The following is a 72,089-nucleotide window of genomic DNA, read 5'->3' on the forward strand; positions in this document are numbered from 1 at the left end:
AAGGGTGCATCTATATATTGTAATACTTAACACGGTTCCTGAACCTAATCAAGCATGGCTGATAAAGAATGGCTGAACCAATAAGAAAATGTACTCAATTCATTAAGATGAGAACATTAAGATACACAGAGAGTTTTGGATGAAGAACAGAGTTCCTCCTATTTTTTTTTAATAACTCTTGGCCCATGCAACTAAGGAAATAATTTTGACCGTTAGCTGTAAGATGTCTGGCACATTCTAAATCCTTAACAAACACTTGTGGAAGCTGTTAATGAGGGTCCTTTTTTGTGTTTTGCCCTGGCTTACCCACCTGAGCTACACTGTGACACATTTAACTTTTAGGTTTCTACCACTTAAATGAGTTAATATGAATAAACTTTTGCAAAGAATATATGGCATATTTTAAGTATTTTATAGATAGAGTCAAATGGAAACAAATGAAAGATTCCTTATGTCAAGTTCAGTATTAAACTTTGACAACTGCTTTCTATGAAAGACCTTGCTTTTCCCCAGTATATACTACAGGATACCATCTGCCATTTTTGCTGTTAACTTGGGGGATGCCCATGGAATGTTGCTGTTTATCTTTTATCTGTCCTGAATTCTCTGCTTTGTATCTGGATTTTCATTGTCTCGGTGGCAAAAAAAAAAAAAAATAGAATGTGGAATGTTTTCAATTCCCTTTGTTGGGATAAGCCACTTGATCTTGAAAGGATCCCCTTACTCCTCTCCTGGTAATGCTAGTTCAGAGGACTCTGACGAGTTAGCCCAGGCCCTGTGTCCTGTGAGCTGCGCATGGACCCAGAGTCAAATGTTGGGAAAGTGCCTTTAACTAAAGAATTCAACTCACTTTCCTGAATTTATTCACCTTGCTATGGTTTTAATATTTGTCCCAAAAGTTCATAAGCTAGAAACTTAATCTCCCAAGTCATCTGTTAATACATTTGGAGGTGGGACTTTGAAGAGGTAATTAGGATTAGATGAGGTCAGAAGATTGGGGCCCTCATGGCATTAGTGGCTTTGTAGAAAGAGGAAGAGAGATCCCAGCCTAGCACGCTTGCTCTGATTTGCCACATGATAGCCCCCTACGTGTTATGATGCAGCAAGAAGGCCCTCACGAGGAGCCAAAGCCTTGATATTAAACTCCCAGCCTCCGGAATCATAAGCTAAGTAAACCTGTCTTCTTTATAAACCTCTCAGTCTCTGAGGTATTCAGTTATAGTAACAGAAAACAGACTAAGACATCCCCCAAAATATTACTTTCTAATGAAATGAAAAGACAAGCAGAGTAAAAATGGAGCAAAACCAGTCTTCTTATTCCTTGCCTTTTTTCTATTGCAATGATCTAAAAGCAATTAAGGTATGAGGATATGCTAACACCAGTTTCTGGTAAGTATACCATTGTATGTTCTGGGTATAAACAAACAGTGAGGTTAAAATGAAAAAAAAAATCAAACTACATATTTTCCTCTTTATTTTTAAACTAAAGCAAAAAAAAAATTAGTGAGACCACTAAATTTGATCTTATTTTAGAGGCTTTGAAAAGTTACATAAAAATCATGTGCCATAAAGAAGAATCTAAGGTATAATTTGATGTCTTCTCACTAACATTCACTTGATTTCAACCACAGTTTAGTGTATCCTTGTCTTATCAGTGGTTTTCATTCGAATATGTTGTCCTGACTCAGAGCCCTTATCTCTGGGTTAGACTTCTGGGTTGGTACACTCTATCTACTCCTTTAGCTCTAGAACTTCAGGCCAACCTATTAAAGTTCTTCCTGGGGTGCTCCTCCCAGATTCCACCACTTCTCTCTAATCCAATCAAAAACAAAATGAATCATTTTATCACCTAGGAGCATTCTGCATCTTTTCCAAGAATTCAACTTAAAATTACTTAAAAAAAAAACTATAGATTTTTATTTACGTCTAAACCCTTAACATGCAAGATTCACTTAAAATGCAATTTTATCAAAATGAGTTAGAAACCTCTTTGGGCTATGCTCACTGCCTACCCAAGAATGCATGGACATGCCCACTGTCCTTAAGGGGAAAAGGACATGCAAATGTGGAAAGATGTATGGGGAAAGCATTGCCTCCAACCTCACCCACAGACTTCAGCTTTCTGGGTTTTCATACATCTTATCATCTGGTGATACATATCTAAGTCAGAGTAGAAAGACATGCAAAGGAGACCGTAAGATTGGATTGAGTTAGCAACTACAAAGTTGTGAGCTTGAGATTTTTACTTTTCTTCTTTCCTTTCCTTGAAAAGGATAAAGGAATATTCATGGATGGGAAAATCTGGTGCTGGAGTAACGAACTTGAAACTCCCCACAACTCCCCCCTCTCCTGTGATGCTGAGGAGTGGGGCTGCTGGGGTGGAGTGCAGAGGAGAAGAAGGTCAGTAGGAAGAGAAAAGGAGGAGGAGGAGGCCGAAGGCATTGAGAAGAGCAAGATGAAGCCAAGGAAAGAGTGTGGCCTCGCCTCAGGCACACACCAAATGACTCCAATTAAAGCTTTGAAAATAGGACCATGCCGGAAGCTCTTTAAAAAGCCACAATGTTTTCTTCATTACAAGGGCCAGTGAGGAGAGAAAATAGGGCTAAGAGCAAGACACGTGGAAGACAGAGCAAGGAGGGAGGAGGCCAAACCGCTCCCCCAATGGTTCTGCCCAAGGTGCAGAAAGCATTTCTTAATAAAGTGTGAAGTTTCAGCTGAATCCAAATTCCTAACTTTGGAAACAAAGCCAGGAGCCACTTAGGAAAAACAAAATCTTTTCTTTTTCCTAAAGTGAAGAAAATCTTGTGTTTTTATAATGAGGTCTTTTCCACCGTGAAGAGCCTTGACTCTTCTTCCACTCATTTACTGGAAGAGGCTGGAACAGAGGAGGAACTCTTTTCAGGCCCTCCTTTAACAAAGGTGGCAGAAGACTCTAATGGACTAATCCCAGTCAATCGCACAGTCTGCTAAATGCTGTCCCCAGGAACCACACACAGGCACAGATGTCTTCTTCTCCATCATCAAGTTATGCAGAATGTCTCAGTGAGAGAATATGGATTGAAAAATTATACAACATACACATTTCTCCAACCACAGGGAAAAGACAGCTGTTTCCCCAGCAGTGGTACCATGATTGATAATGTGCTTAGAAAAAAAAAATAATAAACTTAGACCCTACCTTACTCTATGTATAAAATAAATACTAAGTGGATTTAAATGCAATAAAAAAGAAAATTTAGAATTTGGGATTATTTTAGAGTTATGAAAAACATTCTTAAGATAAAAACCCTGAAGCCATTTTTTTAAAAAAATAATAAGAGGCCTATTTGACTAGATAAGTATTTCAAAATCTTTTGGGAGGGGGAGGCGGGTACCGGGGTTGATGTCAGGGCTACTCCACCACTGAGCCCATCCCCAGCCCTATTTTGTATTTTATTTAGAGACAGGGTCTCATTGAGTTGCTTAGCGCCTCGCTGTTGCTGAGGCTGGCTTTGAACTTGTGATTCTCCTGCCTCAGCCGACTGATCCACTGGGATTACAGCTGTGTGCCACCACGCCCGGCAAATATTTCAAAATCTTATATTTAAAAAATCCACAAAAGATATGGTCACTTAACGGTGCCAATAATTAGTTAAATAACCATGTTAACTAAATTCAGACAAAGGTAATCATTCAAAATGGCAATAAGGAACCTGGTGTTCTGACTCTGACTATGAAGTAAATGTTACTGTAGTCTATACACCTGGTCCATGGTTCCCTGAGCTCTGGTCACCTGTCTCAGGATTTCTCACCCATGAGTTTTGAGGACAGCTATTCCAACAGACATGGGGTTCACTGGAAGCTACCGAGTCACATACCTCTCAGTCTACCTGTTAACATTCTCAAAGGTTGTCAGAATATAACGAGAATGTGACTGTGAATTCTTTGTACAGTGAAGAAGAGGGAGGAAGGAGCAATCAGCCTCCAAACAGAAGTTCTCATCCTCAAAATGGTTGTGATAATAGTATACCACTATATTTTTTTACTATGAATACGTTTATTGGTTTATAAAGTATATAAACATTTTGCAGAGATATTCTTTATAAGAAGAATAAAGGAACAAGTAAAAATGGAAAACAATCACGTTAGGTCTAATTCCTCCTTCTTCATTTTAGCAATGAGATAAATGATAGGGTGGTATATGTGACCTTGCAAAAGAATTCCTTCAAGTGTTTCAATTTTTTTTTTAATAAAATGACGTCAGTTGCCAAAAGCATCACATCCTTTGTTATGCTACATAATACTGATACAAAATGTGAAAAGTACAAAGATTGTTATATATAATATAAGGTTTTAATATATTACATTTGTTCTACATAACAGACTATAAATATATGTGCCATAGCATGTTTTATAGTCATTGTTCCCAGCATCTCACACTATGGTACCAAATGAAAAAATACATTTTCTTTCTGTCTTTTCTTTTCTTTTTTAAAGGAAAAAAAACAAGGGCAAAAACCAGTAGAAATAGCTTTATGTGTTAAAAGTCTAAATAATACAATAGATTTTGTTAAAACTTTGGCTATAAGGTCATTTTGAAATCTGGCTAATAATCATTCAATGAGTGAACAAACCCAACCAGGCTATCTGGAGTGTAGAGAAGCCAAGTAACTAAAATACTGAAGGGTTGGGGATGAGGATGTGGGAACAAAGGGAAAAACCCTTCCTGCAGCTTTGCCACCGCAGCTGGACACTGAACCCACGGCATTCAGTCTTGGACACATCCCATCAGGACACATATGTGGGCATTCATCCAGATGAAACCAGAAACTGGTTGGTGCAGTTGGAGTCCGTCAGCATGACAGGGAGCCTCGGGCTGAATGTCCCTTCTTTGTGGCGCTCTGACTAAAGGATTGGCCTGGGAGACAAGGAGCCAGAGCCTCATCATTTCCTTCCTGGGGCTCAGCCAGGAGACACATAAGGGTCCGGAAGGAACTCTCATCAGGAGTCGGAAACAGCACCAGGAACTCGCCTTTAGCCCAACTGGGAAGCGCACGCAACCTTCTAAAACCAGAACAGAAACCTTTCTGAACCCTTTACATTTCCCAAGGGATCACGCACCACTTCCCCAGAGCCACACAGCGCATCCGCAGGCTCCGATGCTCTCTCCATAGCAAGCTCAGTCTTCCATTCCTTCAGTCCGCATCCTACACGTGAGGCGGACTCGCAACCCGTGTGCTCAACCAAGCCTCCTAGGTAGACTCGGCCCTGCAAACCGGTCCCATCTCCAACACCTAAGGCACCTACACTGCTTGGTTATCTTCTAGTTTTTAAGTTGTGCCCGCTCCCCAAGTATTGCCACTTCTTTAGGAGGGCTGTTCCTAGAACTAGTCTCTTGTTCTAATCCATGGTGAGACCCACCGCAGGGTACATTATACACGCTTTTTAAATGAATGAAAAAGAGAATACGGTCAACACTGGGAGAAGACACAAACACATTCTTAGGTCACAAGCAACCTCTCAGGAAATGCCTAGAGGACTAGCCCTGCTGTCCGAGGTCCTTTTCTGAAATGAAAATCAAATGCGGCTACTTCCGGGTGGTGGAAAGAACAACACTTGACAATCTGAGCAGCACCTCTCATGTGATTTACAGGAGTGGGGTGGGGCACGGGCACCTCCTTTTAAACAGGAGGACAGCTCAACGTGGTCCCCGTATCAGGCTGGAGAATCTGGGCTGTGCTGCCACCTTGCACTCCAACCTCCACCAGCTTTAAGAGTTCTGCCTCCTCGCTGGAGTACACAGTGGTGTCCGTGTCATCGGAGTGATACCCAGACTGGTAGCCGCTGGTCTGGTTTGAGCCTTCAGATGCCACCGACTCCCTGCTCTTGCTGGGCATCATTCCACTGTGGAAGAAATGGCAAGCAAGTGAGTTGGAAGACACAGGACAGTTCTTTGGCTTTTCACCCTAACCCCACTCCCAGCTCCACGTGGGCCATAATCTCCCTGGAGACACCAGCTCCCTATCTCTCTCACTTGCTAATCGGCATATCATGTTTGCTCAGACAAGGTCTATTTTCAGGTACTAGCATGAACTAGTAGATGCAGATAAGTCCTCTTGATCGGGTCCAAGTCTTTCAAGCCCAGGATGAGATGAAAGGCAGTTCTGTTGAGTTGTACACAGGCTCCAACCAATGGAAGATTTTTATGGTCTTGCAGACTGACGAGTTTGTATACAATGATAACAGCCAAAGGGCCTCTTTCATGATGTTAAAGGAAACTGGGACGTTCTATAAGTTCACTTGTGCTTTCCCCATTCTGTCAATTAGAGGACCACAAGGCATGGGTAGGGTGTTAATAAAGTTCTTGAGCAACTTTAAACTTTACTAACTTCAAGCGTGTGTGCAATCAAGCCAGACATGTCAAAAACTGCTCTTTGCTCATCAAAACCACATTCCTTGGATGGACTGAGGCCCCGATCACTCAGCAGCAACTGGATAATGTGCTCAATGGCATAGTTAACAAGGTCAAAGCTTAGAAATACAGGCTGTGTGGATCCAAAACTTCAGGATTTACCCTTTCTCAAGCCATTCTAAGATGTCTTTTCTCCTTAATAGACATTCTGCTTAAATTATTCATTTTTACAACTTCATAAAATGGGTTTTGTTAACTCTGTGTTCACTTATGATTTAAAAGTTATTTCAAAGAACTACAAATACAATTTTTCTTTCAATCCAATTCACAGTAAAACTAGTTTAAGTGTCTCAAGCAATGGTATGGTGCCTGGCACATAGGAGCTGCTCAATAAATATTTTAAATCAATATGTGAAGTATATAATTGGCTCTCACAATTTCTTATTAGGCACTAAATAAAACAATAAAATCACACAATGACATTTGTTATTATTACTATTATTGCAATAAGCATCACTCAAAAATCCATGGGTGTTCCCATTTTATACAGCAGTTATGGAGATTAAAATCACTTTCTGTTCTTACATAGAGTGAACCCTCTAGCAAATGAATAACTACTCTTATTCTATTACTTTTACAAATATAGGTTTTCATAAATATTTTATGCTGAAAGCAGGTACACCTATTAAACAACAATAAATTCCTACTGAACCATATGGGGGAGATTATATTCAAAGTCAAATTTAATACTTTTCTCACAGTTAAATACTTAATAATTCAGACAACAGCATTTAAGCATATTAATTAAATAGATATGTATCTATTGACATACCATATTCTTAAGAACAGATGCATTCATTTATATGCCAGTTTGAAAATTCTTCAGAGTCCACAAAGATTTTAATCATATCTCAGGGGTCACATCCAATGACCCTTTTGTTATATAGCCAATACCATACAAACTACTGGCCATAGTAAGCATACTCAGAAATTCCCAAGTGTTCGCATATTTGGTCATAGAAATTGACCAAATCTTTTTTCGTGGGGGAGGGGGGGTATATGCTTTAGATTGGTCGCTTAATTTCATTGGTTTGTGTCTATTCTTTGTTAGGTTGCTAATTTAGGATGCTAATTTCCCCAACCATCAAAGACACTACAAGGAAAAGCTACACTTACATTGGAAGTCCTAAATTTCTTCCAAAACTTCCTATTGAAAATGGTCTGTTTTTATTTGACTGTGTCTTACCTAAAAGATGGAGCTAATTTGGTTCTGTCTTCCAGAGTTTTCAGCTCTTCTGATGCAAGAACCATACCACTGTCCGTCTGGTTGTCCTTTTTAAGAGACATTGAGATGGTACAGTTGATTGAGTGTATTCTGATTTCTTAACCCAAATCTATCAGACAGTATCCTCCAACTTCTTGCCAAGGAAGGTAAAGGTACCCTAGGCAGGAACTGTGCAGGATATTGAGGAAGCTGCTGCTAGGCCAAGGAGAAGATAAAATGTAGGAAGAAGCTGAGGATGCCTGCTTCCATCCCTCTTTTTCACCAGAATCCCTTTGCACGTAAGTGAAATTGAGCATAAAGCTAGACGACCTTGAACCTCAGACCAGGCACCGTTCTTATGAAAACACCCAAGTTCCATCTCCATAATGACCCCATGACACATACTCTCAAGGACAGCCTTATAATGAGACTCCAAGACTCTAATGCTTAGGCTAATATTTATCTAGCTAGTGTTTCATCGTTGGTATTATTTCTAAGACTATTTTTAAAAGATGTACTTACATCTGGGATTACTTTTACTTCTGGTTCTTCCAATGGGATATCTTCAAATGTTTTTACACTTACTGGCCGGCTCTTTCGCTTACTGTTCTGCAGATACTGACTGCAAAAGAACAAATATTTATATTTGAACCGTGGTATATTTGGCTGCAGATACCACAAGCAATACCTAAGTTCATTATCTTTCAACCACAAGTTTAATAGCAACCTTCCAAACATCCTTTAGAAAAAGAAACACAAAACAAAACAAAAAATCTTTCTTTGCTAGCACACACTGAAGGCTTAATTTCCTGTGAAAGTCCATTTAAAAGTATAATATAACTGCAGAGCCTAGAGGAGGCCCTGTTCCTTTGAATCTTTCTTCTGAGGTCCAGTACTTGGACTCTAGACAACAACAGCAGGCTGAGTGATCAGCTACCTTCTCCTTGGCCCTGTCTGTAGGCAGTTCCCCCATTGAGCTCCAGGTATTTAACAAAGTCTTTCACATCTTTCCAGCCATCTCCTAGAAAGCTGTTCTGGATAACGTTCACAGAGCAACCTGGGCAGAAGAAACACCTGTAGTTCTCCCTAAAGGAGACTGACTCAGGAGTGATCTGAAGACAACTCCTTCCTTCTGCACATGACAGGGGCCTACTGTACGCCCAGGAAGGTGGGTGGAGTCTCACCACCCACTGTTTCTATTCCCCACAGTAGCATTTCTCAAGAAGGGCAGTGGCTTGAGGGTTTTAAGATATTTGTATTTCAGAGTCTATCATTGATAAGTAACAGGGCAAAGGCTGAGCCTAGTATTGGTAGGAAGAGTAACGCTTTATCAACCAAAGCTTATTTTCCTTTTGAATTCCAAAGAGTGACAATTTCCCTCAGAGGCCTAAAGAATGAGACTTGGCAGGCAGCAGATCACCTCTTCCCTGGGAGACCTTTCTCCCCTGACACAAGGCTTTGGGTGAGTCTAGGTGATGCTAGCAAAACCACTTACAGTCCCCAAGTGGAGAGAAGGGAAGGTCTTTTCACGGGGACAGAAAACAAGTCTTCCCTCATCTCCACCTACTTCTCATCACAAATGGCTTCTGGAACATGTGGCACAGATTCTGGGCCAAAGGAGAATGGAAGCTGAGTCTCTCTCCTCTTCCCCAGCAGCCTGCTTCCTCCCCTTAGTGAGGGGAGAATGAAGTTGACCAGTGACATCCTCACTCTGACAACTCCACAAGGAAGAGGACATGACACACAGAGAACAAGCACGGCCCATTTTCTCCATGTCCAGTCCCCAAAAGTAGTGGCTGCCAAAAACTACCAGTACCATAGTCAACCATTCAGGAAGCCTTTACTGAGAATCTGCCACACACCCGACACTGCTCTGGATGCTCTGCAACCATCATCTCATGGTATCTTCACAACAGTGGGGGGCGGTAAATACTCCAGGGGTGGTATGATCAACTCAGCTCTCCAGATGAGAAAATTGAGGCCTACAAAGGTTAAAGAACTTGTCCAAAGCCACACGACTAGAATGTCTGGAATGATTTTGAAGACAAGGATTTTAAGCACGAGAATGACGGTCAGATGTACCCTTTAGGAAGGTGAGACCAGAGGCAGTGAGACCAGTTAGGGAACACTGCATTTATCTGGGAGAAAGAAGGTCAGCCTGATTGAAGAAAGGGATACCCACTGGCTTTGGAGAAGTGAATGGATTCCGGAGACACCTGGGCTCGGGCAATGACGCAGCTGCCTTCAGTTCCTTGAATTCTGAGCCCACTAATTTAAAAAGTAGCATGGTCCCTCACAGTGGACAAAGCATCTTCACAATACTATGAAATAGAAATTCTTATTCCCATTTGGAAATGAGAAAACCAAGGTTCAGAGAGAAAATGGTGAATAAAGAGTAGAACTGATTCAAGCAGATTATGAACTCCCAAGCTTTGTAATGTTTTGAACAACTAATAATAAAAAAAAAAGAGTAGAACTGAGATTCAAATTCAAGTTGGCAAGAAAGTGGTTTCTTTCTTTCCTTACTCCACATTGACTCTCTTGGAAGAAGGAGAAAGGAAAAGGTAGAAGAGACTGGAAGACAAGACCATTCAGGTCTTTATTAAGCACCTATTATGTGCACAGCCCTGTTCTCACACCTGTGTGTGCCAATCACGCAGCGGGCAGAGGGAAGGCTAAGTATGGGGTGTGGAACAAATGAAAGCTGGAGAAAGGACAGTCCCACTTCAAGCAGCCTAACCTCAGAGCCAAATGCAGCCCTGCCGGCTGTCCCAGACTTCAATCTACCAGAGGCATTTAATCACCACCAGCAATTAAGCAGAATGAAGAAAATGGCATGCACCAAAGCCTTTCTTTGGGAGAGAACTGTAAAGAAATCTTTGATAAACTGCTGGGAGTGGGAGATGAGACTCCCAAAGGAAATGACAGAGTAACCACAGATGGTCCCCAAACTGACCTCAAAGAGATGAATCCAATGAATACGTGTTTTTTTTTTTTTTCAGGAAGCATGCAAATTTGGGGCCAGAGCTGACCTACAGGGGAAATTAGAGACAAAGCTAAGTCTAGACAGAAGTGGTCCTTTCCCCACACACTTCTCAGCCTCTTCTCTAAATAAAGGCTGAACAAATATTTTTCAGATAGTTTAAAGGGGCAACGAACCAGGAGCTGGCTCCCGCAGTGATGTCTCTGTCCAGCTCTATTTATAATGTGATGGAGTTGAAAATTATAAGGAGAAAGCAAGTGAGAAATCAGCTTTTCGACTTGGCTGGAAAGAGGACAGAACAAGTCCCCAGAAAGGTACCCCAGCCCCGTTGCACTCTCCCCCAAAAAGCAGTGCCCCAAGATGAAGTGCGTGTGTAGATGCATCCAAGATGATTAGAAGGTCAGTGTGAGTTTTATTTGTAGGAAAGAAAAAGAGGTAGAGAGAGTTGGGAGGGGACGCAGACAAAAGATTCCAATTTCCTTTTTTTTTTTTTTTTTTTTAATTATAGCTGGCTTTAAGAGAAACGAGCCTGGGAAGACCACTTCAAGACAACTCACAGGCAGAAAATAGGAGCCAGGCCTGTGCTGGGAGGATGGTGTCACATTTGTCCACGCTTCTGGGGATAAATGTTAACAGCCCTTTTTTAGATGCAGCATTGCACTTGGCACTTTCATCACACACACATGACTTCATCTTCTGTTCAGTGCCATATGCAAAGTGCCCAGGAGAGCCAAGAGGCTGCCAGCTTGGATCTCCACTCAACTTGGTCACAGAAACACGCCGAGTACAGCTCACCCATCAAATGGCTCTCTGATGGAGGAGAAAGCAATAACCGTGTTGCAGGAATGGGGATCAGGCTAGAAGGGCAGATGAACTTGAACCAGGAATTCGTATAGTCTCTCCCAAGCCACTGAATTCACAGTAGGAAAAGCCTACGTGGGGATGAATTAAATGTGGAAAAATCTTTTCTCTCTGAAGGCCCCTCCTTGGCATGGGAAAAAACAGCAGAGTTAGGTACCAGAGAAACTAGGTTTGTCTCAAGGACTTGACTGTAAGTAACTCACTTAATCCCTGTCCTTCATTAAGCGCTCTCGCGTGCCAGGCACATTATAGCATGTGATTCTTCAAACAATCATTTTCAAACAGCACCAGTTGCCTCACCGCATTTCACAGATAAAGAAACTGAGGGAGAGGTTATATTATTTGCAATATGTCATGGAGTGCTAAAAGCCAGCCTTGGAAGTCCAGTTCTACCTGACTCTAAGGCCTGGATCTTTAATCTCAACACTGAACGGCCCACAGGCCATGGGGCTGAGCCTCATGGTCAACATCTACATCCAGAAGAGATCACAGTATCTACCTTGCCTGACTCTGAGTTGTCACATGGGCAAAGTCTGATAATACATGGAAGAGTTATTCAAACAATGCAGGATGCTCTTGACACAAATGGAATGGCGGCGGCTCGCTTGCTGGCTTCTAACGGTATCACAGGACTCCCGCTGCCCTGCAGGATTCCATGAGGCCTCCCCAGCTTTCCTGGGATGTGGCAACCTGGCCACGGGCTGGACACAGGAAGGAGCTCCTTGCCTCAGCATGCAGGAGGGAGGGCTGGGCCCACGCTGTCAGGGGTTCCAGTTAAAAGAGGAAAACACCAAAAGCAAAGTGAAGTGGCCCCAGCCTTAGCAAAGGCAATTTTAATATTATGTTGGAGAAAATGGCACCAACTCTTTCCTGATGCACAGGTGCTGGGAGACAGAAAAAAAAGCAACCGCCTGCAGACCCTTTACAGCTCAGAGCAGGACTGCAGAGCATGTGTTTTAAATAAGCCCAGAAGCCCCATTATGCAAATAAAATGCTGAAAATCAGATGCAGAGAGGCTTCTGAGATGTGGTGTCCAGTCTACCTCAGGACAGAGCCCCGTGGCATGCTGTGTCTTCGCCAGAGAGCCATACGTGTGTTTTCATATATGCAGAGAACTCTTCCTCCCTAAATCTCCCCTAAGCCATTTAATTCACATTAATAAAAGCATGCATGGGGACGATTTCAATACAGATGTCTTGGTAAAATTGTGTCTCTCTCTGGAGATTAACAAACTGTGGCATTCCAGCTATTTGCAGCTGCAGGGCTTAGAATTCTTGAAGGAAGAGCTGGGCAGCAACGTGGGCTACAGATGGACAAGCGATCAGCTCCCCAGACCCCCCTCAAGGAGCACGGCCCGTGATATGAGTGTCAGGGCTTGAGGTCCCTGGAGCGTGATGCATGTGGCAGCTTTATAAAATGTCTTCCTTCCATGCCCCCTCCCAGAGATGGCCTTGAAGCCCTCAGAGGAAGCCGGCCATATACCAAACCTGATTCCTGCTGTGTTGTCATAATGGAATTTGGGGTCACACACTTCCTCTTCCTCCATACAGGAAACAGGTGAGGTAGGCAGAGAGAGTCCAGAATCCTCTTCCATGCTCAGAGTCTCTGATATTGGAAGAACAATGTAGTCTTTGCCATCCTGAAACAATAAACACGGAGCATTATTGTTATGGCTTTGGTCCTTCAAGGGCCTTTTCATGAAAAACACAGGCCACGGGGGGCTTCTTGGGTATGGGTGTGCTGCTCTCATAACAACTGAACTGACTTTCAAGACAATGTTAAAAACGATTTGTCAAAACAAAAGGGTGCTTGGAAGGGATGTGTGCATGAGGGTATATTCAAGGAGTCTAGTAAACACAATATGGGTTAAGGGGCCACGGAGAACCGTGGTTACATGGGACGAAGAGGTTGTAGTTGTGGAGAAGGAGAGAAACCATTTCTCGACCATCAGACCCTTCAAAGAGCACAGCATCCAATTTTAGCCTCTGCCCTTCAAGGCAATGGAAAAGGTGATGGCAGCCTAAAGAAAAGCAAGAAATGGATAGGAACATGGGTCTTCTGAAAAAAGATATCACAATTTAACAGTATTTCTCAAGAAAAAGAAAGAAAAGGTAATTTGATATGTTTCAACGCTTGCAAGGTTTATTGATAAAAACAGATTTGTCCCATCTTTCCCGAGTGGTTCAAAAGAAAAAGAAGGAGGAAACTGGCTTCCATTGTAGTAAGAGATGTTGACTGGAGATCAACTTTCTAATGATAAAGGCCACGACTATGTGTTATCAGGGAGTTATAATAGCTGAGATTTTTACCAAGAGGGGAAATTCATCTATCTTCCATAGTTGGGATGTAGTTTTGCTTGCAAAATTTATTACAAATTACTTAAATTTCCTTCCACTGTTGATATTCTGTGGATTGACCAGATTTTTTTTTTTTTTTGTAAACTTTGGAAGACTATTTGAAGAGGTAACAAAAAGATAAGTAAGTAGGAATAGGAGTGATCTGCTCCCAGATTATGAATTAGGATCTCATCTGTTTAAAGGGTAATGATAGCTTTTAGAAAAGTGCCGTCGCTTACATCTAGAGACCAAGGCTCCTTGTTCAGTGGCTGAGAGAGAAGAATGGTAGCCTTGAGAAAGGACAAGCAGTAGAGGAGTCTTTGCATCTGAGTACGCTAGTGTGGAAGTTGGAGGCTTACAAACCTGCTGAGCGTTCGCTTGTAGAAGATTTCCCAAATGTTCCACCAACTCTGAAAACGTGGGTCTCTGGTTGGGCTCCTCATGCCAGCAGTCAAGCATGGTCTGGTACCTAGAGGAGCAAAACCCCGTTTGCATTATCTGCCTTTTCCTCCCGGATCTGATGCTCAAAACAAGCAGCCGATTGGTGAGCGTTTATTAAAAGCCTACCATGAGCTGAGATGCTGTATCTCTGTAGCCTGGGGCCCTATCCTTGGAGGTCCAAGTGTGTAGAGAAAAGAAAGCACATTCCATCTAATAAGAGCTGTTCAGTATGGATAATAAAATGCTGTTGTTTCAAGAAGCAATGGTTCTGTGCTTGAGATTATGGAGAGCTTCAAGGGGAAAGGACACAAACTAGGCCCAAAAGGAAGATGAACGTAAAGGAAAGTCCCCTGGGCAGGGAGATGTGCAAGGAAAAGGAACAGAAGGGGACTTTGTAAAGCCTTACATTTCTGGTGTGGTATAATCAGGGGCCCTCATTCTTGTTCCCTCTTTCAATCGCCTACAAAATTCTTCATCAATCTTTACCCCCGGATATGGAGAAGCACCTAGAACAAAACAGGAAAGGAGCATAACATGACTTCATTTTCCCTCACAGGAGGCCCTGAGCCTGATTCTTGAACATCCTGATCACCTATGTGTCTTTTTTTCCTTCTGGATTTTACAACTTGCAGCTTCACTAAAATTCCACATGATGGACTCAGAATACAGGAGAGAAAAATGACATCCTGACATCATCAACTTTTACCATCCTATTGGGAGTCTGGGGGCTAGGGACAAAGAGAAGCAACTTACCTAAGGAAAATATTTCCCAGAGCAAAACACCAAAGGACCACACATCACTCTGAATTGTATACACTCTGTCAAAAATTGTTTCCGGGGCCATCCACTTCAAAGGGAGGCGGGCCTAAGAGGATGGGAGACAAGAAATCAGAACCCAAATTAGCAAATAACTGAAGAAAACACTTCCTTTGTTCTTGAACACAGGTCCTGTAGCATACTGTTAAGGCATTTGAATTCCGCAATTTAATAGATCACAGGGCTCATCATTGGAACTTACATCTCCTTTTCGGACATAATCTGGGTCTTTGTAAATATCCCGGGCCAAGCCAAAGTCACAGATTTTAACCACGTTCTTCTCTGACAAGAGGATATTTCGTGCTGCCAGGTCCCTGTGAATACACTGAAAAGAGAATTTTATATATATATTAGGTCTCTGCACAGCTGACCTTCTCTTCTACATCTGTTGTGACCTCATGCTTCAACGACAATCCCACACCAGAGAAGCAACTGATTAACAAGGACTGGGCTAGGATCTTTTATCAACACTTCAGGAAAGCAGTCTGTGAGCTTCGCTGAGACGCACATCTGTTTATTCCATAAAGAGCCCAGCCTTCGGAGCTGAATAATTTAGTTGTAGTGTAATGATGGGGTCATAAATAGACTTCTCTAGCCATTAAAGAATGTGTTTCTGGTCACATCCACACATCCCTTTTGCCGGTGCCATGTATGGTTAAAAATGTACTATTCTAAGGAGGTCCCTGAATGGATTTATTTTGAATGAATGCACGGAAGTCCAAAACAAGGGCCTCTGTTGGTTTGGTGCTCTCTGTTGATTTCCCTATTTGACCTGGACTGAAGTTGGACTGGCTGAGACAGGCAGTTCTCAGAGGGGCTCATCCTGTTTCCAAAGTGTTAGGTTTTACCATAAGAGTCGATTACATAGCAGCTAGGGAGGCTGAGGCAGGAGGATTGCAAGTTCAAAGCCAGCCTCCACAATTTAGCAAGACTCTGAGCAACTCAGTGAGACCCTGTCTCTCAATAAAATACAAAAAAAGGGCTGGGTATGTGTTCAGTGGTTAAGTACCCCTGAGTTCAATCCCCCAGAACCCTCCCCCAAAAAAACTATTACAGCAAATTCAGCCTATTATAAGTCAAGGTGATTCTCTAGTGCACCGAAAAGCAGGATGAACTCATCTTGGCTTCTAATAAAATCTATTTTTTTCTGCTTATTGATTTTCCTTTTCTATCTGCTAACTTCATCTAACTTCCTTCAACTAAGCAGTTCTCATAATTATTATCATAATTCTCATCTAAGATTACAGGATAAAGTCGTGAGGGATTAAGAGTCTTAGAGGACATGAGAAATGAATGAAAAGCCTGGATGAGAGGCTGAAGTCAATGCAGCACGGTCACAGGGGCCAGGCCATTGCTTACCCTGCCATCCTGCACCTGGACTGCTCCCAGAACCAGGTGCATTCAGCAGCACCTTGTCTAGCATGATGAAGCACCAGTACTACAAACACAGTACTTCCTACTCTCCTTCCAACCAAAGAACTTCCATTTTTTGTTTTTCTTTGTTTTTTTAGATATACATGACAATAGAGTATATTTGGACATATTACACCATTTATTAAGTGGAGTATAACTTATTCTAATTAGGATCCCATTCTTGTGATTGTACATGATGTGGAGTTCCACTGGTCGTATATTCACGGATGAACATGGGAAAGTGATGTCCTAGTCATTCTACTGTCTTTCTTATTCCCATCCCCCTCCCTTACCTTCATTCCACTTTGTCTAATCCAGTGAACTTCTATTTTTCCCCTCCCTGCCCTTCCTTGTTGTCACGTATTAGAGAGAACATTCAGCCTTTGGTTTTGGGGGGACTGCCTTATTTCACTTAGCATGATATTCTCCTGCAAATTGGTGGGACCACTCTGGAAAGCAGTATGGAGATTCCTCAGAAAACTTGGGATGGAGCCACCAATTGACCCAGCTATCCCACTCCTCAGCATATACCCAAAGGACTTAAAATCAGCATACTACAGTGATGCAGCCATATCAATGTTTATAGCAGCTCAATTCAAAATAGCCAAGCCATGGAACCAAGCTAGGTTCCCTTCAATAAATGAATGGATAAAGAAAATATGCCATGTATACATGAAGAAATTCCCTTTTAAAACCCAGCAGCCAGGTAATACTCAAGAAACCATCTGGTAGATCCAAGAAAAGTCAAAGGACTCCCATTCCCATACCTTCCAACCCCATTTCCTTCCTAGTTGCCAAAAGGAAGCCTGACTACATGGTGAGCTTCAGCCTCAAATAATAATAATAATAAATCATAATACACAAGAAGGGCAGAAGGCCTTTCTCTCGGGGAAAACCCTGAAAGGCTCTGGTTTTCTCCCTTGCCATTGGGAGAGAAGACTCCAGAGACAGCTGAGATGTGGAGGCTTTAGAAACTGTGATGGGCCTTAAATGTCAGGGGAGAAAATGGGTTAGGGGTTTCACTGGAAAACAAAACACTTAAGCCTTTCCTTCCCTGGTAAGGGCAGAGCCCATACGTTTTGTCAACAGACAGCTTTTACTGAACATTAATTTGAATTTTTTTAAAAAAATTTCCTGTTTAATGCAAAGCTAGGCATCTTACCCTCTGCAGTGTTGGTGGTGGCTTCCCCCTCCCTCTCCTCTCCGTGGTGTTTACAACCTTTGGAATATTTGTAACTTGTCACGTCCCCACCTCAGCCTTTGTTTGCCCTACTTTTCTAATTTTAGCTCTTTTAATCGCTTTCATCTGAAGCCTGTCCTTCCTGGTTTCTAATTATATTACTAACAAATACTTCTTGGTGGATGGTGATGAATGTAAAATAAACCAAATGCAGACTGCCTTACACCAAGCTATCTGCAAGGCCCAGCTCCTCACCTCTCCTAGGTCGTTGCTCAAATATCACGTACTTAGGAAAGCCCTCCTCTTCCACCTTGTTTAAAATCAAAGTACAAACACATAGAAACACACACAAACATACCTCTCCTGTATATACTGTGGGCTTTCCTGCTTACTTCCCCCTACAACAAACACTCCTATCTAACCTGCTCTGGACGTGACTTACGTATATTGCTATGGTTGGTTGCTTCCACTAGAAAGGAAACTCTATGAAGCACTTTGCTGGTTGGTGCTTAGAAGACTGTCTGGCACTTAGTAGATGCTCAGTAAGTACTTACTATATGAATGAATTTCATAAAATTCCTAACCACCCCCTATTAGCAGACACAGAGCCTCTCCAGCAGAGCTTTTTCATGAATCCTACAAGTAATGCAGGAATTTCTGCCCCAAACAGACATAATGACTGGCTCTAGACACCTTATGTCCATACCTGTGATCTGAAGAGAGAGGTCTCCTCCCCCAGATCTATCTTACCTTCCGTGATGCCAAGAACTCCATGCCCTTAGCCACTTGGAAGCTATAGCAGATGAGATGCTCCAAGGTCAGGAAGTCCTTGTACAGATCTTCTGAAGCTGCCAGAAAAGGCAGAAGGACAGAGGTGAGGAGTCTCATGGGTTGGTACATTTTGTTTCTAAATCTGCTAGAGTAATGATCTTTTTTTAAGACTTGGGAGGTAAATTTCAGAAAAGAGAAGCACAGAGAAAATCCTTCTATCTTCTGTCAATTTGCTGAATCCCAGTATTATTAACCTTCATCATACCCTTAGGAGAAATACTGGTTTTTCCATTTTAGTCAAATTGAACTAGTAAATACAGGAAGTAGAATGGAGGTAAAATTGGCCTAGAGAACAGGGAGCAAAAATAAGACCTTTCCAAATTTGCTGTTTTAAGCAATTGCTTTTTTCATCTACCCAGAGGGATAAACAATAGTTTCATATCAAAAACTCTAAAAATAAAACAACAATATTCAGGGTCATCAAATCATTTTTTTTTTCTTTCCAGGCTTTGTCCTGGGACAAAGACCAAAGGTCAAACTATAATCTACAATGGATAATTAAAAATACCAAAAACAAACTTACTTCTCTCACTTTCACACTGAAAAAGTGCTTTCAATACACTAAATCTCCCCCGTGAGGATGTTTTTTCCTCCAAGGATATGAATGAGAGATAACAGGAACATGACAGAAAGATGAATTTACCTAAATTGGTAGGATTTACTTCAGTGCAAGGGATACAAATAAACCCTGTGACATTCATGGGGGTTTCAAAAATGATCTGCTAACTTTGGTCAGATAAGATAAGACTTATGACCTCTTTCCTGGACCTAAATACCAGAGTAAACACAAACTGAGTTGTAATAATAACCTCGTAAGTATTAAAAAGGCTGTAACCTTTTCCTCAATGAATTTTTTTTTTTTTTTTTTTTGGTACCGGGGATTGAACTCAAGGGTACCAAGCCACATCCCCAGCCCTATTTTGTATTTTATTTAGAGGCAGGGTCTCACTGAGTTGCTTAGTGCCTCGATGTTGGTGAGGCTGGCTTTAAATTCGCAATTCTCCTGCCTCAGGCTCCTGAGCAACTGGGATTACAGGCATGAGCCACCGTGCCAGGCCCTCAATGGCTTTTATACTTAAGGGGCTCTTCAAGGACGATTAGTGAGACCACTTCATTTTCCAAAATGGAGGCAAAATTTGAGGCCAACACCCTTTCTACCCCAACACCCGACCTTAATCCCCTTGGGTTTCCAGCTCATTGGCCTCCATTTTGTGAGAGAGAGGGAGCAGGGAAGAGATGGTTCCACTTGGTTAGATGAGGTCTAGACAACCTCCCCACTCTCTTCTAACCCAAGGCCTGACCTCACATTGCCTCCTCAGCCTCTTAAGAGGAACAAGTTAGATTTAAGTTCTACCTGTAGACTTATGTCAAGGAAAATGGAAACGAATCTCTTCCACTGTTTCATGATTGGGTTCTTCTAAACTCACACCTTAAAAGGACCCGATGTCTCCATCCATGGAGCTGTCTCTGCTCCTTCTGAGGAGAAGCTAGAGGAAGACTTGGGAAGTAAAGCAAGTCCTGGAGCTGACTAAAGTCTGGGTGGTTAGTCTGAGGCCAGAGCTCCACCCACAAAGAGCACTAAAATATCACTGGGAACATAACTAAATAAAGACAAGACTCCATTGAGGAAGTAGGGCTGGGACAAGATGTGAAAAGCCACTTGGAGCAGAGCAGAAACGAGAGTTGGCTCCTAAACTGTCTTGGAGAAGGCTGCATAGGGTGGATGGACTCAAAGGCTTCCATGTTGCTGATGAAGTGTGCAACGTGGGGCTGATGGTTTAGAGCAATGGGGAGGCCACTTAGGCCCCAGGGAGCCCCTTACCTCTCCCCACTGAGCGTTCCTGCCAAAAAAAGGCTGATCCAGTATTTTAACCATATTGGTCTGATTGTTAGCAGGTGCTAACTTGGGCCACCCAGATTTCTCAGCATGGCCCTGTTCAGCCACTCTACCTAGCCTAGTATTTATTTAGGGCTTTCACACTTCAAATTTGGGAAGACTGAATAGAAGCTGCCTAGGAATTCAGATCTCTTTCCAATATGAACCCCTTGCCATGACCACGGTCCTGGTAACGCCTGCCACCTCGTGTGTTCCTGTGAAAGCAGGAATCCGGCATGCAGCTAGCAAAGGCAGGTACCTTCTTCTCCCTCCACGTCACTGAGGGATCTCTCCTCAACAAACCCAGAGCTGGCTGAGCTCTGGCTACTGGTGATGCTGTCCAAGCGACGCTTCAAATCCACAGAGATTTCCCCAACATAGTCTTTTCCTTGACGGAATCGTGCCCCTTTGGTCTAAAAAGGAACAAATGAACAAAACAAATTCTTGGGAGATGAAATGGGTCCTTAAGATGTCTTAAACTGTAGGAACAACTGAAACTCTATAAAAGCAGACAAGAACGACATCAGGATTATGCCATTGCTGGACTGAAATGTGGGGCACAACTTGTATATAATAGGGTTTCTTCCATAAAACCAAGCTCCCACTTTAGCTCAAAGAGATAAGTTCCTCTTTCAGGTTGCACTCACACATGTCCAACCCTGGTAGGCCTTAGACAGAGGGGACATGAACTTCACAGGGCCAATATGGTGAGGGGAGAGTAGAATCTAGAGATGTTTTCCTTCCGCCCTTCCCTTTCCTTAATCAAAACTGTCTTCTCCCCAACTCTGGCACCCTCTGTAATGGGTCAGGAGATTCAAGTCACAAAAATAAAGCACATGTACCCCCAGAAGGCGAGAGCGGAAGTTACAACAAGCAAGAGGGCACGTGAGAAGTTTGCTCACAAGCTCTTCACAGAATTTCAGCTAAAAACCTGATCTGTACCACTTTGATTTTCCCTCCCTTTGACTACATGGCAAAATTGAGTTAGGAAACAACATACCTTGTAGGGAACAAATTCACTTCTCTTGCCTCGTAAGTAGGTTGACAGGTTCCCAAACTTGCAGAATTCCACAATCACCATGAGAGGGCCTGCAAATGGCACAGTGTGTCAAGAAAGACCCATTCCCATTTGTTTCTCCCTAAGAAACAAATACAAATACTACATAGAGAAGCCCCAAAGAAGAAGGCTTCATACAACCTTTCTTTGAGACAGAATCACAGAAATCAGCTGGTCTCGACCCTTTTATGCTATAGCTTTTCTTTTCCTGAAAAGCTACTGCATGGAGATTAACCAAAATTTCTGAAGAAAACCTTTTTCCTTTTCAATGTAAGCACCAAGGTGTCTCCTTTTGGGAGGAGTTTAGTTTTCTTATCTGAACACCTTTTACACAAGTAGCAAACTGTATCATAGTGTTGTGACATTCCTTAATTCACAAAATTCTAAAACTTTAGAATATTTTAATTACTATGCTAATTAAATTTCTGTGAAATGTTAAGTATATCCAGGAATCTGCAAAGTACTCTAAATTAAGGAAATAAGGGCCGTGGGTAGTGATCATTTCCCTCAAATACTAGCAGAGAAGCATGAGTCAAAATCGGCCATCCAGAACCATCCACAGGTACTTACCTCCTGGCTTGGTGCAGGCACCTAGAAGGTTGACCACATTGAGATGGTGGCCAATATGAATGAGGATCTTGAGTTCAGACATAAGGGCTCTGTGTTCACTGTGTGTTGCTCCTTCTACAAATTCAGGATAAAGAGGAAAATCATCCTTGTGGGTAATACATCGGGATAACTGATGCTCCCTCCCCAGTACATGCAATTGTGCAACTTATCCACTATGGGTAATATAACCGTAACCTAATTTAGAGATCAGGCACATTTTCTGAAAAATCAAGTGTATATTCTATTTCCTAATTCAAAATCAATTTCTTACTTTAAGTGAGCCCAGAATGTTTGGTATCGTGAAGCAGAGAAACTGTCTGCCACAGAATCGTGCTCAGATTCTCTAACTGTACAAAACTGGATTTTGATGTTCCAGGATTACTGAGGTTCTTAAGGCCTGGTCATTTTGCTGCCATGCATTCATTATTCCCGTGTGCCAACAAGCCACTTAACAAGGGCCAGCTAGTAAGGCCAGTTCGCACATGAAGCTGATGGAGCTAATACTATGCATTTGATCCTGGATGGACAGCTGCATGTCCCTCTAATTCACAGGCATGGTCTGCATTTCAGGGCCTGGTGAGCCATCTCAAAAATTACATACCTCTCTCACCAGTAGAGGAAAGGCATAAGGAGAGAGAGGGCCCCTTCTGGCAGAGGGTCAGTAGCACGATCATCATCAATGAAAGCACATCACAGTTGAAGCATAAAAACTTCATGAGCATCACCTCCCCAAATCAAAATGGCAGACGAGATTCATTACTATTAGGATGAACAATTCCTTACGAAGCTTTTAATTTTAAAAGAATAACCCATAATCCTTTATTCCTTTGCATAACCATTTTTACTTTGCAAATTATGTTTTATGTGTGAAGTTCTTTTACATATTTTCCAATTCTAGAGAACATGTTGTTTTTGCATTTCACTATTTTTACTGATATCAAATTTCCTTCCCCTGTTTCTAGAGGGTCTGTAATTATCTTACACCACGATGTATTAAACATTTTTAATATAAACAGATTTTTTTCCTCATGACCCAGAATCACCCGAATAATTGTACCAGCTGAGCCCTGTATAAGAGCTTCAGGCACGGTGGGTGACTCCATCCCCAAATTTGCTTGCTAGTCATGCACTCTGGCATGAGGTTACAAAGGAGGGAACTTATTCCAACTTGCACAAAGGTGTTAAAGAGACTGGCTTCATGCTTGCCAGTTGGCCCACATAAGCACAGAGCAACTGATACAAGCCTTACATCATATAACAACAGGATGCCACAGATACATCACCATATGATTTTGCTTTTACCTTTCAACATTTTGACGGCCACAGTCTTACACGTTGCTGTCTTGTCAATTCCAAAGGCATCAGCCTCAATCACTTGGCCAAAGGCACCACGGCCAAGAGGTTTACCTAAAAACAACAGCAATGACAATGACAAAATGGGCTTGGATTATCATAGCACCAAAGCCACATGCAAAGATTCCAACTAGACAGTGTGATCAGACAGCCCAGGTTAACACGGACAATCCAGTTCACTCCCTTGTCCTGGCTTAGTTAGTCATTTAACGACTACTACTCTCCAAAGGTCCTGCTTTGGGTGATTTTAAAGGGACTCTACCTCTATGAGGCTAAAGGGATGATTATCCAAAATCAAGAGGTTTAATTAATATTTCTGAACTAGATGACATCTAAATAGCCTAGGTTTGTCTTCATCCCAAGGGAGGACAAGATGGCTTGGTAAACCCAATATCAAACTGATAGCAACGGAAATCGCACCTAACTTGAGCCGGTCCCTAGGGAACTCCCATTTGCTGGCATCATAAGGCAGGCGTTCACAGTGCTCGTCCAGGGGCAGCTCATCTGGATCCATGACAATGGACAAGTAGCCCGTCTTCAGTTCCCCTCCATTGGCCTGGAAAGCATCAACCCTCCCAGTCACACACACACACCCTGTTGTTTTGTGTACTTATTATTGTTGTTTAATAGGAGCCTCATTCCTGATGTCTCATTTTCCAATAAAACTCTTGGAGTTTCAGAGTCGTCCTATTATCATACTGCTGCCAGTGTCCCCTCCTCTCCCCAAATGAGGGCAGAATTAAGTTTTCAAATCTTAATTACGCTAGACAGTCCCAACTCTCCTCTAGTGGCTTCTATCAATTAATGCCCAATGGTCTAGCCAAAGAAAATGGGCAAGAATGTTATTGTATTGAAATGAAAATGTGCCCATTGAGCCAATAACAATGGGAAGAAACAACTCAAAGAACCCCAGTCAGCTTTCATTAATCATGAAAACCAACATGCATGGGACAGAAGGGAAATTATTTTGTTACCCGCTTAACGGTCCGCAGAACGATGACAAGAAGTAGCCAGAAGAACATGGCAATCACCGCAGTGCCTACTAAAATAATGACTTCCAAGTTGGTCTTTTCCTGGGCACCTGGGAGACACAATTGAATGAGTGTCAACAGCTGGTGACAAGGTTCAGTAGGAAAAGACAAGATCTCAAGCCTATCCATTCTGAAGAATCCTAGAGAGAAATAACCACGCACCCTGAAGTTGCATGGAGTCTAGAGCATTCAATGGAAAATTTAAAGCTTAAAAAACATTGCTCATGAAAACTTCCGGCGATAAAATTCTAAAGTAATTAAGGATAGACATACAAATGTCTTAAAAGACACACATAGAATATGGTTGGAGAAAGTATTATTCGAAGGAAAGAAAACCGATGACATTCTACAGGGAAGGCAAGTACATCCATTGGGGGATAATAAAGTCTGGTTTCGTGCTGAAAGTCAATGTTTTGATGTGTATGAAGTTTGAAAATAGACTGTTTAAGAAACCACATTTGGAAATAAGTGAAGTTTAAACAGAGGGCTACTTGTGACCATGCACCTACTCTGCACTTTAAAAATATTGCCCCACTTAATTCTCTCAACAACCTGCAGTTTTCAGAAGAAAAAAGAAAAGATCAGAGAGGTTAAGCTACTCGATTGGAAGTACACAGGCAGTAGACAGAGGGCCAGTCAGCAGTTAAACCAGGTTGGTCCAACATGAGCTGACCATTACACTCCCCTGCCCCCTGCACAGGGGGACCTTGAGTGAGGAAAAGAGAGCACTGAGATGAGCACATTGTGTGCCACCTAGGAAGAGGAGTTTAAAACCACTTGTGAAAGGAAAGAGAAAAGGAAAAGCTCAATGTGGACAGGAAAGCTGCCGATGCTCCGGACTCCAGGGTGTAGTTCCAATTGGGAGAAATGAAATGCAGAAGGAGGCCCTTGACTACGAGTGATTAGTGAAGAAGTGATAAGGAAGCAATTATCACTTGGGGTCTCCCATCCAAGAGTGGTGTGGCTCAAATTAGGCTGCAAGCTGTGGGAAAGGTCCACAAGTAATTATTAGTTGGCAAAATAAGAGTTCAAGGGACACGAGTCCCAAGTGTCTGGAAGTAGGCTTTGCTTCTCCAGTGGTCCTAAGGAAGTGGTTCCACATTTACGTACAAAGATTTAAGATCCATCTGTATGGAGAAAGCAGAGACTTCAAAGATTTCGGCTGCCTGTAGATGTGTACTATCAGTATTTCTGTCAACATCTGGGAACCTAGCAGGAGTACTGAACATCTACCTCTCCTTTTCTTGGCATTCTCTGCAGGTAAGAAGCTCCTGTGATCTCAGTGCCATTGTTCCCTCGTAGGTATCTGTAACCAGCTGCAGATAGCTGATAGAGGGAGGCAGAGCACAGCAAGGCCACCCTAGGATTCACCCTAGAACTTGAATTCCTTTGAGAGCAACAAAACCACCACATCCTTTGAGATGTTTACTTGCAAGTGCAGTTTATGAAACAGTAATAAACCTACAGATTCAAAAATATGTCCATATGTCTAGATGTAGTGCTTGGATCTGACAGGTTAAAGGGACCAAGAGACAAGTTAGGATGAGTTCATAGAAACCCCTTAGTCTCTCTCCTGTAATCATCCTGCTGTCCTACACCATTACTTCATCCCGTACACAGTACGGTTTCGTGTTCCCCTGGTGGGTTCCAAAAAAGACACAAGAATACACTGTTTACGAAAAAGTATTCTGTCACAAATTACTTTTCCTAACTGAGAAAATGCCGGATTTCACCTCACTCCCAGGTTTCCATCCATATTTACTTAAGAACCCAACATTTTCCATTTCAGAAAAGCAAAGGTCTATTGTTTGCAAGTGCATCTTGATTATCCTTAGACCAACGAAAACTCTGCACCCTTGCAACTTAGTGGACAGCAATGATCTTCAGGATTAGACAGCAATTTCTAACATTTTTCCATATAAATGCAGAAGTATCACTTCCATGAATCAACCCTGCCTGGCTAAGACTTTTTCCACAACGGGAATTGCAAGGATAAGAAATGTGATACAAGAAGAATTCAAAAAAGCATTATGTTTTCTGTTAAAAGAATATATGCTTATTGATGCAAATTTACAAAGCACAGGTTGAACATCCTTAACCCAAAAGTCCAAAATATGAAAGTTTTTGAACATTGACATGATACCAAGAGAGGAAAATTCCACACCCAGCCTCATCTGATGGGTCTTATTCAAAACACAGGCACACTAAATATAGATCATATAAGATTGCCTTCAACTTATGTATATGAGATTGACATGAAATAGAAATGAATCTTGAGTTTAGTTTTGGGTCTCATCCAAGATTATCTGTTTTACATATATTTATATGTGTGTATACATATAATATATATATATATATATATATATATATATATATATATATATATATATACACACACACACATACACATATATACATGCACACATATATATGCAAATATTCCAGACTGAAAAATCCAAGCATTTTGAATAAGAGACACTCAGCTTGTACAAAGAACACTGACAATCAACCACTAGTAATTCCACCCAAAGTTTATGAGAGTAACACACACAAGCAAATCTTTAAAAACCAGGTGATGAACCCATGACTTCACACTGACCTTCTATTATGAAAAACATCTCCCCTTTGGCACACCCAAGGACATTGCAGGCCTGGCAGGTGTAGAGGCCTTCGTCCTCCTTCCTCACTCTGCGGATAGTTAGGTTCCGGTTCCGGTCTTTCAACACAATGCCTAAGAGAGGATGGAAAGAGTTCTTATTTTTAATGATGTGATCTATGGAGTTGCTCAGTAAAATTTTTTTAAATACACATGCTGCCCTTCATCTTGGGCTATTCTCTAACTCTGAAGAGTCCCACGGGACCCAGTGCCAGCTCATCTCCCATGAGGCTTCCAGGAGAATTTGGCAAGGCTCCCAGGACTCTGCTTCCATGTCTATGAAGTGAGCCAGCCCAGGGACACTAACACTGCTTTTCTGTCTAACTTAAATCAAGAAATAATATGGGTGTTAAGCAACATTCCTGGAAAATTCTATAACCAAAGAGATACACAGGTTCTGTTCACCTGAGTCTTCTACTAGGGTCTCGTTGTCTTTAAACCACATTATCTGTGGAGGGGGGTTCCCAGACGCTGTGCAGGCCACTTCAATGGTTTCACCGATACTCGTCGTCTGATTCTCTAGGTTTCCTACGATCATGGGTGCCATGCGCTCTGTGCACATAAAAATAAAACCAGAGAACCTGTAGTCATAACTTTTGGAATGGTTTGAGTATCAATGAACGGCTAAAGAGCAACCTGTTGATTGATACTAAAACTGAAAATACACAGAAGTTGATGACAGCCTTGCTGTTCACTGAGTAAAGCCAAATAAAATCAGTTCAGTTCGGACAGATCACGGCATGTCTTTGAACATTCGCCTTAGCAATTCTTTCTGGAGATCACATGGGGGCAACTTTTTAGATTTCCCCATGCAAAACTCCCCTCTCACAAAAGTTCTAGCTGATGATACCCTAGAAGGCCACCATTGTTTTCTCTTGGAAGTTACCAGACTTCGGTGTAATTCCACAACAAATGCCTAATATCTGTCCAATAATTTTTACATAATTTGCTTATACTATTTGTAACTATATATAAACTATATGTAGTTTATAACTATAGTATAAACTAAACTATATTTATTTATACTATCCATTTTATGATTGAATATGTCAGGTTCAGTACCCTTATTTTTAGGTGAAATAACTATAGTTCAGTGGTTCAAACAACTTGTTCTAGTCTTTATAACTAAGTAAATAGATGAACTAATAACAGAACCTAGTAAACCTAAAAGTCAAATGCTATCTCCATTAAAACACAAACTAAAAGAACAATATCCTGAGGAAAGTCAGGGATTTAAAGCACATGATTGTTTTTTGTTTAAATATACAACAAAAGCATATTGTTCGGTATCTTGTTTTTTAATCCAATCTGCTAGTCTATGTCTTTTCATTGATGAGTATAGGCCATTCACATTCAATGTTATTTATTGAGAAAGGATTTTCATTATCTGTCATTTTGATTTATTTCTGGTGTTTAATTTGAATTTGTTTACCCTTTGATTGACTATTCTTCTAGGATAGAAAAACTTTTCTAGTGTAAAAAATTAGATTAACCCTTTCCCTTTAAATTGTCCATGTGCTATGGAACTGTCTTGTCCAAACCAAATGAACATCAAAAGGAATCATGCTGGAAGAATCCACTCCAATACTTAAGAAAATGAGATTATCTCAGTGCAGTACATGGGAGCAAATGTACAGGACTCCAATCTATTTCTAAGAATAGATTTCAGGACAGTGACTTGGACATCCTTAAAGAAGCAAACCCACTAACTGTGAGCTCATATTTCCTAGGCAATTCCAGGAACCTCCCTCACATCTCTTTCTGAATTCTTTCATTAACTTGAAACCAGTCCAGCCACCAATGTCAACAGAAAATGTGTGGTCATATGTGTAGCATGATTTCAAGGGCTATGGGGATGATCTGACCCCTAAATATCTTTTCTTCTATCACCTGAGTTTTTAAACCAGCAAATCAAATATGACTGTCTATCTGAAGATGCCTCCTAAAAAAAATATACCAAATCCCCGAGCAAGATACGATTCCTTTAAAACTTTCATATAGTTAAGTTTACCTGTGCAGTTCCCTTTCCTAACAGTAAGAGAGAGAGAACACATTCATTCTAAGCACTGGAAACGGGCACTAAAAGGAGGAGAAAATAGAAATGGCACAGAGAAACTCTCCAAATTCACCTGATTTCCCCAACAACAGAGCTATGGCTGCCCAACTTTCAGGTAAAGCACAAGATTAAATAAGCTGTACAGAGCAGCTCCAGCTAGAAATTTACAAAGCTTTCTGGTCACCAAAAGTATCATCTTATTGACCTTGAGCTGTCCTCAAGGACCATATGAGATGCCTCAGAGGTACTGACAGTGAACAGAAAGCCCCTCCTGGACTCTACTAGGTCTAAACTCAAACTGTCATCAGTATCCACAGAGCAGGTATCTCAGTGAGCAGCTAGTATATGCCACTGTATTCTGTGACTAGAGCTCCAGCAGCATGCAAAACAGGGACCAATCCCTATCTTCTTGTACATGGAGAGAGCTCACTGTGCTATGACTGAACATGGTTGCTGACATTCTCATCCTGTCCATCTTGGCCATCAGAACCAACTTCTAGCATTTTCTTGGCTCATAGTGTTGAATCAACAAATGTGTTGATTCAAATAAGTGAATGCCCAAGAATAAAGCAGAGAGTTCCCTGGTTCAAGCGAATCCCTCGCAGACCCTAGTGAGTTCCCCCATCATAAGGCTACAAAGAGCTATGTTATCTTCTCTTTTTAATATATCCCTTCCTCATTACTAGCTTTGTTCTGCCTTGAGGTCTTTCAGTGACTCGGTGTGTACCAGTCTACTTCACAAGCTTCTAGAGGACAATTATCTTCACACAGCACCTGAAAGCACTATTTTTATGCCATTCCTGCTGACTTGGGACAATGATCCAGAGCTGCCTCTTACCTAGGACTGTGAGTTGCCTGACCACACATTGTCTCTTCTTGGTCTTCCTGTCTTGAGCAGAGCAGACATAGTCTCCTTGGTCCTGCAAGGACACATTCTGGAACTCCAGGGTCAAAACATCATTTGTGCTATTAGAGAACACGGTGGCATTCAGTTTCCAAAGAGCATCCAAGTTCTTGCAAATAGGTGTGAGCAGCTCTCCTGTGGGGATAGCCTGTGGGCGGAGCTTGTACCACGTGAGATTCTCAAATGTGGTTCTGTCTGCAGTGCACCACAGAGACATGCTTTCCTGCTCAGTGGGCTGGCTGGCAGGTTGCGAAGTAATTTCAAGACCCTCTGAAATATAAAGCCCATAGTTAGAGGATGGTGGCTTCACTTGGTACAGTATTCTACCCTCTTCTTACTGCCTTCAAACCATGATAAAGTGCCAAGTGAAGTTAAGTTCTAGCAGTCTCAGAAGATTTACTACAGAGAGACAACCAAACTGGACAACTCAGGTGCCAACATTTATTATCTGGAAATGCAAATTAATTCCCCAGATATATATCACATTTCCACTTTGAGCTCTAAATACAGCTTTTAAGATTAAAAAAGAAAAACCTAAAGCAGACTATCCAATCATATATCATGGAATTCTGAAAGTTAGTTGCTTATTAACACACAACACTCAATGACAATAAAGCTACATTTATCACAACTAATTAGCCCAGACCAAAATATTTTATCCAGTACAGTCAGCTAAGGTTTATTCCTAAACCTAGGAGACACAGGCAAAAATCAGAAGCATTGGACAGTACTGTTCCCATGTCATTCCTATGGCTTCCAGAAACCCCAACCCCAGCAATTGTTCACAGCAAACCTACCAATATTTATTGAACCTTAGTAAACCATGCATTGTGTTAGACTCTGATGAGCATGAGAGGTGACCTACATATGGCACACAGCTTGTGGTCTGAAGCATACATGAAACTCTTCTCTCCAGTGAAGGTGTACAAACTGACTTCACATAGCCCTGACTTCACAAAACCTGAGTTTTCCTTTGTGAACAAAAGCACCAATTCTAGATCCCACCAAGCCTTCTCCCCACAACACACACCTCTCACATGAATGGCAAGGACAAGAGAATTTTCAAACCTAATAGCCACTTGTGAGTGGTGAGTGATCCAGCCCACCCTCCAGAGAGGAGTACTCACTGGTCACGTGGAAGGAGATAATCCTCTCTCCTCTGCCGGCTTTGTTGACGGCTTCACATTTGTACAGAGCTGACACATTCGCAGCTTGGATGACAAGAGTACTTACAGTCTGTGGAGAAAACAATTCCCAGGCCATAAACAATGCAGGCTGTGTTTGTGCACATGCATTCAGACTAAAATTCAGCAGTCCACATAATTGCTACGACCTGCCCACTCCATTCACACTACCACACTGACCACCCTCAAATGGAAGCAATTATAATTATGCAGATGTGTAACTCACATTTTACACAAAAGTGTTTGAAAATCATTAGGTTAATGATGTGTTTTAATATAACACATCATTAATATACACATTTTCTCATTCTCATATCTATAAAATTGAAATCACTTCACAATAGGTGCATAAATTAAACAGCATTCATATTTCATTTTTTTTTTCTGGTAAGTTATTAGTTAGCTAATGGCAGCACCAAAAGTCAATGGTATTTTGAAACTGACTTAATATGCTATTATCCATCTACCTATTGGATTATTAATCTCCAATATGCCTCATATATTATCATACCATCCTTCCAATAAAGAGAGATAAGGAGATTTTCAAGTTAAAGAACTTCAAACTCACTTTGTTTTTTCCTTCGATGAGGGCATATTGTTTTTTGTTGACTTCAATTCTATTTCCACCCTGGAAGTCTTCCACATTTCTCCATTCTTTACAAGTATATTGGTTTGTCATTAAGGCAGATTGGCTACAAAAAAAAATATCAGATACATTATGATTTAACCTCCTTATTTGAATAAATAGTAAGGAAAAGGGTCAGACTTTGGTGACTGTGTTCTTAGAAATAACTTTCCATGCAGCCTACCACTTTACAAGACTTGGCGCCAATTAAAAATAGGCCTCAGCACTGAAGGAAAAGGTCTTAGGTAGATTCATTCAGGATACAGGAGGGAAGAGCTATTCTGGGAACAAACCTCCATTCATAAATTGGATCGACAAGACAATTCAGGCTAATTTAGTTCAAAGGAAGGTAAGGAAACTTAGAAGCCATTGGGCTTCTTAAAGTCATTTCTTGCTGGGACCATGGCCTTTGTGTAGGAAATGGCCAGCAGCAGAGGAAGAAACTAGTAGTGGCCATTTCAAAAACAACAACAGGAAGTGGACTTCTTGGGGTGGTGGTGGGTTGGTTGTTGTTGGTTTTTTTTTTTTTTTTTTTTTTTTTCCTTAAGGATGTCTGGATTTGTGTTGGGACTTGATAAGCTAGACCTGAGGCTCTGAGGGCTGAGCTAGGTTTATCGCTGCCTCCCATCCATCAGCACTTCCTCTGAGAGATGGACCTTCTCTCTGATAAGAGGGAGTTCAGTGGTGGTCTCCCATGGACTGGCAGAAGAAGAAAAGCCAAAGATTGGCAATTAGCAAATGGAGCAAATAACTGCTTTTGGAGAAGTGCATATGAGGACCAAGAAAAGAGAACTAGCTAATCACATGTTGGGATGCCCTAAGCCAAAATATCTGCTAAAACTTAACACAAAAAGGATGAAAGGAGATTCCAAGTTCCATTAGAGGAGCCTGCTTAGGGACAGTTTCCTCCATGCAGAATGGAGTCATGGCATAGCTTGGCTATAAGAAAGGCAAACTGGCAGGAAATAGAGCATGTGGCCCTACTCACCTGGGCTTGTAGGAGCACTCTCTCTCCAGCTGCCAATACCAGTGGATGTGACAAGGGGGAGGAACAGCATAGACGGTACACGTCAGGGTTTGTGTGGAGCCATACCGGTAGGAATCCACGGGAGAGATCAGGGACTTCTCACCAATTTGGGGTGGGACTGGAGATAGGAAAAACAATTTTTAACTGTCAATCACCTCTGGGGAATAAAAGTAAAGAATTTCAGCTCAATATTGAAGCTAGTTTTTTTTAAAGCATTGGATTTTGCCTACACTTTCTTTTTGAAAGAACATCTAAATTTGAAAACAGAAGTTTTGAGTTCTGGTGGTACTCATACTAATAACAATAAACCAGTAGTAATGAAAACTAAGACGCTGCTTTAGGCAAGATTCACACCCCTTGGTTTGTCTCATCTGCATTTCAGAGGTAGTTTTCCCTGTCTTCCCAATCTCACAAGATCAGAGCAAGGCTACAGAAAGAAAAGAGAATAACATAGTAAACATGTTGATTATGTTCCAAGCATTGTTGCGCGTGCATTACACTGTTTAATCCACTTAATCCTCACAACCACTGTTACTGTCCCCCACTTTACATCTGAGGAAAAGAAAATGGAAAAGTTCAAGGACTTGCCCAAGGTCACCCATTCAAATAGGCGGCCAAACCCAGCACAAACCCAGACACTCTCACTTCTGAAACCAAACACTGATAAACCACCACATTAGAAAGGAAGTTGTAAATCCTTAGATTGCATCCTGCTCTCCCTTTCTCCCTCTCCCTCCCTCCCTCCCTTCCTCCTTCCTTCCTTTACTTTTTCCCTCCTCCTTCCCTTCTTTTTTTTTTTCATTCTTTTTTAGTTCCAAAGTCATGAATGCAAAACTGTGACCTTATTATCACAGTCCACCTAAATCCTGTCTGAGAGAGAAAGAGAATGGAAACCAAGCCTGATGGCCACAAGGCTGCATGCTATAAAGATTCACTGCTTCCTCTCTACTTTCAAAACCTGCCTTCTTTTTTGCCTTTATTTCATATAGCAGGGTAAAGGCTGGGGTTGATCAAGTGTCTAGTGACTTCATAAATTGATAATATGAGGTTATTTGCTGTTAATTTTTTTTTTTTTTTGGCTTGATCATTTCCTTCTCAGGTCCTTCTTATCAGCTTTCCAGTTTCTCTCCCTTCCCCAATCTCCCATACCCAGGAGGATGCTAAACAACTTTCTAGAACCTATTATCTGTGAAATACTCCCTGAACAAAGAAAGAAAGCCAAGTTCAGCAGACATACAGAGGAGTATCAGGACACGTGGGGAAGTGCCTTAACGTCATGAGGATATCTTAAAGTTTTCATGTGGCATGTCAGTAGGGAAGGAACACAAAGAATTACAAGGGAGAAACATTTCACTAACTATGTTTGGAGTGAAACATTAACGGATTTACTCAGGGAGAAGAAGTGCTCTGTTCAGATATATTTATTACATCTTGAATACTCTGTCTTTCCTCCTGGAGAATGGCAATGTTCATTAGCCTGGTAAAGGTCCTGAGAAGTCCGGCAATAAGGAAACTCTTTCAGATCACCTTCATACCCCACCCCATACTCACTTGACTACGGCAGTACCTTTCTCCCCATCTCCAAAATAATTAATATCTTTCAGTGTGAGGAAAAAAAAAACATTTAAATCCTCCTAAATCAAATGCTTACTATCTTTCCTTTACAGACTCAGAGGCAGATCCTGGACTCCAGGCAAGCCATCAGTGTGACCCAGCAAAAGCCTTCTGAGTGGGATCTGTCCATTCGTCACAGATGCATGACACCAAACTCAAGAGTCTTCCCCATCTACAGACCACGTGAGCAATTCCCTAAGACAGGAGCAAACTGGCCCTGTGGGCATTCTTCCGTCACAGAATTGGACCACCAATTGCATCATTTACTTTAACCTTGCATTTGACCACCAAATAGCTCGGGTCTATGGTTTCTTAAGGAAGCATGGCCAGATTACCCTGGCCTATGTCTCATCTCAGCTCCCTCAGTTTGATGCAGTGGCCCAGTCATGAAGAGTGAGCAAGGAGCAGTGGGTTGGCAGTTTAGAAAGACACAGCCATCCTCTGATAAATCTTGGGCAGAGGGGAAAACTGAATGGACTCACCATTCACCACCAGAGATACCACGTGGCTCTGCTTCTCCTTTGAAATGGGATTGGTAAGGATGACAGTGTAATTCCCTGTGTCTTTTTCACTCACTTCCATAATGGTCAGAACATGCCCCACTTTGATTGTGTGATTGGATTCAAGGAGTCTTCCATTTTTATACCTGTGGGAGGGGAAGAAATTCCAGAAATTAGTGCATTCAGAGGGCGTGCACTCATGTGGAATACGCTTTGTCCTTACTTCCCATAGTTACCATTTGATTTCAGGGGTTGGGTAACCGAGGTACTTCACAGGGATTCTGACAGGGTCTCCCACTGTGGCTTCCACCAAAGATTCCATGCCACTATCAAAAGCAACAAAGGGTTTTGCTAGAAGAAAATGAAAACAATTGTTGTCATAAATGTCAAGTTACTATAAATGAGCATTTGGTTTAGTTTTTCAAGTGAAAAGTGAAAGACCTTTGGGGTCCAAGTGCTGCAGTTCAGAGTCTCTCTGCACGCGCCAGTTTTCCTCCAGCCTCTACACTCACTTTCCTTCCCCTCCAGTGCACTCCCAGTATCACAAAATAGTCACTTCTCTGTGTGGCTTCTCCAAGCCCAGGGCCCTGTGGGTGCTTCTGGTCCTCTGCTCCATGACAACCTCCACAGGCCCTCTCTGTGTCGATGTGCCCCAGGACTCAGTCCTCAGACCTACTCCTTTATCTAGAGGTTCAAAGTACCAGTTGCATAATCCTAAATTTCTCTCTCCTGTCTGGACTTCTCTTGGGTTCTAGGTTTACATAATAAATATCTCCAGTTAGATGTTTAACTGGCATCTCTGAATGATCATACCCAACCTGTTTCCCCAAACTCCCTCCTCAATCTTCCCTGTCTCAGTGATGACTTCACCTTCTCCTCAGCTGCACAAGCTAAAGCTCAAGCCACCTTCCATTCTTTTTCCCCAGCCAGAGAATCCATTAGCAGGTCCTGTTGACTCGACCTTCAAACACAGGCAGAATCAGAAAACTTCTCCCTGCCCTCGCCTCCACTACCCATGTCCAAGTCATCCACCCTTTCTCAACTCATTATTGCAGTGAGCCCTGCCTGGACTCCCTTCTTCTGCCCTTACTTACTTGCTTAGTATTCCTTATAAGTTACAGAGTAATCCTGTAAAAACAGAAGCCAGAGCCTGTCTCTCTCTCTGATGCATTTCCATATATGAAATCTGAAATCCTTTCCAAAGCTTGTAAATAGAGAGTCATGTGAATTATTTAAACTGAGAAATTTACATGAATGAAAAAGAATAAGTGAAAAATCAAGGTGATTTGAAAGGAAAAGCAGAGCCACGTGGTATCTCTGCCCAGAGCCCCACAGTAAATCATTGAATCTGAGTTGCCCCAATTTCAAAGCTCATTGTTACTCAAGCAGGCCTCTCAGCTTTATAGCAAAGTGAAAAATTTAAAAACTACCTTAGATACTAATGCTGTGCTTACTGTAGTAATAATTGTAATTACAATTAACTGTAACAAGCAATGTTTAGAGAGCACTTAAAATATTAGTTCATCATATTTTAAAATTGGGATTTGAAGCCAAGTCCCTCACTCCCAAAACTATGCTCTTGACCTCTAGGTCATAGAACCTCCCTGGCAAGAGCTCAAAAGTGTTTTCTGAAAGAACAAAACAGAAATCTTTAGGTGACCTAAATATATTTCAGTTACCTCACTGTTCTAGGTATAGCTTAATTCCCAAAGGAGATCACAACTTACCATGGACTCTTACAAAAGTGCTATTCTTCTTGGTCATCAGCCCACTGGACGCTGCACAGGTGTACAACCCATGGTCACTCCGGGTGACAGCATCTATGGTCAAGGTGCTCAAAAATTTCTTCATCACAGGCATAGACTGGGTTTTAAGGTCCCGGTTTATAAGTTTCTTATGCTGATGCTAAAAAAAAAAAAAAAAGTTTTCTAAACTTCCAAAGCCCAGCATAACATTAACCAACAGCTTCTAGAGGAAGGAAATCAAGCTGAACTATTTAATGTTACTAACAGGGGCTTTTGACATCTTGTAGACAGCAAATTCATTGGGATTCAGGAGATGTAAATGGAAGCAATGGAATTAGGATGTAAAAACCCACCTGGTGAAAAGGAGGTGCATGTGAACTGCAAAAAACACAGGCGAATGTGACCACTGTTTAAGGAGAAGTGGCCTTAAAGGGAGACTCATGCAATCGCCTAGTGAAAATGAATATTCAGTCTGATGACAGCAGAGTGGAACAGAATTCTTAGTACTGCATCTTTTCTGTGGTTTGCTGTGTTCTGCAATGCACTTAAAGTGTGTGTGTGTGTGTGTGTGTGTGTGTGTAAGAGAGACTGTGTGTGTGTGGGGGGGGGTGTGGGTGGGTGTTAAGGCTCTCTTGCATCTGGCCAGAAAGGGTCCTATCTCTTAAGGAGAATTTGTCAGGGCTTATTATCAAAGTATTTAGAGGTCTGGCTTTGAATTGTTAGTGTTACCTTCAAAGAAGGGTATTCCCAGTTGAAATCAAGCCCCACATTTAGCTCAGTTCTTGCTGTACAATTTAAGACAAGCTTCTCTCCAACAGAGAGCTCCACTTCATGAGGGGGGCTCAGAACCACATCATAAATCTTGTACCCTAGAGCAAGCAAATTAAAAACACAGAAAGTGAGAGGGAAAAGAAACCTCTAAGTTGGCCCAAATTTATTTGAAAGTGATACAAAATGTGTGATATCATTTTCCCCTACGGGTCTCACTAATATATACTTGGTAACTCTTGGCATATGGAGATTTTACAAAGCACTACCTTGAAGGATCTCAAAGATGTTATAACCCAGTGGATAGAAAAGTCTAGGCCAATGGGGTCAGCTTTAGTAAACTGTTGGACTTTCCATAAAACAGGCACAATTAAAAGAATTGATGCCAAACAATGCCACGAATATTGAGTTTTCTCATAAAATATGCTCTGAAATAACATAATTTTTCATTCTTGGTGTTGATAAAAAAGGAGAAAAACTCAATTGCACATGGGTATATAGGATAGGAAAGGGTAGTTGTAGTGAATCACCCAGCACCATATCCTGAGTTAATATATTTCCTAATATTTAATATATTTCCTAATATCCCTTGTCCTTCACCCTGTAAAACCTTAATCTCCAGAACCTTCTTGCAAAAACCACCCTTTATTGTCCAACATTAATAATATGGGAAGGAAATGTCCTCTTACCTACAACCACAACTATGTACATAATAGACTGGTAAGTCTCGTCATTAATTTTTGCTTCACAGAACACCATGCCAGCATAGCTGATCATGTAACTGGGAATAGTGAAGCCTTTCGTGCTGTCCCAGGAAATTCTGTTGCCATCAGGAACAAACCTCTTTTCTGGATACCTCTGGGTAATAAAAAAAATATATTAAATATTTAATCCAATACAATCCAAAAGTGAAAGCCGTGGACTGTGATCACTAAATTCATCTTATTTTTTTAAAATGCAAGTTGATTTTTTTTATTCATTGTCATTTTGGCTCTTCCTAAATTCTTTAAACTGTTTAAAATTCTTTGTGGGTGGGATATTGGAAATGGGTTACCCATCTTAATATTAGTTTGAAATCATGAAAACCTAAGAGATGACTGGAAAAGACAAAACTTACTGCACAAAGAGACACGTTGAGATTTGAAATGGACCCCCGACAGGGAATCACCACAGTTTTGTTTTTGTTTTCAGTAATGTACACAACTCCATGCTGGTCACTAACAGAAGCAATAAATGGTGATCTGTAATCTAGGAAAAAAAGAAACCGTAATTCCATCAGTGAGTTCCTAGAAGAAAAATTCATAAACTTTTCAGATTCATAAATTCCAACCAAATAAGAGAATGATTGGAAATGACACTTCACACTGGTAATGCTGTCCACAGGTTAATCTGCTGAGAGATATCTGGCTCCAAAGATATACTCCAGGAGGTGTGTGTGTGTGTGTGTGTGTGTGCGCGCGCGCGTGCGCGCATGTTTGTGTGCAAGAGTGCATGTATGAAAAATTTGAAAGCTCTGACAATGAGACTGATTCTTTTCACAAGGAACATCAACAAGTAGAGTATATTTTGAAGGCTCTCTATTTTGACATTTGACTTTTTTTTTTTCGAAATGAAGAAGCATATTTAGTTTAAATTTTAAAGTTAAATCTACACACTTTACGTACACATTTTACTGATACCAAGAAAAATTCACCTTCTGTCTTTAGGCAAATAATGTAAATGCCATGAAAACCACTTAAAATCTTTAAGTTAACAGAAAGTAACTAGGGATTTTTATACAAGGAAATACTTTATATGACATTGAAAGACTGTGAAGATTAGAGGTAAAAGTCTCTATAAAATAATGCTGAATAGTTACTGCATTTGGTTTGAGATTCAGCAAGATATTGATATCTCCAATAACAAACAGTTGAAAAGCCACAATGTCAAAGACTGAGGAAAAAAAACAAAAAGATTTTAATGTCTCTCAGACATTATTCATATGATATTAATGCTCTACAGACCACCTACTCCATTCCCTAGAGAGAAAGATGATGCTTGAAAACTCAAAGATAACATTTCATCTTGTTATGCCCAACATATCTGACTGAGCATTTTCAGAGGTGAAGAAAGTGTTAATTGAACCAAAGGGGAGAAAAGCAGCTTATTCTCTGTAACAGCAGAAGTTTGATTTCCTTCCCAGCTGGAAAACACAGAAAAGCAGCCAATCTAGCCCACCACATGCCACAGCCATTATCTTAGGAGGCCGGGGCCTACTTCCTGGCTCCATCCATTGCTGGAGGGAATGGGGTCAAAGACTAAGGAAGTAAGGTGGGGGACCATGGGGCACATAAAAGACCTGTCCCTAGGGAATACTAAAGTCAATGTATTCTTTCCCATTGTTAAGCTTCATGACCAAAATCTTGGATAGCTCAACTTAGAACATTAAGTTTAGACAGGAAGCAAAATGTACTGGTATACCCAAAGGCAAGTAATATACAAATAGTGCCGAGATCGGTGCTGTTCAATACCATCTACGCTTCATCCACATGTTGAGAAATATTACATAACTTGCTTATAGAGGAAACTTTTGGAAGCTAAATTAATACTTTGACATAAAACTAAAGCTATTCAGTAAATCAATTCTATTTTCAGTAATCGAAAAATAGGAAGTAAACAAAAGAAACCCAAACAACCACCCATCCTTTCAAAATAAAATATTTACTGTAACTCATGAAATGCATCTTCACATGTCTCCAGGTTTCCTGACTTGGGGAGAAGGAAATAACGAGATATAATGGGAGAGGCTCATCTTGTAGTATTTCCAGACAGGCCGAAAGCAGGAAATCCTTACAATCTTCTGAGAGAGCCTCATCTCCCAAGACTGCCAGATCAAAAGGAGCCAGAAATGCTCCAAGATCTGAGCCCTGCCTCTTTCAAATCCTGCAGAGGGGAGGAGGAAGGCACTATCTTGGACTGTGTTTACCCTGAGCAAAAATCATTCTCAAACATTGTGCAATGCAGGAGTGACCTAGGTTGTTCTGATGTGGCCTCCACTCTTCCATGGCACTGATCACACTGCCCCACGGAGATGTAAGTGAAGATATGCAAGGGTGTTTCCCAAAGCTAAGAAATTCCTGTCCTGTAAAAGTCACTTCTGGGAAAAAGTTTAAAGTCATGTTCATCTGCCTCAAATCCCCTGGGATGTAAAGTTGCATATACACAAATAAATAAAATGTCTTTTAAAATCTATCCTTCACTAAAGAGATAAATACTTTGCATAGCCAAACAAAATATGATGCAACCCTTACATTCTTCAAAATGACACAGTATTATAGGTATCTCATTAGTTAGGATGCAAGAAAATTAAGATTGTATCAGATTTTCACAATATAAAAGAAAGCATAATTTGTGTTCAAATATTAAATACATGCAAGGTTGGATTTTACTTTATAAGGATGCTAAGGTGAGTCCCTGGTATCAGTCCCAAAGCGAAACTCTGTCAAATCACACAAGCAACAAAAAAAAAAAAAAAAAGAAAGAAAGAAAGAAAAGAAAAGAAAAATAAATGCTGTCCTCATAGGACTGTTTGAGGTAGAGTCTGTTTGCACATAACTGTGTGACTTATTTTTTTATAAAGTGAAAGTCAGAAAAATAAAGCTCCTATGTACAAAAATACTCCAGAGCCCTTGGTTGTTTTCCCATACATTCTTGTGACAATCTCCTACACTGCTGTAGATAACCTATCTCACCACAGAAACCTTGCTATAATTCACTCTCCAATCTTTCTTGATTTCAAAGATTTCAGCTTTTTTCCCTCAAACACCAGAAGGCTTTTTATGAGCCTCCACAGACAATGGGGAGCACAGATTTACCATAGGAAGAGAGATCAGAGCTGAACTAATTGGGCAAAAGCAACGAAACGTGGCCCAAGCTCCAGACCCAACCAGTGAGTCATTTCTCAAAGGAAGCCCCAGGAGAGAAGAATTTTGTAGATTCCGCTTGGCAATCAGCCTTTGGAGCAAGCCTTTTGTTGGACTCAATTCTTCTTTGTGCCTATTGTGTTTTATAACTGGAAAATTAACGTGGGAAATGAATTCTGTTCCACCACTCACCTTGAACATAGACATAGATGACAGAGGCCACGTCAGTGTCCCGGTAGAAGCACTTGTAGGCCCCAGTATCATTTCCGATCACTTTTGGAATTGTGAGTGTCTTACAGAAGAAGTCATCGCTGCACTCCGTCACCTCCACCCTTTCCTCCGAGCAACTCTGACTATTGGGCCAAAGCCAGTCCAAGTCCCTCTGTCCCCTGAAAAATTAATTCCAGGAAGGTATTGATGGGAAATGTCACACCATGAGGCTGCTTCTAAGAAAACAAAAGGTTCCTCAAACTTACATCAACTCCTCACAGACAGATTCAGAGCCTCCTACCAATGGCAAGTTGGATTGACAAATGACAAGAGGCCATAGACTCAGCTTCAGGAATCAACTATCAAGAGTCCTAAGTTTTCTACTAATTCACACATTCATTCCTTCAACAAATATTTATTGAACATCTATTATGTGCAAATCATTGTTGGGACAGGGGATATAGCAGCCAATAAGTCAGGCAAAAATCAGTGCCTTCAGAGATTGGGGGAGCTCGGTGGTAAAGCCCCTGTTTTCAGTCTATAGCCTCTGGGTCTAATCCCCAGAAACATGGAAAAGAAAAATCAATGTTCTTATAGAATCTTAGTCTAGTGGGAGATAGTCCATTTTTAAATGTAAGTAAAATTTATTGTATAAAATAAGGATTAGTACTATGCCAAAAAATATAGAAGATAGAAAAAGAAAAAGAGAAAAAGAGAGAGAGAGTGAGCAAAGAGTCCTGGAAGGAAGGAGCTTGATGAAACTGGCCATACAAAAATTGAGAGGAAGAATATTTCAGGCAGAGGGAAGAGTAAAGTCACCTTTACTGGCAAAGAGTAACCAGTTAAGAGTGGGCAAAGCAGGGAGTAAGAGATGAGGTTAGGTAGGAAGGAGGTGGAACTAAGGGCCAATCAGGACCTTAGTAAGGACCTAGTAAAAACTGCATTAAAGCATAGATTAATTTTATTATAGCATTTCTCTGCAAGACCCCACAGAAAATAGTTAACATCAAGAAGAACACAACCTTATTCAAAGAACTCAAAATCTCCATGAAGTCGTAGCTCTATCAGGGAAGTTACTTTTAACATGCTCCACGACTTTTTCAGACTCTAAGGAATTTTTATGCAGAGTTTCAAAAGAAAGTGTGGAATCTTGGTGGATTTTAAATAACCTTTGCTTCTGGGAATGTCTTAAATTATCAAAGCTAAAGAAACAGCACCTGCTACTATGGTTTTTTTTCCCAAGGAGCGGGCATCAGGGACCTTCCACTGGATAGGGGGATACCCTTTCCACTCTGCAATCTAAAAGAGATCTGTGTTATTCTGTTGACCAGTTGGTATTCTGTGAGTATGAAGCAATGGCAATCAGCTGCCCAAGATTCTTTGTGGACCTCAGCACTCTTCTCAGAGGGCAAGCTTGCCTCAATCCATCACGGTCTCTGCCAAAAGCATACTAGTCTTGAGAAGCTTCTGGGTTTTTTGTGAATGATCACTACATTCAATACACGGCCTTCTAGCTTTCTTTCTTTCTTTTATTTATTTATTTATTGTTTTGCTTTCTGGTTAGAAAGCAAAGTTTAAAGCTCTCTTCTTATCCAAGAGATCTGTTTTCCCAGTTATAAAAAATCAATAGCATGACTTCTTGCTAGCAAGTGGGAGGAGAGACATTCCAGAAAAGCAAGCCAGAGCATGAAGTCCGTGACCTGTACAGGACACATACTCAGTAATATCACTGGCTTAATGTTAAACTGCTACTACTGTCAGAATTTTTTCAAGAAATAAAGTTCCTATGAAGAACTAAAAAGATGTCCAAAAGCCATACTGAGTAAAATAAATGATGGCTCTTACTTCTTCAGCTCTATTCTATAAAGTTACGTTCTCAAACTTCATTTATTTATTCAATACTCATTGAGGGTCTGCTATATGCCAGATGCTGTACTGGTTTTTGACGTGTGTGTGTGTGTGTGTGTGTGTGAGAGAGAGAGAGAGAGAGAGAGAGAGAGACGTGCATACTGAAAAGTAGTAGAAAAATTACCAGCAAAACTGTACACAATTTTTGAGAAAAGACCTTCATTGTGGTTTACATGATTACATCACTGCTTAGAAACCTCACAACTGATGAACAATTACTACAATGCTATTATAATTGTACTGTAATGGAAATTGTTTTTCCCTCAATAAACAATGAGTTCTTCAACATAGGAAATCTGAATCTAAAATGAATCCTTACCTGCAAGTGATTTGAAGAGTTGTGTTAGCCATAATTGTAAGTATGTCTTTTTGTATGCTGAGCCTGGGTGGATCAAGGGAAACACTAGGCAAACCTAGAAACAAATTAAATAAATGAATGTAAGTGCCATTGAGTTAGACCCAATAGGAAACACCTTCCATAAACAATGCATACTCTACACTTTAAAAGGCCTCTTCAGCAATTCATTGTATGAAACTGGGATTTGCTTTTCACCATTCTCAGTAAAAGTTCACAAGCTGTGTCATAACAGGAAGAATGGGCAGATGGTCATAAACCAACACAACAGTTCTGCAATTCATGGAGCTAGGGTGGAGTTCCTGTTTTCCTGCATTGCCAACTTCAAGGTCTTACAAAAGGATATGGGACATTGAAACCAAATGAACCTTCATTGGATGATCTCAGTCCCTTGGGAAAGGACCCACTGACATTTCTTATAAAACATAGGATGTACACATTTGACTAAATCGCTGATTAATGAAAATCACTTGGAGGGATTTCTACATAGCTTATCTACATACCCTGAAGAGGTGAGAGTGTCTATGACCCCATCACATTGTCCTCTGTCAATTTTCTAGTGCTGGCAACTGAACCTCAAAAGTTGAGATAATGGCTCATGAAGATCCCACATTAAAATGGAAGCAGAGGAATTGAGGAAGAGAAAACATCTCCCAATTTCACACACACATGCATATTAATATAGTTTTCCTTAAAGAGCAGGACTAAAAATAGTGGAATACTAATGAACTCTAAGTGGGAAATCTCAACTTATCAATCAAAGGTCTAAGCTTATCCTGACATCAAGTTTGAAGCCCAAGAAACCTGTCTTTACCTAAAGGCTGAGGAGGAAGCAAAATACCTTCACATGGGTCACTTCATACCAACATAACTGAGTTGAATTCTCTGTCAATTAAAGGAGAGGAGCCAGCAGGTGCTGAAAAGCTTCAGAGAAAGAAGAATTGTCCATTCTGCTAGGCTCTTAATGGACATCAATATCTTCAAGGTATCAGCTTAAAAAAGTAACTGATACTGGGCAAGCACCCCCCCAACCCCACCCCGCTTTCTAACTCACATCAATTAAGAACAAATGACTCCCTAGGCCTACTCTGGCATTGACTGATGGGAAAATAAGTGAGGATGAGCAAATATAAATAAGTGTGAGACAGTACGAGTAAAGAGAGTGTAGTAAATATCCATTGGAAATGTCTAGTGCATTGAATCTTTGGCTCCCAATGTGAACAACTGGAGGAAAAATGAACAACTGATGGCACAGTTTCTCACACCCAAACAAATGTGCAAAATAGGTGGCTGACATCACTGTAGATTTATTCAACAATAATACAGTTTTGAAAAAATACTAGAAATTAAGTTAGATCAATAAACCTCAGAAACTAATTGACATCAGTGTTGACTTATTGTACTGTCCATGATATTCCTAGACCTACAAAATCTGCATTTAAAAAGCATTTCAGCTGACCCTAATGGTCTATGGGCCACTCTTGGATAGCTAGGTACCTAATCATGGACAGTCTGTTTTACTTAATTAGCATTCTTCACCGTGAAGGAAATAAATGTCTCCAACATAAGCAAAACATAAAGCAAAGTGTTTAAAAGCAAAAGAAAAGTCTTTCAATAATGGAGTTCCCCTTGACACACTAACTTAATACAATTCACACAAGGATCCAAATGAGAAAGAAACCATTAATTAAACACATTCATGTAAGAAAAAAGTGATAGTAAAATGACTGGCTGCTCAATAAGTTATGTCCACTTCTCCACCAAAGTAAAGTAAAAGACTTGTTTTTGTTTTAATTTTCTGGGGGTTTTTTTTGTTGTTATTGTTGTTGTTGGTGGTGGTGGTGGTGGTTCTTTGGTAGTCTTGGAGACCAAATCCAGGGCCTCATGCATGCTAAGCAAATATTCTGCAACTGCACTACACTCCCCAGCCCCTAAGATACTCTTTAAGTTCTATATAAATTATTGCCACAGATCATTTCATACTCCAGACACATTAGCCATGTAATTTTTTTTAAAAAGGCATGTTCTTCATTCATAGGAAGCCAAGACAACACCATACTCTTCTAAAGCCATATCTACAACAAAAATCTATTCAACAATGCTATCAATAATAACTTCAGATTTATCTCTGTAGACCAAGACTTTTTTTGTTGTTCTATTAAACTTCATTTGTTTTCATTGGCAAATTTGATTCTTACTCTTCAGAAAGTTCTAAATAAAATGACTGTAAGAGGTACATATGCTACTACTCAATAAAAAGCCCTTTTTATGTTCAAATCCCATAACCAATATTAATTAATTTGTGCACTCTTACCCTTCCAGCTCAAAGACGGGCAGGAAAAACAACAGTGGCTCTGTCTCTAGAATTCGATGGCACCAATTATAGCCCAATCCAATTAAGCAAGTTGCACACTCCAAAAGGGCAACCTCACCATTCTATTCAGGGCAACCAGATCACAGTTACTACTGCTGCACTAGGAAACACCCCAGGCTTTAAAGCAACTCACTTCTTTTTGGAATACATGTTCTGAACCTTCATTCTCTTCCAAGAAAGGGGGACAGCAAGGCATTGAGGTCTTGTCAGGGACAAATGGGTGTCCGTGGTGGAGCTAGCCCCAATGAACCAAGTCATTATTAGGAAAATTCAATAAGTGTAGACAGATGATCTTGGTACTGTATGCGAGTGCCAGTGTCTTTTAAGACATAGGATTCTTTTCTTTTGATATAAGGAATTTTTTTACTCCCCCGCCCCCTTTCTCTCACCCTCTTCCCTTTCTCACCCTCCAAAGGGTGGAAATCTGGAAATTGGAAAGCTGTAGCTATAGAAATGAGCGGGGTGGGGGGGGGAGGAGAGAATGGGAAGGGGGGAGAAAAAGTAGGAGGAGGAAGGGAGCCCTACAACACCAAGACCTTGGGTGTTCCTAATCTAAAGGAGAGGGAAATTTTGCCTGACGAGGAAAGCAGCCCTAGAACTAGGTACTAAGTTCTGCAGAAGTTCGCAGACCTGAACCTCTGATGATTCTCTTAACCAAAAGACCAATGATGTTAAATTGTTTTGCACAAAAAGTTGATAGTCACTTTGAGACCTTAGGGAATCTGTCACGGACCTGAGGACAAGCCCTAATGTCCTCCCTCCTCTCTCTGTTAGAAAAGCGTCACCCTGCACCGAAGAAGCAAAAAAGTCTCCCTCCGTTTGGACCCCACCTTGTAGGATAGGTGCGCATGTGTATTCCAGCTAAAAGGGAGCAGCAGCCTGAGGGCCCTTGCTCCCTTTGGGACCTAGCAGAGAGCACTGTGAGATCCAGATAGCCAGATTTGCGCTCCCTTCAGGATGTTGTGTACAAACAAGCAAACAAGGTTTCACCGCCTGTTCTTGCCTGCGGGAGCACCTCCTGCCCGCCAGACCAAGGCACCTTCCCACTCTAGCCTCCCCAGAGCCCGAGGGTGTTTCGGCTCCGCTGGACACGCTCTTGGCGAGGCCCCATAAGATACCATAGTCCTGAAAAGGGAACTGGACTAGAGCTCAGGAAACGGAGTAACCTTGGGCCAGTCTCTGAGCCTCGGTTTCCCTTATAGATAAGTGAAAGAATCCAAAGTGTCAAGTCCTTCCAATTTCTCTGGCTGTATGATTCCAAGTTAGATCTCACATGCCCATCTCACCGCCTGCACCCGACCTCTCCGCCTTCTCCTACTGAGTGGACTCCTTACCCACAGTGGTGGCTCGGGTCTCCACGCAGAGCCACAGAGCGATGGCCAGCAGCGCCTTGCTCTCCATCCTGCACCTGGAGCGGGGCATAGTGCCCAGAACTCAAGCGCAGGCTCTTTCTGACCGCGCCTGTGGTGCAAAGAGGACGCAGAGGTGGAATGCGCTCCCCAGCGCAGGACCCCGGGATACTCAGGGCGAGGACGCCCTGACTCCGGCCGCAGCTGCAGGGGCTTCTGCGGGTGCGGGCAGGAGAAGTTATGCTGGCTGTGGGAGGGGATCTGGACTCTGTAGTGCGCAAGTAATGTCCTGCTCGGGCAGAAGAAACGGCAGTGTTCTAGCCTGTTCTCCCGGAGTCCCGGGACTCAGTGCCCAGTGCGAGCGCGGGCTGAAACTCTAGATAGCGGGGGCAGGGCCTTGTGGGCGGGGCGGGGCGGGGCGGAGCTCCCCTGCGACCAGCCCAGCAGCGCACTGGGTATCTGGCCTGGATTCCCAGCTCGCAGCGCGCACTACATCCGGTGTTACAGCACCTGTCCTGGACTGTGCCACGAATCGCCTCGGGGTAGAAAGTCCCAGTGCTAAAACTTCGTTTCTAGTGGAAATAAATTGTAGCCGATAACGGGCTCTGAGCCCCCCAAGATTTAGTCGGTTGTTGACCCAGGGAATCTGGGGAGCATCCGCAGAAGCTCAGCGAAGGACACTGCGCCCTCACCAGGCGCGTCAAAAAGCGGGACCTTCTTCGTCGCCACATGAGTCCCAAGTGGCAGAAGATTCGCTGCATTTTCAGACAGCCAGTGAGAAGTAAATAATGAGACTACACTTAACAAGGGTCGTAAACTAGCAGTGACTCAGCCAGTAGTTTTGAGTTCTATATTGAGTGCTCGTTGTAGACAACTTTGGCCGGCACGATTGTTTTAAAAATCCCAATCTGAACGGCTTTATTTAGAAAGTTCGCTTGTCCAGTTTGCCAACGTTCCCGTTCTTTCCTCGCCTACCCCGTTTCAGATATTTTGAAGTTACCTGCCTAGACCCAGGAAGCACGTCAGATCGGGACTCCTGCCAGGTTCTCACCAAACACCTACAGGAGGGCTCCCTGGAACTGGGGGTGCTCAGGGCTCCTGCACAGTAACGGCATGGACATCACGGTCCTTCCAGTGAGGATGTCCTCGTGGAGAGGCTTTTGTCCACTGTGCTCCCAGGCGAGGAACCCCTAGCATGACTGTGACCAGGCCCTTTTCAGAGCAGAGCTTTTTCCAGCCAAGATATCGTTCGGCTAGCACAGGGACAGGTACTTGGCCAATTAGTGTAGCTGAAGGAACAATGAAACCAAGGCTCCTAGACTCTGGGGACCCAGGACACCCTCACCAAACTTCACCACTTTCTCATCTGTGGAGGTCATGTGTCGCTGTTTGGAGGGGAACCTTGGTTCCTTGTAGACCATTTGTTCCTTCTTTTCTCTCCATTTCTTCCCACATCCAAGGGGCGACATCAGATGTCCCCTAACTTGGTCATATAGTCTTTTACTTCCTAGATATACGCAGGTGCTATTTAAATAACAAGTTGAACATCGTTCAGCCGAATGAAGACACACAATCATTGTTTCCATATCTAATCCAAACTAGATTAATTGTGCACAATTATTGGAATCTGTTTCTCCTTCTACATTTAAATGTATTTACTGTATTTACTCTTCTACTTTCCAGGTTGACAACTGAAGTATTTTAACAGTGTTGAAGTGCAATAATGTATATTATGGTTACATTTTTTGAGAAAAAAAAAGTTTGGAGTTGAAGGATCTTCCTTTGGCAGTCAAGCATTTTTATGATTCCTTTTTCTAAGCAAATTCTGTGCACATATGGGTATAGGTATTTCCCACCCTTCTTTTTACAAATGGTAATTTGGTGTAAACACTGTTTTAAGGCTTCACTTTATTTTATTTATTTGCTTTAAAATATATCTTGGAGATTATTCTCCCTCAGCCCTTCTTATTATTTTAACACCATTAAAAATAGTGTTCTATTGTGTAAATGTACTAATATTTTTCTAGGTTTTTATTGTGGGGAGAGATCCTTAAAGAAAGATCCTTAAAGAAACTCTTTCTGCTAATTTAGCAAATAAACCAGGATGGGGTCTGGCAGAGCTGGATAAAGAGAAGGGAAGTGGATCCCATCTTGGAGAAGGCAATGTTTCTCCATCTCCATCTCCAAACAGTTCTTCTCTCTGGAAGCCTTATTTACAATTCATGACACTTCCTCTTCCATGTCTTACTTAAGAAGATAGTGTCTCCTCTAAATGCAAACCAGAACCTGCAGGCCCCATGGTAATAGCCCCTTTAGAAGTCTTAGAGGAAATGATGTATCTTTGATGGCCACAGGACCAGAATTTGGCAGGATCTCAATGAAATCAGTCTACCACATTCTCTCCCACACAGCATTTGGAAATGCCTTGTGATTGTGAAAAATGGCAAAGTCTGTTAAAAAAAAAAAAGTATGTCCCATGTGCTGTGACTCCCGTTTTCTGGCATTGCAAAGGAATGATATTTGTGAGCTAGTTTGCTGCTATAAGATGGCCATCACCTAGCAAAGTCTCCCAAGTATATTCTGTGTTCCATAGATGGTACTCAGAGAAACTGCAGAGGAATGATTAAATGCACTCTCCGGGGCCAGGCTGTCTAGGTTTGGCTCCCAAATATATATCACTTACTGTCTATATGATATTGTCTAACTTACAGGTTACATTTCTATAAAACATGCAAAAGATTATAATAGTGTTTTCTCCATAAAGTTTCTACAAGAATTAAGTGAATTAATATATACAAAACACTTACATTAGGATTCAGAAGGTGGCATTCCCAGATACAGTGTTCACCAGATACACCTTGAAAAACATTCTGTGAAGTTTAGTTATACTATTAGAGTGCATGGACTCCTTCAGCAGCCAAGATTCAAACTGCAGATAAGGCTTACTCGTTCCTTTTTGAGCACTTACTATGTGTTAGGCAGTATTCTAGGAGCTGGCATTACAATGATGAAAATAATGGTAACAGAAACAGTCATCACAACAACTTCACCCAGGGCAAATTTATTTAACCACAGAATAGTTTGCATCTCTGGCTATTTCTTTGGACCTGTGCACAAAAATATGCAATGTGCACATCCAACACACTGAATAGGTTGCACTCTGATCCCCAAATTTGATTTCATCACTATCAGTACTTTGGATTTCATATCTTAACAAGTACATGTGAGAATGGGCAAAGATTAATAATTGAGGAAGTTGGGTGATAACTACATAAAGATTCATTCTTCTATTCTATTTGTATATGTTTGAAATTTTCCACTATAAAACTTTTTGTTGTCATTAAGTATAATCGAAGTGATGGCCAGTCCAATAAAACACTACTGACTCTCACTGACTCACACTCAATGTCTTGATATGGTAAAAGCAAGGATTGGGAGTGACCTCACACATAGCTTTTCATTGTCTCAGACACTGCTTTCTTCATCTGTAAATGAGAATCATTTACTGTACCCCAAGAATTGTTATGGGACTCCAATGAGATGGTTTCATGAAGATGCTCTATAAACTGTAAAACACTTTCTACTGATGGTTGTGGTAGTGACAAAGATTTTCTCAATAGACATTCATTTCTTTCCTAGTAGTACTTGTTACCCGGGTCTTTAATTAGCTGACTGATATATGCTGCTCACACCTCATTTCCTGAAAATTGTTTTCAACATTAAGAATATCAACTGCTCGTGCTGGAGATTTGGCTCAAGTGGTAGCGCGCTCGCCTGGCATGCGTGCGGCCTGGGTTGGATCCTCAGCACCACATACAAACAAAGATGTTGTGTCTGCCGAAAACTAAAAAAAATAAATAAATATTAAAAATTCCCCCTCTCTCTCTCTTTAAAAAAAAAAGAATATCAACTGCTCAAAACTATTCCCTATCATTTTTTGGCATAGAGATAAGGAAGTAGGTATACAGAAAAATAAATGTACAACAGAAAATTTTGCAGGATAATGCACATCAAACAAGTTTCTGCCTCTGGGAAATCATGAGGTGGAGGCAGGTGAATAGGAACTTGCATTTTTGCTTTGTATATTTCTATTTTTTTTCAAAACAAGAAAGTGCTACTTTTACAAATACAAATAAAAATTAAGATCCATTTTCATTTCCAGTGGCTGCTATATTTTGAAATATTGCCATTTATTGGTTACATATTTATATAACACTTTCTTGTGTTTACTGCATTTAATTTGTTTCTCATATCAGTTGCTGTTGTAACTTACCAGAGCCTGTGACTATCTTGCCAGATGTTGGCTCGGTTTCATAATTTATCCATACTCATAACTCTGGTGCATTAGAAGAATGCATGTAAAACCCCTTATTTCTCATTATCTGTCTTCCTAACACACTCAATTTTATTTTAATCACTGTGTGATTTATATTTTTAACTTATAGTATATGTTTATGTAAGCTAAGTCACCACAAAGTCAAGCCAGCCTTGGATGTTTCCTTCAGTGTTCAACTTCATTCATAATATCTTACATTGTAATAAATATAAAACCAACTCCTCATCTTTTTTTGTTAAGCAAGTTAAACATCTTCACTTCTTGCTATGTGTAAAGGAAAATTTTCAGTTATTATAATGTATATTACCTACAGTGCCTGCCCCAAACTCTTTTAGTTTCTTGGAATATCTCATATGAAGGATAAGAGTAATCATTTAAAAGTCTGTAAAAGATGCATGGAATTTAAATAATCAACCCAAAGTTCACACAGCACCAGATAAAGATGCTGGAAAATGGTAAGAGTAGCCAACAATTGCTGAGCACATCATTTGAGCTGACACTCTTCCAAACACTTAGTTTTGTTCTTCACTTCATCTCCACTGTACCCCATGAGGACAGCAAGTACCATAAGTACTCCTTAGAAGAGAAGAGATACTTTATTCTTAATGCAAGTATATACTCCTTTGCCTTCTTAAAAGTCTAGCAAAGGAGAAAGTGTTGTATCTTTTCGCAAACAATTAATGCTGTTTTTCACCATTAGTTATCAGTATGATGAAAGTCAAGACACTCTGCATTTTAAAGTAATAATAAAAAGAAGTAGATTTGGGGATCACTTATTGTGTGCCAGGTATTTTCTTCAGATAACCTTATGTAATGTTCACAATCTCTCAGTAGAAAAGATACTATAATTATATTAGTCCCTCATAAGGCCATGGGGATGAGGTTTAGGGGATTTTAGAAACTTCTTCCAAAGTCTGACAACTGTAAGTGGTGAAGCCAAGATTTAAAAGATGTATTAAGCTTTCAGGATAAACCCCTACCCCAAGCACATACAGTTGAGGTCTGATCTCATTCAAGACATGAATCTAGGTGAACTGAGGCCACCAGTTTCCTCTGCCTCCCCCCAACAATCACTTCCATTTTCCTAAGCAGATGGAAGGCCAGAACTGACTTTAAAAAGGTATTCTGAAGAATGAAAGGCAGGTAATTAGACCTCCTCCTCCACAGCCTGGGGAACCCCAGGCACAATGAATCTTGCCCTCCTAAAAAAGAAAAATAGTTGCTTCTATATAAATGCTCACTTACAAATTTTGTGCATTTCTTTTCTTCCATGATGTGTGTGTGTGTGTCTGTCTGTCTGTCTGTCTTTCATACTCCTGGATTTCCAAGCTCAATATCCAACCCATGTGATACATTTTGCTTTCCATTCATCTGTCTTCTTCACTTGAGACACCCCAGGAAAAAATAGGAAGGAGCTGAACCTCACCTGAGCAAGTAACTCAGTTTAGAATGATGGTTATTAAGGTATAATAAAAATGGTTAAGAACATGATGATAATGCAAATGATGCTTAATTAAAATAACCTACTTTATATACTATAGGTCTAATTAGAGAGATTATAAAGATACTATAGGGTTAAAATTACACATTAACTATGTTAAAATTACTTTATATATGTTTAAATTTATACCTTAATAAGTCATACATATAATAAATATATCCAGACTTATACTGAATTTATACTTTATCCTAGAAAAATTAATATGGACTATTTCATTATTTACAGAACTAGAGAATTACTTTCCTTATACAACACTTACATGATAGTAATAACATAGTCATATACTTATGCAAATGTTTCTTCTTATAAAAAAGGGATTGAGTCAAATCATTTTTTATTCCTAGTGTCTAACACCACTCAGAACATTAATGACATTCAAATTTTATTTTTTGTCATTTTCACTTCTGCTACTTGTTGCTGCTGCTGTTTTTTTGTTGTTGTTGTTGGTTGGTTGGTTGGTTTTCTTTTCTTTTTTTGCCCTTTGGACTCACATGGCTCTTGGGCACCCATCACAACTGACTTCACAGAGAGCAACTTGTTGAAGTAAATAGAACGATGCAAAGTCAACTTAGACACAAAGTTTTGTTAATTCATCAGTGGAGATGGAAGGTTTTGTTTTTGATTTTGAATGAAGAAAAGGGAATAAAGCATTTATGAGATTTACAGGTGGTATATAAGAAATGTGTGATTTGAATTCATGTCTGTGCCATTTGCAGATTATAACCATTTTCCGGTAAATTAATACCATCTTCCCTCATAGCTTGCCAAGTTTTCAAAAAACTAACTGGTATTCCCAAAACATGTTTTTTTTTCTTTTTTTTTCCTAGAGAACTATTGCAAATACCCAGAAAAGAAAGGTATACATACTCCAGGTTAGTTGTGCTGGGTTTTGGCATTGTTCGCATTTTTACAGGATGAAAATAACATTTCCCAGTAACTTTGCTTCACCAGCATTGAGAGCTAGTCAATGACAGCAGAAAAGTTTTATGTTCTTTGTATATAAATGTAGTCTCTAGAGTTTCCAAAACATCGTTGAAAATTCCCTAGAGGCACAAATAAAAATTCTCTTTGAGCAGGGTTTCTGAACGCTCATTTCTAACTCACATAATAAACCAAACAACTCACCAAGGAATGCCTCACACAGAGGGAAATTTCAAGATAAAATGAAAACTACAACTCAAGATCTAATTGATTATCATCCAAAAATCATTCAGGCTGGTTTCAAGCAGATGAAAAGCCGTAAGGGAGTTATTTCATGAATCTAACCATGTAATATAAATAGAAATTCCAGATGTGGAGAAAATGAGTCTAGTAACAAAGCACCACATCAAAAATATTAGATGCTAAAGTGTTATTGGAGTATACAGTAACACCTGCATCTCCTTGTCCTAAGAAAACTTGACATTGCTTCTCCCTAAAGCTGTTTCAGTGTCTGGTAATTTTCCCTTGCATTTGAAAAATTTTCTGAAAAAGAAGAGGTAATCTCTCACCTTCTCTGCTACATTACAACACCTTCTCAGTCTTAATTGCCAGCCTGTCCACATCTTCATCTTTGTCCACCATTCTTGGGTTTTGTCTCTGTTTGACACACCTATCTATCCAGCCAATGCCCTTCATGGGCTTAGGCTCCTTAGCTCAACCTTAAATACTAGGAAACTCCAAATCCATCCATTCTCACCATCCCTGGGGCCATCTCTTCCATGGCCTCTCGGGGATCTCATTCCCTCTTGTGCCTTCCACTGTCTTCATTTTGGGGATTACTTGCAAAATCATGCTCTCCTGCTCTGACTTACTGTCTGAGGTCCACATTCTAACCTCCAGTCCTTCCCAGGGATTACCATGGGTCACCAACTTCTTAAACTTAAAGTGTCCTGAACAGAACTCTTCGTCCCAAAATGCCTCCTTCAGTTTTCTCAAACTCAGAGAGGCCTTCTAAATGATCATATTCCACACCACAGAGCCAATAGTATTCTCCTGCCTTTTCTTTTCCACCCAAATCCAGTCTTGTCTCTATTGTTTACATCGTTCATATCCATCTTCTATTTTCATTCATCTGACAGCCCTGATTCATAACTACTTTACCTTTTTCCCTGAAAAATGCTAATCCCTCCTCCCTCCCTCTGTACCAAAGTTATCTTCCTAAATCACGAGGCTCAACTATCTTTTGGCCATTGACCTTGACACACAAAATCAATCCCCAAATCTTAAGCCTGGTGTTTAAAGCCTTCTTTCTTCCAGAATGTCATATATATACTCTGTGTTCCAACCATATAGGGTCCACTGACCAATTCCAGAAGATGCTTTTACTTGCTCAATGTAGATTCGTTGCTTAGAAGGTGCTTTATGCCAATATCTGCCTATTAGAGGAAGCCTCCCTTTTACATCAGGCCCCAAGAAGTCTCTGTCATCCCTCCTCCTCCATCTGACTTGCTCTTCCCCATCTGCAGTGGTCAGGATCCTTCAGATTGTGAGCAACAGCAAATTAACTCCCTCTGGCAGGCTTACACATATAGGATCATTTGATGATGGACGGACTTCAGACACAGTTTCATCCAGTCTCACTGTGCTATCTTTTTCTTTGTGATTTTCTCAGTTCTGTCCTCAGGTTGTCTTCATAAGGGAAAAATGGCTGCACATCTTCATTCCACAGAGTTCACAGAAAGGGAAAATATCTTTGCTAGTAACTCTTGAGAAATTAAAAAAAAAAGAAAATTTTGCTAGTAACTCTTGAGAAATAAAAAAAAGAAAATAAAAAAAATAAAAACATATTACTGCCTCATCCCTAAACCATTTACCACAGTCAAGAAGGATTCAATAGACTTATATCAATCAAGTCCACCTGGGGCAAAGAGAGGGGGAAAGGGCACAGGAGTAGGAAAGATGGACATCATTACCCTAGGTGCATGTATGATTTCACAAATGGTGTGACTCCTACTTTATATACAACCAGAGAAGTGAAAAATTCTGTTCTGCGGGGCTGGAGATATAGCTCAGTTGATAGAGTGCTTGCTTTGCTTGTACAAGGCCCTGGGTTTGATCTCCAGCACCCCCAAAAAAATAATAAAGAAAGAAAGAAAGAAAAAATTCTGCTCCATTTGTGTGCAATGAATCAAAGAGCTTTCTACTTTCATGTATAACTGATCAGAACTCATAAAAAATAAATAAATTTTTAAAAAATCAAGTTCACCTTTGCAATGAAGAGTGGGGTTAATAACACCCAAACTACATAATTAAAATGTGGGAAAGACTGGTCCTCAAAGAAAAATCTGAAGATATTTTTTAGGACATGAGGGGAAATGCATGTTAAGGACGCAACTAATCAGTGACCACTATATAAAGCATGCTCCAAGGACTCATTGCTCAACATTTGTTTTAGCATATATGATATTCTGCCTTATACCAGATTAAAGAATGTGTATCTGTCTCCCTCATCATATTGTGAGATGGAGGACAGATTTAGCATAGTTTTCATAATTTTTTTCTCTCACTTCCAAATAAAGACAAACTTTTTTATTCTTTTTCTCAAATTGTTTTTCCTTCATCCAACAGTAGCATCAGAACAATAATTAACGTGTATTGACTTACCATGGGTCAGGCCGTGTTGCAAGCCCTTTTCATGGGTTGACTCATCGCCAACCTACTCATTTCCCAGATGCAGAAACTAAGGCTCAGGAGGGAAGAAACTTGCCCAATGCCATGTTGCTTGTGTTCAGTGGGGCTGGGATTTGAGACAAAGCAGAGTGAATCCAAAGTCTGCGCTCTGAAGCAGACTCTTGTGCTGGTTCGTATTTATTGTTTTCTCAATGAAAAAAAAAATGTCCTGGAAAACATTCACTAAAAAGTTCTTTCTTGTCTTTCAGTCATCCCAGAGTGCTGCCCAATCTTGCCAATTCTTCCTTCCTAACATATCTCTGCTCTTCCTAATTCGTTCTGACGTTAAGCTGACCATTCAAGTTCTGACCATCTGTTGGCTAGACTGCTAGAAGAATGTATTTGAAAATTGGTCTCATCCCTTCCCCCAAAACTATGTCGCTAACCTCAACCGTCTTCTTCCCGACACCATCTTCAATGTTGATGCACTCTGCTCACAATCAGAAAAGAACGAGACCATCAGGAGTGAATGCTAGGCCACATATGGAGCTGCTCTTCACAGTTTCTATGGGGCTGCATGACAATTGACTCTGATGTTGTTCATCCTCCAACATAGAACCCATGGAGCTGTGGGGACCCACAAGAGATGACACAACCCAGTCTTCTGTCTTCAGTCAACCACCATTAGCCACTAAGATGGACCTTGACTGGTTGCATCTTGAAGAGACTGAAAACAACTCTCCACAATCACCCTTGGCAACACGAACTTTTCCTGCCATGTGACGAAACAGGGTCTTCCAAGACATCAACAGCAGGGATTTCACCCAACACTCTGCAGGCCAGAGGCCTGTTCCTTGAGACCAGGTGGAAAACTGCTGAGCAATCTCCATTCATTCAGCAAAGTATTAGATGATGATGATGATGATGATGATGATGATGATGATTTTGTTGATAGATCTTATTTTATTCATTTATTTATATGTGGTGCTGAAAATCGAACCTATCGAATCTCACACACATGGGAGGCACATGCTCTACCACTGAGCCACACCCCCAGCCCTAGCTTGCTTTTTAAAAGCAAGGTACTTATGACATATCTATACAAACACCCAAATTTTAGACCTTTTTAAAAGTATTACCCATGCACCAAACATACTATTCCTGATTTTTATTACAGAATTTATTAGATATTTATTATTTAACTTTCAAAGTTATTTTATTTGTTATTTAAGATTTGTTAGAGAATGTATATGTTAACATTAAGTCATTAATTCTGAATCCTGGCTACACATTAGAATTTCCTGGGTCTGGAGAGCTTTGAAAAAAACACGGATACCTGGCACATTGCTATATCAATTAAATCAAAATCTCCAGAAGGAAAGCCTGATCCATAGCTTTGTTTATTTTCTAATGTGATTCTTTTGTGTAAAATGATATATTAAATTCTTATTCATGAGAACATAAATGAAAACATGGTGATAGAGTCACAGTGGACTTACTAATGAGTGCCAAAAATATGAGAGAAATTTTAAAAAATGTAACTCCTAAGGACAAAATACTTTATTCTTAACAAACTCAAAACTACCAAGAATACTTTTAAATATTTTTCACCCCTAAAAATCTATTTAATGTGAGTTGTGAGTCAATTTTAATGTTTTTTGCCCGATTTAAGGTGGATCTTCCACTAGATAAAGTAGCTATAACAAAGTCTTGAAGCATCCTTGAGTATTTCAAATTCATTCAACATTTGGCAGCATGAAATCCTCCTATCTATCAATGAAAAATGTCAAGGAAGTAAGAGTCTGAAGTCAACAGTCTGGAAACACCAATTCATTTTTATAGAAAATTACTGCTTTTCTAGGTCTCAGCTTCGAACAGAAGATAAGCTTTTTATGTTTATGGAAGCAATTCTCTCACTTTTTTCTGAGTCATGCTCTTTGTTAAATGCTATTATGACTGAAAGAAGAACTGCTTGGGAGAGGTTGGGTGAGAGGAAGACAACAAAATTGAGTTTCAAGAAAGATAAATCATCTAAAGCAGTTTCTCTGATCTGGAAACATTGCTGAATACAAAGTAGTATATGATGTCTTTTTTTTTTTTTCCTTAGCCCTTAAAGTTAAGCCAAATTAAAAAAAAAAAAAAGAAAGAAAGAAAGAAAAAAAAGTAATATATAGAGATAACTCTTTTTTGTTGTTTGTTTGATTCCCCCCAATTTAATAGAAATAACTCTTATAGCCAGTTATAAGGATTCTTAAGAACTCAGTCTAGACTATAACCATCCTTAAAATTCTTCATGAGCTGTTTGAAAAAGATTAAAAATTTTGGAGGCTGGGGTCATAGCTCAGCGGTACAGCACTCGCTAGCACGTGAGGCACTGGGTTCGATCCTCAGCACCACATATAAATAAAATAAAGGTATAGTGTCCACCTACAACTGAAAAAACATTTTTAAAAAAGAAGATTTAAAAATGTCTGCGTATGTGTGTTTGTGTTTGTGTACAGAATATACACTAAAAACTTACCCATCAGAATTTAACAGTGATTATTCCTCAGCAAGAAAAATATGATGACTTAAATTTTCTTCAAAAATCATACAATAATTTTATACACATATTAATAGAATAAAAATCATGAAAGGTACACATGAAACTGAAAAATAATTACCCCTGAAGTTCAGGGTAGAAGTTAGGAAGATAGAAAGGAATCTACTTATTACTCTATTCTCTTTTATGGTTTTGAATATTTTCATTGATAATTTACCACTTTAAATCATAAGATAAGTAATAAACTTATAATAATACATTTTGGATTTTTAAAACATGGGGCTGGGGATGTGGCTCAAGTGGTAGCGCGCTCTCATGGCATGCGTGTGGCCCGGGTTCGATCCTCAGCACCACGTACAAACAAAGATGTTGTGTCCGCCGAAAACTAAAAATAAATAAATAAATAAAAACATCATGAAAGACCATCTCATTCTTTCTAGTTTGAAGGTGTCTTGATGAATGTCTCCTTTGCTAGGATGGGTAAGGGATTCTGGATTGCACTTGCCCTTCTTCTTGCACAGGGTGGAGTAGCTCTTTAATTATACTCCTGGCTAAAATATACTTAGTGCTAACATATATCTAGTCCTTACTGTACAAAATATTTTCTTATACGTTATCTCATTTTCTTCTCACAAGCATCAGAAACTTTGACAGGCACCACTGCTAGTAAATGGAAGTGCAGTATTTCAATCTACATCTTTGTGTCTTCATAGCGTCCTTAAATGGAAATGAAAATTGTGAAACAATCAGGAAGTTTGGCTGGATATCAGTCTAAATTGGTGATAATTCTGCATTCATCGCTCTTTTTAAAAATTTTAGTTCTTCTATAGTTATTCTTGATATTCACTCTATTAGTTAAAATCTACACCCACAAGTCTCTCTGAGCTATGTATTTCTCTACCTCAGGCATCTATTGGAACTGCCGGGCTACAATGGCCTTCAGATTCTTAGAAGCCCTGTCTAATAACTGGATAATCCTCTAAGACAACATCTTACATGTGTCTGCTAAACTTTCTGTCTCCATTGTCCAATAATATTCCCTCCACTTATCTTTAAGTCCTGACAGGCAGGCTTCTTAAATCCTGTCTGGCTTTGGCCAATCAATCTCCTCAGTCTTCTTTATGATCTCTCTAACATACTTCTCTAAGTCTTAACAAGCTCTTTGACCACTCCTATTTGAAGGCCACACTGACACTTAAAATATTTGTAATGACAACATCTCACTTCCAAGTACCAAATCCTGTGCTAGTTTTTTATTACTATATAAAAAATGAGTCCAAAATCTAGTAGCTTCAACCAATGAAAATGTATTATCTTAGTGTTTCTGTGAAGCAGTAGTGTGAGAGCAATGTAAGTGGGTTATTCTGGTTTGGGGTCATTCATGAGTTTGCAATCAAGACAGGCAGGGATGCAGTCATGTGATGACTTGACAAGGCTGAAGAATCCATTTCTAATGCAACTCTCTCACATGGCTATTGGTAGAAAGACTCAGAGCCTCATGAAATGTTAGGAGTTCTCCATAGTGTTACTTGAATGTTCCTATGACTTGGAAGTTGGTGACCCTAGAGCAAGTGATACAAGATAGAAAGGTGGAAACTACAACATCTCTTATGATCTAGAATCCAAAGTCACACACTCATATGTCCACAATATGATATTAGGTCACAGGTCAACCCTATTCAGTGCAGGAGAACATTAACACCAGGACTTGACTAATAGGAAACAAAGGTCATTGGAGGCCATCTTGGAGTTGACTACACTTGCTTTCATTATTGTTTTATAGTTTGCAGCATCCAAATATGACCATATTTCAGTAGATTTATCTCAAAGTATTTTATGTTGTTTGGTGCCATTGTAAATAGTTCTAATTTTTAAGTTTTAATTTCTAGTTATTTGTTTTTATTATTTAGAAATATAATTGATTTTTATATTGTCCTTGTCATCTGTGCCCTTGCTAAACTCATATGTTATTTCTAGCAGATTTTTGATGAATTGTTTGAGATTTTTCTATGTAGATAATCATGTTACTATGAATTTTTTTAAAAAAAAGTTTTATTTCTTCCTCTCCAATCTGTATGCCTTTTATTTATTTGCTGAATTATTGCATAGGCTATCATCTTCAATATAATGTTGACTATAAGTGATGAGAATGTACATCCTTACTTTATATCTAAGCATGAAAAGAAGGCCAGAGGCTTTTAAGTGTGTTGTTAAAGTGTGTTGTCATAGAAGCTGTTTATTAGGCCGAGGAAGTCCCCTTCTATTCTTAACTTATTGTGAATTATTATAAATGAATGTTGAATTTCTGAATCTATTGAGATAATCCTATAGTTGTTCATTTTTAGTTTGTTGTTATGTCAAATTGCACTGATTGATTTTTTTTTTAATTGAACCAAACTTGCATTCCTGGAATATGCCCTACTTGGGCAATATTTGTTCACTTTTCTACATATGGTTATATTCAATTTGTTAATATTTTGTGAAGCACTTCTGATGCATATTCATGAGTGATATTATCTATAGTCTTATTTTCTTTCTCTGGTTTTTGTTAGTTTGGTAATGGTAGCCTCACACAGTTGAGAAGCATTCCTTTCTTTTCTATTTTCCGGATCATATATAATTGAAGGTGAAATTATATTATTATCTTGTATTTGATCCAAAATAATTTGGGTTGATCCAGCAAACTCAAGAGAACTTATGTCTTAATATAATGCTTCAGATTTCATAAATGTCAAGCATACTCGCAATTCAAACATTCAATTCAAATTGAGTACTGTTGAGTTCACAAGCTCCAACAACAGTAAATTCTGTGTGGTTCATTTTAACAAACTCTTGGGGGGTACTTCTATGTGCCAGGTTTCTGCCAGCCTCTGAAGATTCAAAGATACATATTCATACATTGTCCCTACCCCTGAGTATTTTATAATCCGATGCCCTTATCTTTTTTAATAGCTTTATTTATTTATTATTATTACTTTTTTATGTGGTGCTGAGGATCGAACCCAGTGTCTCACCTGTGTGAGGCAGGCGCTCTACCACTGAGCTACAGCCGCAGCCTCCCCCCATGCCCTTATCTTTATACCTGTTTGGCAATTTTAGAAAATTTTATGTTCACTTCTGTTCTACACTCTTTTATTTGATATAGGATTATTTTTTAAATCTTTAAAATAAACTAGCAGTTGAGTTCACCTTGTAGTATAAAACATTACTGTGTTTTGTTTTGTTGTTTTGTTTCTACATCTTGGTCTGTATCATGATCCAAGTCATTTTCATTTTTTCCCTGACAGGGACCTGACAAATCATCTCACTAATCCATCCACCCCCATTTTAAAATCTAGTAAAGAGAGATCCAGAAAATGAGACAACTTTTCCACAGGAATATCATTAGTCCACGTTGCAAGACTTCTAATATACTGCTCTTCTCGTGATATCAGGCCTCACGACTTAAATTCCAACATTAAAGAGAATTATGGATCCCCATATCTAGGAGATATTTCAAAATTTCAGTGGAATTTTACAACTAAGTTAAATTACTGATCTTTGTGAATTAAAGGAGAAAAAGTAGGGCTGGGGCTGTAGCTCGGTGATAGAGCGCCTGCCTCGCACATGTGAGGCACTGGGTTCGATTCTCAGCACCACATTAAAATAAATAAAAATATTGTGTCCATCTACAACTAAAAAAAATTTTTTTTAAGGAGAAAAGGTAGGAAAAAGAATGAGGATTGTAGTCTTATTAGTGATATAGTAGTAGTAATAGATAATTTCCTGTATGCTGTGTACGACTTTCTTAGCACATTGACCCTTTTAAATAATTCTACAAGGTATTACAATTATTATTCTCATTTCAGATGTAAGAAAATTAAGGCACAAGAAGTTTAGTGGCTTGCCCAAAGAGAATGGGTTTTTCATTAAATTTTGTTTAATGAATGCTGGCATAATTAATTCTTCCAAATGTACCACATTCTGCTGAGATGACATAAGCAATATTTTATCATTGTGTAGAGCTACACAGCTCTTCAAAGTTCCAAATCCGTTTTTAGATATCTTAGCAAATCTCAGTAGGATAGTAAAAAAGATCAAGAAATTTAAAATTCTTTCTTCCATGCCTATTAAAAATTTAATGGTTCTGTTCTTCTCAACAGATCAAATATTAAATAAAAATTGTTCTTTCAGCAGTTGGATTCAAGACTAGGTCAAAATGCTTCACTGATAAGGAACATGCACAAGGAAGTTCTGAGGAAGTTCCCTTCTGTTCCTAATTTATTGGGAATTATTGTAAATGGATGTTGAATTTCTGAATCTATTGAGATAATCCTAGAGTTATTCATTTTTAGTTTGCTGTTATGTCAAATTGCATTGATTGATTTTTTTAATGTATAACAAGGTATGCACATAGCCAGACTCGTACTCACACACACCCTTGTTCAGTGTCGAGTGTAAACAAACATTACCTTATGCCCTGAGGAATTGTTTTTAGCTATCTTTAGCCAAACTGGTTTCACTTGGCAAACTGCAACCCTCTACAGGTGGCACCTATTCTCTGTGAAGTGTTTCCTTTTCCCAGAACTGAGACATTGGCACCACATACCTCCTTGTCCTTCTCAACATCTGTTTCTACTTATGTGCCAGCTCAGGCCATACAACCTAGGAAAAGAAACAAAACAAAAGTTCATGGTCATCATCTACCAAAATGCCATATTTTGGTCCACCCAGACCCTAGAAACACAAACTGAGAAACTCATTTTGGATGCCAAGAATTGGTCTACCTTAGAAAGAGAATGTGAAAACAAAAAATATTTTCCTTATCCATCTCTTGGTGCAAATTAAAAAATAAAGTAGAGGGGCTGGGGATGTGCTCAAGCGGTAATGCGCTCGCTTGGCCTGCGTGGGGTGCTGGGTTCAATCCTCAGCACCACATAAAAATAAAGATGTTGTGTCCACCGAAAAACTGAAAGATAAATATTAAAAAATTCTCTCTTCTCTCTCTCTCTCTCTCTTTCTCTCTCTCTCTCTCTCTCTCTCTCTCTCTCTCTTTTAAAAAAATAAAATAAAGTAGAGCTCTAAAGTCTAGAGAAACCAGTTCATAAAAGGATTAAATTATTCACTATTATTTTCAAAGCAGTGCAGAAAGGTACAAAACTTGACCTGAAGAGGTTCCTAAGATCAGGACATCTGAATATGTACCTTAGGGGCTGGAGTTGTGGCTCAGTGGTAGACCATTTACCTAGCATGTGTGAGGCACTTGGTTCGATTCTCAGCACCCCATATAAATAAATGAATAAAATTTTAAAAGTCAATATAAAAAAAACTCTATAAAAAAGAATAAGTATATTAGATAAGTACCCAAATCTAGATATCAAATTAACAGGACAGCAATAAGTGCCACAGCCACCCTTTAGAAGAAGTAGTAACCAAGGGCTGGGGTTGGCAGGTGGTGAGATTTGAAAAGGCAAAAGGTAATTGATGTGGTAACAAACAAAATCACAGTACTTTCTTTTAAATAGTTTGCCAGGATGAAAATGTTAGTTCACAACTCTGCTAAGAGCTGAACAGAAAATCCTTGTTCATACTTTCCTAAACACATTTCTTTCCTTCTTCTTTTTCTGCAATCAGCTTTCAATTATCTGTTGTATTGAAGATAGAGACTGAAGAGGAAAATCCAGAGATTATACCCTTTGTTTTTGCCTTTGGGCTCCATTTCCAGTTTTCAAAACTTTAACTAGGGTTGAGTAACAAGCACCAACATATAATGTTTTGAAAATATGCATGTCCAAGTCTACAAAGTTGCCTGAGACAGGATATTCATTGCAAAATTAGATGATTAAAAAGTTGAAAAGTAGAAAGAGTCTGAATACTTACCACTAGGGAGGAGTTAAATATATTACTAGTGGGAAAAAGCAAATGGCCAAGCAGTGATGTCTTGTATAATCCTATTTAGTTAAAAAAAAAAGTCTTCTCTACTCCATATGTGTACCTCACACACAAACCAATCCCAAGACACAATATAAGAAACCATTAGAAATGATGATTTATGCAGAATTGGCAGTTGACTTATTTTTTTACTTCATTATTTTCTATGCTGGTGGAGATTTTTAAATATACATTAACAATAATAATTTTTTAAATGGTATGTATATGTTATATGTATGTATGTGTATATATATATATATATATATATATATATATATATATGTATATATATGTATATATATGCTGTATATACATACATGTATATATACAGCATTTACATTTACATTTTTGCTTTTCATATACTATTTTACCAACAGATCCTAGGGACTGAAAGTGAAGTAAACTATTAACCATAAACCCATCAAAATTAATCATTATACATGAAGAACAGTCATGATGCAGATTATTTTATTTAAGCTTATCAGTCATTACCTCACAGAAAATCAAATTTTCCTTAAGCAATACATGGGTGAATATTTTGATATTTTGGTGCTAATAAATAGTTCAAAGCCTCGGAATCTTGAACTTCCAGACTGAAATAATCACAGGGCACATGGAACTGATCAAAAATTTGAGGATCTAAATTTGAAAAGTGGGTGTTATGTGGCTCTGGTGTGTTACTCCCTGATGGCATTCTGTGACAGTTCTCAGCCCAAGCAAGATTGAGGAGTTCTAAACATCGAAGGGGCCTTTCTCCTGCTTCTCCTGAAGGGTTCTTGCAGGGCAGCTGGATGGCCGTGAACTCTGAGTGGTATCTGGAGATCAGTGGGAGAGGCTCCACCATCCTGCTGATGCACCAGTTCGGAGAAGGGAGCTGACACAGCCTTCTGCCTTCCGCTTGGCTTGAATAAAATCAGGAAAAGTAGTTTCGACTCAGTACTTTCTCCGCCCTCCTCAGGGTCCACATGTTTCCTGACCCTTGACCTTTGTTCTGTCCAGGGGCAGTCACCTGCACATGAGCTTAGCTGACAGTGACATCCTGCCCATCTCTATGCCTGGACCCGCCACTGCAGCTCAATGATCTGCCCATGTCTTCCGTAGACAGTTCGCCTCATGTCCAGCTGTCGTCTAGCAACACCTCTGCCTAACCAGACAGCCTCGTTGGTTTTCTTACTTAATAGGATGGTGGCCTTTGAAACAGCAGAGTTGGAGGGAGCCCCTGGGAAACCAACGAGTTCAAACTGACCATTGGGACATAAACTAGACCTCCGCAATTCTCTTCTGATTCTTGTTAAGGAGAGTGTAATCGCCAAACCTGTAAAGCCGATGGGTGAAATAAATGTTCAGTTTGGCATTCCAGCCCTTGCTTTCCTTCTAGACAAAGACGCACACATTTGGGCCTTCTCCAGAGGTAGGAATGAGCCAACAAATTGTGCCCATCTCTCTGGTTACAACTTGGGAAGCAAATGTGTGTCATAGATGACACAATCCTAAATCATGATATAGTGGAAACAGCATTGACCTGAGTCAGAGAACCTGATTTTGTTACCAGTTCTTCCACTAAAACACTCTGGATGCTGTTTCTTCATTAACAAAATAATGGAGAGGATTGCTGAGGTCTTTTTGCTATGATATGCTTTCATTCTGTCCATCAGAGTAGAAGCACAGATTCTACTTGGTTGCATTTTTACTCCATCTGGAGTCCTACCATCAGGTTGTCATCTCCCCCAGGTGTCCTGGAATGAGCTGACCCCCTTCACATTGGCAAAGAACCAAGCCAATCAGATTATCTGTCTTCCATGCTACTTTCTAAAAAGGCTTAGTGTATTTTCAGAAGCTACATTATATTTCAATAACAGAAAAGAAAAACTGGTTTATTTTTCTCTGCAGCAGCCTAACAACCTTAGTGTAGAAAGATGATTGATAGATGGATAGATAATACACAGATAAAAGACAGACACTTGAATGGATGGGTGCATGGACAGAAATTTCTGGCGTGGTCTCTAGAGTCAGACTACCTTTGTTCAGATTTTCAACTTCTGATTCTATCATCTCAAGCGAATTACTTTACCCATTTGTGGTTCAGTTCAGACAAAATTCAGGTAATAATACTCTATAAGGCCATGGTCAAGATTAAGTTAAACAATAGGTGTCAAGTTTTTAGCACAGTGCTGGACATGTAGCAAGTGCTCCATAAGTATTAAACATTATAGTTATTTAGGAAATAAATAACTCCAATCAGTAATCCCCACCACCACCACACACACACATACACACACTAGAAGAGAACTACTGCTCATAGTTTGGTACATGGTTTTCTGTTTTTTAGATAGATACATACAAGTACACACTGATCTCACACACATCCTTTGTGGTTACTACTTCCAAAAGTGGGTTGTAGAAAACGTATTGTTTTGAGATGTTTTTTATTTGTTGCTTAGCAATACGCACTGTAGAGCTTTGCCTATCAGGTGTAGATCTTATTCATATACCAAAATATGCTAATTCATGTCTCTATCTGTAGACTTTTAAGTGGCTTCAAATATGTCAGTGGGCATCTTTTACTATCCTTGTTTCTCATGTGTGAATGCCTGTAAGACAGATTCCTAGCTTTCTGAATCATAAAATGTGTACTGAAACATACATACTGCCATATTGTCCCCTAAGAGCACATTATTAATCTATACTCCCATCAGCAAGTTTATGAGTTCATCTGTTTTTCTACTCCTCTATACATATTGAATATTGTTATTATTCCAGTCTTATAGGTAAAATATGATATTTTATTTTAATTTACAATTGCTTAACAATCTTAGATTGAGTAAACTTGTTGCCAACCTATATTGTGTTTTATCCCTCTCCCAAACATGTATCTGAAACTGTTCACAGAAATTGTGAACAAGGCACCACACAATATCCAGCTGATAAAGAAATGCTCTACCACTAAGCCACATCCCCAGCCCAGGGGAGCGCCACATCATGTACAACCACAAGAATGGGATCCTAGAATAAGTTATACTCCATGTATATATAATATGTCAAAATACACTCTGCTGTCATGTATATCTAAAAAGGACACATTTTAAAGAGAGAGAGAGAAACCAGGTGCAGTGGTGCATGCCTGTAATCCCAGCTTAGGGATGAGGCAAGAGGATTGCAAGTTCAAAGCCAGAAAAAAGAGAGAGAGAGAGAGAGAGAGAGAGAACAACAATGCAACTCGTCTAACAGGAAACATCTCTTCTCCAAGCTTCCTGAGTACACGAGTACCCAGGTTCATTTGTTCTTTCTTTCTTTCTTTCTTTCTTTCTTTCTTTCTTTCTTTCTCTTTCTTTTTTCCTTCTCTCTCTCTCTCTCTCTCTCTCTCTCTCTCTTTCTCTCTCTCTTTTTAGAAGGACCACCCCAACATCAGTGATGTTAACAGTAACATTGACCATGAACATTAAAAACCAGCAACAAGGAGTGAACATTCATCAGTAGACTCCATAAACTGTAAAATATCCACATCAGTTATTATTATGAGGGAATTTAAACTAATGAAATGAAAGTATACTGGTGGATTTGAAGGGGCTTTCATGTGTATAGGATTATATTATCATAGAAAAATATGAACAAAAATTAGTTAGGTTATTAGTCACCTGTTGAGATAATAAAGTAATGTAGGAGGGAAGGAAAATAAGCATCAAAAAAGGGAAAGGAGCCCAGCACCGTGGCACATGCCTATAATCCCATCAGCGGGTCCCAAGTTCAAAGCCAACCTCAGCAAAAGTGAAGCACAAAGCAACTCAGTGAGACCGTGTCTCTAAATAAAATGTAAAATGGGGCTGGGAGGGCTGGGGTTATGGCTCAGTGGTAGAGCACTCACCTAGAATTTTTATGGCACTGGTTTTGATCCTCAGTACCACATGAAGATAAATAAAGATATTGTGTCCATCTACAACTTAAAAACATTAAAAAAAAAAAATAGAGCTGGGGATATGGCTCAGTGGTCAAGTGCCCCTGAGTTCAATTCCCCAGTTTAAAAAAAAAGGGGTGGGGGAGAAAGATCACAAAAATTATATACAACATGCTTATTAAACTATGCTTATTAAATTAAGACAACATGCTTATAATCACATTAATGGTCATTAATGTATATGTGTGAAACATATTTAAAGAAATTAAAATGTTTAAGATGAAAAAGTTAAAGAAATAAAAGACAAATGTAACAAAATTAAACAAAAAGATCAAAATCTAGGTTCTAAACTCCCAATAATAAGCCTTTTGACTTTAAATCATTTAACTGTCCTAGATGGTAGCATCTCTAATAATTTCTGTGTTCCATACATTCCTATAATACCTAGTTCCAACATGCTGTGATTGCAGCCACTTGGAAACCAGTCTGTTGTTCCTCAAAAGGCTAAATGACACAAAACTTCCTCTCCTAGGTATACACCTAAGAGACATTAAACCATATATCCACTTGAAAACACAAACAATAATGTTAATAGCATACTATTCATCATAGCCAAAGAGTAGAAATACTCTTTGAAAATTGATAAATAAAATGTGTTCTATTCATACAATGGAATATTATTTGGCAATGAGAAAGAATGAAGCACAATTCACGTTACAGGAAGCTTGAAAGCATTATACCAAGGGAAAGAAGCCAGGCACAAAGAAACAAATATTGTATAATCAGAACAGACATATCTATATAGAGAGAAAGGAGATTAATGCTTGCTAGGGCTGGGGGAAGGTGGAGTGGAGATGGGGAGGTTACCTGATGAAGATAAGGGGTACATCTGGTGGGGTGAAAATATTCTAATTGATTGTGGTGATGGTTGCTCTCATCTGTGAATATACTACAAGTCACTGAATTGTATCATTTAGATGGCTGAACTCTATAGTATGTGAATTATTTTCTCATAAAGTTTTCCAAAAAAAATCCTATGGTTGAAATTAACTTTTCTAATGTAGAAGAACAACAAACTCCGTCCATTTCTTAAGATGATTCCTAATTTGGGACTTATGAATTTGTGACTACAATTTTCTATCTTACCAGGAAATTTTACCAACTTTTGATATAATTTCAAGTGTTCATGTCAATTTAGAGAGGATACAATGGTTCCACCACATGTTCTTGCTCACCAACCTTAAATGGACCCTAGAAATCCATTATTTCTCTCTTTCCTGTTCTCCAGAACGCCCTTGTTCAATTCCTTCTGATCTTGTACTCGGTTCGCCATCATGTAAACTGCCTACATCTGTTCCTGTCCTATTTTTATTTCTTCTGACCTAAAAATAGTCCTTTCTTCTGTGCTTTGGACCCCATCCTCTATGACTTTCTCAGATCCCTAACACTAATCCCTCCTTCCTCCTACAGGTTTTATTAATATGCCTACTCTGCTTCCTTTATATCTGCAGTTGTCGAAGTTACTGAGGCTTGCCTGGGGTACGTTTATTCATACTCTCTGCCTTTATGGAACATAAATATGTTTACCATTAAGCTTAAAGTATTCTGTTTTACTAAATAAAAAGACAGTCATTGAATTAAGGCGTACTTTTTAATAGATGCATGTTATTCTATTATGTGGACATGCTATAATTTATTGAATCATATCTATTGTCTATAGTCCTTTGGCAAATAATTCTACAATAAAAACGTAGAAACTGGTACTTTTGTTTCTTTAGGCCAAATTCTTAGATGGGCACCGTTAGGTGAAAGCCTAATTTAAATTTTGATGGGTACAGATATGTTTGGGCAATTCCTAAAAAGTTTCAGCAATTCACTTCCCAGCATCAACACATGAAAATATCTTTCCTGTCAGCTCTTGTTCTTGATCTTGATATTATCCATATTTTAGACTTTGACTAATCTAATGGGGGGGAAAGTCATCTCATTGTCACTTTTACTTCCTATGCACTACAGTAGTTAAAAATATTGACCTGTGTCAGGATAATGTCTCAAATTGCCAGTCCGTGTTTTCTGTGAGCTCTCGCGGGTCCCTCTCACTAGTGCTCTGATGGGTATCTTCCTATCATCCTACCCCAATTTTATTCAGTGCTTACCCCAAGACTCAAGTGCAGCATGAGAAGGCTCTAATGCATGTTTTTCCCTTCCCAAGAACCAGATAGGATGGTAGCAGAAAGAAGGACCAGATGGAAATTGGGAGATGATGATCTTTTCCATGTGGGGACAGAGAAGGGTTTGGAAAGACTATGCAACAAGGCAAAAGGGAGAAATATCTTCTACCAAGAAAACCAAAAAACAGGAAATCATTTCAAGGGAATTCATGAGTACGTGCTTTCAACCTCTCCCAACCACTGACAAGCCTCCACCCAACAGCCCTCAGAATTTGGAAAGACTCTGAGTGGAGATAAGGAATTTCTTCTAAGATGATGGAGGTGGTGGGTGGGTGGTGACAGGAAGGTAGTAGGGCTGATGGAGGTAAATATTTAGAAGAAAACCTTACTTCCCTGATCAAGGTGAAACTGAAGAGAAAATCTGGGAGTTTCTTTGAAAGCCTACCATCACTGTACATATTGCCCCATTATGTGTGGCAATACATTTGCATTTTTGACTACTTGCGTTTTCTCTTGTGAATTGCCAG

At 40.0% G+C, this 72,089-nt stretch overlaps 1 protein-coding gene across 5 annotated transcripts; it reads right to left on the minus strand.

Moving 5' to 3' along the window:
• Nucleotides 1-3,357: 3,357 nt before the first annotated feature.
• On the minus strand, nt 3,358-47,985 carry Kdr (kinase insert domain receptor). 5 transcript variants are annotated; one of them, XM_015482120.2, is made up of 30 exons: nt 47,605-47,985; nt 43,861-43,954; nt 41,616-41,812; nt 38,639-38,769; nt 38,211-38,379; nt 37,483-37,622; nt 36,736-36,913; nt 35,245-35,359; nt 34,991-35,154; nt 32,856-33,012; nt 31,811-31,934; nt 31,186-31,294; nt 29,993-30,328; nt 27,504-27,650; nt 27,042-27,173; nt 24,386-24,492; nt 23,832-23,967; nt 23,361-23,465; nt 22,020-22,133; nt 21,393-21,481; nt 20,652-20,805; nt 18,436-18,533; nt 15,295-15,417; nt 15,030-15,141; nt 14,683-14,782; nt 14,199-14,304; nt 12,987-13,138; nt 8,178-8,277; nt 7,638-7,723; nt 3,358-5,883 (listed from the first exon to the last, which is right to left on the minus strand). In XM_015482120.2, exons 1-30 carry the CDS (start codon nt 47,690-47,692, stop codon nt 5,661-5,663), a joined length of 4,086 nt encoding a protein of 1,361 aa, XP_015337606.1. In that variant the 5' UTR covers nt 47,693-47,985; the 3' UTR covers nt 3,358-5,660. The 5 variants fall into 5 exon arrangements, with proteins under 5 accessions (XP_015337606.1, XP_048640451.1, XP_048640450.1 ...); XM_048784493.1 differs by having other exon boundaries at nt 5,878-6,295; XM_048784494.1 differs by lacking the exon at nt 7,638-7,723.
• Nucleotides 47,986-72,089: the final 24,104 nt, after the last annotated feature.

The sequence above is a fragment of the Marmota marmota genome, unplaced genomic scaffold (genome assembly GCF_001458135.2).
Source record: "Marmota marmota marmota unplaced genomic scaffold, marMar, whole genome shotgun sequence".
NCBI classification, from domain to species: domain Eukaryota; kingdom Metazoa; phylum Chordata; class Mammalia; order Rodentia; family Sciuridae; genus Marmota; species Marmota marmota.

What these genes read in the sequence shown, in the direction of transcription:
- Kdr (XM_015482120.2), bottom strand. Translation starts at nt 47,692, where the DNA reads ATGCCCCGCTCCAGGTGCAGGATGGAGAGCAAGGCGCTGCTGGCCATC. An exon ending in GGTATCTCTGGTGGTGAATG is followed by an intron (nt 33,013 to 34,990) that starts GTGAGTCCATTC and finishes TCCTATCTCCAG; the next exon opens with TCCCACCCCAAATTGGTGAG. An exon ending in ATTATGTCCGAAAAGGAGAT is followed by an intron (nt 15,142 to 15,294) that starts GTAAGTTCCAAT and finishes CCATCCTCTTAG; the next exon opens with GCCCGCCTCCCTTTGAAGTG.